The following is a 67,294-nucleotide window of genomic DNA, read 5'->3' on the forward strand; positions in this document are numbered from 1 at the left end:
TTATTATTATTACAGAAATAGCCTTAAATATTATTGTACTTTATAAAACCATACAGTCATGACGTAATTATAGTAAATTTAATACAAAAAATGAAAAAAAAAATTGCCATTTTTTCCCCTTCAATATAATGGTCATTGTGCTGCTCTTTCTGGTGTGCACGTCGACCACCTGGGGGCAGTATAATACAGACAAACAGATAACCTACTCAGAAAGTTGCAGTAGTATTAGTCATTCTTCGCAGAGGAAAAAGAAGATATATCGGTAAGTGTTGTCATAGTGTCTACACGTGTTGCTCTACTATTTATTTTCAAATATCTGTTGCTTAAAGCAACACGAAGACTAAGAAACTTTCAGTTTACGTTGATTATGGCGGCACCATATGGACAAAAGCGGTATTATTATGTCTAAAGGAAGACCACATTTCCTATAAGGACAAGCGCATTGCGTCGTGTTTTTTTTTTTATAGCTCATGCCAGCAAGTGAAATCTGGGACAATGTTGATCTTTGACACTCCTTTCATCCGAGTATAACTTCCCTTTTTCTTTTTTGTATTCTCAGACGTTTGCCGTAAAGCATTCAGCACATTTGTAGTTTTTTTGTATGGCAACGTTCCCACCATCTTCCTCAAAGTTGCTTGGTGCCAGTAAAAATGATACAGACCCCCTCAGGCCATGAGAAAGGTACCATTCAACTAGTTTTAAGTCGATGTTTCATCAGAAGAATTATGAAAATATTTGATTATGTTTGAAAAGTTCCTTAGTGCTACTTTAAAGGATTCTAACACTGCAACACCAATGCTATTTGTTAGCCCGTTTACGGTGGTTTGCATTGTTTGTTAGCATTGGGCTAAACACACTAAAGCAATGCTTCAAAGCTATGTAGTTATTTTAAATACACATCTAATTCAGAATTGTTGTGGGTGTGATGATATTTCAACCTTGTAAGTTTATCTTGACTTGTGAGGCTTATTTGAACGACGAACGTTCCGAGGAGTTCCGCAAGCCGTCGTGACGTCTTTTGTTGTTTTATTCATCAAAACTTTGTAAACAATCCACGTGTGTACACTGCGGGGCATTCCAATCACGCCTCACCTCAGTGATGTTTTTTGTTGTTGTTGACTTCCCGCGGTGTGATTAAAGAAAAGCATGTATTGTCTGCTGTCATCCATCACCCCCCCCCCCCCCCCCTTCCCCTCGCCCTCATCTCTCCTCACCAACAGGCGGACATTTGAATTCTTTCTCTGTGCGCAGTGGGCAGAAACAAGCACCGTAACGTATGTGGAGTGGATCGAATCCTCTTAAACGGGATTCTTGTTTTGTTTTTTCTTTCTTTCCTTCCTCCCACCTCTTATTGTTATTATTATTGAGGTGGGGGAGGAGATGCGCCATTCGGACGGATGCCGCCACAGCGCGTAAAAAGCTGCGGATGCTCCCCCAGCGCGCGTCCAAGGGGCACTCGTGAAAGTTTCCCAAGCACGCCTCGCCCGAGTCGCCTCCTCTCCTTCTCGCAGCGCCCGCAAGCAGGCTGGACGACCACCAGGCTCGCCGGACTCAGCCGCTCCGCAGGGCGCACATGATCGCCACCGGCGTGTGCGGCGTGGCGCTGGTCCTGGTTCTGGTGGTGCTCATCCCGGCCATGGTCAACTCCGCCGGGACCCCCGCCCGCTACGAGATGCTCGGCGCCTGCCAAATGGTGTGCGACCCCCACGGGACCGCCGCCGCCTCCACGGCGCCGGCAAAAGCGGCCGGCGAGCCGGTCAAAGACAACCGGCTGGTGCAGTCGCTGCCCACCTTCATCCAGGGTCCGCAGGGCGAGCCGGGACGCGCGGGGAGGACGGGTCCCAGGGGCCCCGCGGGCGAGCCAGGCCCGCCCGGACCCGCCGGCCCGCCCGGGGGACGAGGGGCGCCCGGTGCTCCGGGTGCGCCGGGAGTGAGCGGACCCACCGGGGCCATCAGCGCGGCCACGTACAACACGGTGCCAAAGATCGCCTTCTATGCGGGACTCAAGAAGCAGCACGAGGGCTACGAGGTGCTCAAGTTCGACGACGTGGTCACCAACCTGGGCAACCACTACGACCCCGCCACCGGCAAGTTCACCTGCTCCATCCCGGGGATTTACTACTTCACGTACCACGTGCTGATGCGAGGCGGCGACGGGACCAGCATGTGGGCCGACCTCTGCAAGAACAACCAGGTGAGCCCGACATCACAACAACCTTGAAAATGACACGTGCGTGCTTTTTGGGGATTCGTTTGGACACTTTTTTTTTTTTTACGCGCGGCTTTTACGCACGCGCGTCACGCACATCCGTTGAACCTCATTTGCATAATGAAAGCCATTAAATACGCCACAAAGCCATAAACTGTATGAATCATGAACTACTCTTAAGCACATGTCGTTTCATGTTATGGACTTGTTCATGTGAACGTCATTTCTTTTAATATTTTCTTCCAAATGTTCAGGTGCACTCAAGTCAAACTTGACACCTTTAATATTTCATATGAACTCAAATGACATTTTTATTAGGTAACCTACCTGCCCAATCTCATGAGAGCCAAAATAAGAATAAGGTCTAAAAACTAAATGGATAGCGGGATGGGTGATAATTATATCAACAATGGACAAAGTAAACATGACCAAATTTTGTAAAAAGTCCAACAATAATATATATTTATATATATATATATCTCTCATACTTTACAATAATAAAATGACAGTTAATGCAGTGAACAATTATATATATATGTATATATATATATAACATACATATACATAATACATATATATGTTATTCAAAAAATAATAATTCATTTTTGAACAATATTAAGTATTTTGGTATTGTATTTATGTCTAAATGAGTATGTTGTAGATTCAATGAGTAAATAGATAATATTAATATTAACTAATATTCTGCTTTTCCCAAATTACCAAAATATTAAATTGGTGCAATGGGCTTCTAAACATTAACATATACATTTTTTTTATTTTACATTTTTTTTATTTATATATTTAACAAAAAAAAAATAGGTTGACCTTTTCCCCTCTGTGTACACATGGGATATATATAAAGCATTGAAAAGTGCTCTACAAATGGGATTTATTATTATTTACATTTAATATCACATTTAAAAGAAGCATCATTTTCGATCTGGAATGTCAGTGTACCTAATAAAGTGTCCCGCACTCAGGTGCGCGCCAGCGCCATCGCGCAGGACGCCGACCAGAACTACGACTACGCCAGCAACAGCGTGGTTCTGCACCTGGCACCCGGCGACGAGATCTACATCAAGCTGGACGGCGGCAAGGCGCACGGCGGCAACAACAACAAGTACAGCACCTTCTCGGGATTCATGCTGTACGCCGACTGAAAACAAACCAAGCCGCTCTCTCTCTCTCTCTCTCTCTTTCGTTCTCTCGCTCTCTCTTTCGTTCTCTCGCTCTCTCTTTCGTTCTCTCGCTCGCTTCCTCCCTCGCACGCTCCATCACTTGTTGGATTAGTAGAGACAGAGCTTCACATCGTCCTTGTTCACCAAACGAGCCTGCCGGGGAGATTGTAATGTAATTGTTGACATGTAGTCTGATTGGTTGTCAAGATGGATGAACTGTGAAGCGCTGCCATGTTATAATGTAGCCGCCGCCGTGTAATATAACACGCTATACACACGTGTGTCTTGAAGCGTAATTATACCCAACAGTCACGCACCCGAGAATGCATTATTATTTTTTTTAGCACCCTTGGATCTGTTATAAGGCAAGTCTTGTTTATTTGTTGGGAATTTCGGGTAAGTCAAACGGCGTGGTTTGGTGGGGGGTTTCAACTTTAATTGAGCCAAAGTACAACATTAGAAAACTCGGTGTAAAAAAAAAAATCACAGAAACTGAAGCCATTAGTCTGTTAAATGGAAAAGTGCTGCTTTGCCGCCATCTAGTGGCATCTAGAGGTAATTGTAATCGTTTGGGGGACAATGTTTGGGAATCTTGGTAAACTGACAAATTAAAGGGAAAGTCAACCGTAACATTTCTTGACAATAATATGTTATATGTGACCTCGCTAATCCGAACATGACATTCTGATCAATATTACATTTGTGGAATATGAGTTATGCGTTATGTCGACTGATGATGACATCACAGTTGCTCGGGTCTCACGTAACGACCAATCACAGCTACGCTTCAGAAAACAGGTGAGCTGTGATTGCTTGTTGCCTGAGCAACTGTGATGTCATCTGCAGTTGACAGCAACTGGCAAAATGGCCGCCCGCTGAGATGGATAAAAAATGGCTGGATTTTGCTGCTTAACACAATATTAACCAAAATAGCAAATTTAGACAAGTGGGGCTGCATAGAACATATTATTGTCAAGAAATTTTGGGGGGGGTTGACTTCCCCTTTAAGAGTGATTATTTTTTCTCTTTTTCTCTCTCTCTGATCTGCTTGGAAACTGTTGACAATCATAAATGTTAAAATCTGTTTACTATGTCTGATTATCCTTTTCCAATCAATCAACCAATGCCCAATTATCAGATGTGTCTAAATGGCATATATATATATATATATATATATATATAAAGGGATCATCGTGAGCATTTTCCGTCCCTTTCGATGACTCAGCAAAAAATTGGAGGCACGTAGAAGATATTATTGCCAAAAACATTTCTGACTTGACTTCCACTGGACAAGAAACCTTAAATTTTGTGCGTACAGTATAGTTGGATGGCACCTACCTGAGGGAAGTCAAGTCGAGTGACCCGTAAGAGGTGGTGAACAGGATGTGGAGGGTTAGAGAGTATTTTGCTTGTCCCTCTTGGTTCTTGCATGTCCTCAAGAGTGGGAAGTGTGGGTACCGATGATTTTTCCGGCAACATAGTCATAGCAAAAATGTCTTATGTATTTGTCTATTAACATGAGAAGGCAAGCAGAGAGGGGAGGGGTGAGCAGTTACACACAGAGGAGGAGGACGGCAGCAAGAGGAAAGAGGCACTGCACAAACACGGATGCCTTTTTGCTGTTAATGTGCATTGTCTTAAAAATAAATAAATAGGGCAAGCGGGTACTCGTTAGCCCCAAGAACAACATACGTAGTCCACGGGTTTGTTCTAAAAATAGCTCACCACTGGGACTTAAGAAGAAGAAATAAAAAAGAAGAGTAATTTTCCATACCAAATATTTGCTTTAAAATAAATGACATTGTGCTCAATGAAAAAAAGTTTTTATTTACCCAAATATTTCACAAAAAGTCATTTCAGAGCTGTAATTTAAATACCGTGCTATTGTTGCTCACCGTTATCATAGCGTTAGAATAAATGCCTAGTGCAATAACCCACGCAAATTCTGGAAATCTGCAAGTAATTGGGGGGGAAAAAAAAGTTTTGCCTAAAAATGCCACATGACGCCAAAGCACTACTTTTGTTTCAGTCAGGACTTAGGCCGGTCTAAAGAAGCCCCTCCCTTCACTTCAACGTCACACGCTCCTTGGCACAAAGATGCACTATAATGATGCCAAAGCACTACTTTTCTATGTGACAAAAGAGAAATCTTCTTCCCCTCACTTCACAATCACACATTTTTGGGGACCAAGATGACGCCCAAGCACACATTTTCCATTGGACGTGGCTTTGACGCCATCTTAGTGCAGGAATGTGTGTGTGTGAATAATTACAAGACCCCTCTAAAGAGACCTTTGTTTACATTCTTGCGACCAATAAGAGAAGAGCGTGATGTCACATGTAGGCTGTTAAACATTTTTGGATCACCAAAACGAACCAAACGAAAGAAAAACTGCATTCATCTGTGACTTTATTTGGAAAAATATTTTTTGAAGCAATCTGGAGTGACGCACGATTCGCAAAAGCTGCCATCTTGAAATCTAAAATGCGATTCTTCTCGTCCAACGCGACAGTTGGTCGGGCGGCACGTCGGCCAAACGGTTCGTCAGCACACATGACAGCAACGTGTCCTTGACCCCCCCCCCCCCCTCCCCGTGACACGCCATTCATCCACCCGCTGTCACCACCACTCCCTCCCAAATATGAATATCATATATAATTTACAGTTTTAATCCTCCCGCAAGATTCATCAAAAGTTTGGCCCCGACCGCGGCGGCCATTGATCACGGCGCGAAGTCACCCTGTGAGGCCACCTGTTCCCAGACCGGAGAGGAGAGCGCGCCCTTCATCTGGGCCCTCCAGTCGGACGCGCCGCCGAGGGGCCGGCTCTTTTTGCCGCCGCCGTGGCGACGTGAAAGCGGGCGTTGCATACTGATGAGCGGCAGCCACACTGAACACGCGCGTGTGCTTTTGTGACACGGACCGGAAGTTTGTTTGTTTGCAGTTTGGAGTGTTGATGGTGAATGAATGCTGACAGCCGATGACAGTAAATGTATGTAATCCTAATATGAAATAAATTCCCGTACTGAGACTCTGTGGACTACAAAGTTATTCCTATGTTGTGTTAGAGTGAATTTTGATTTGATGAATGAGTGCCTAAAAAACTTGGTTGAAGGTGACTTGAGAAAAGGCCTGTGCGGGATATCGATACTAAAAGAGTACCGCGATACCGCGTCGTAAAGACTGGTCCAATTTTAGTGGCTGTGCAGTTTGACTAATAGCAAACGTTCCTTTAACTTATTTACTGCCATAAATTCATAAAAAAATAATATATATAATAATATATATATATATATATATATATATATATATATATATATATTATTAAAAATTAGGGGCAAGAGGCGATTACAATTTTTAATTGTAATTAATCGCATGACTTCACTAGTTGACTCACAATTAATCACAAATTTTACATCTGTTCTAAATGTACAATGAACATTTTTTAGGTTTTCATACTCTTGTTACAAAAGTGGGAAAAAATGTTAAACTAATAAAAATAGTTAAAATATTTTTTGGGCGTTTATAGTAGTCAATGGCAGTGAATGAATAAAAAAAAATATATATATATATAAAAAATTTGGGGCATCAGGCGATTAAAGTTTTTAATCATAATTAATCACATGACTTCACTAGTTAACTTGCGATTAATCACAAATTTCATATCTGTTTTAAATGAACAATAAAAAAATTCTAGGTTTTCATACTCTTGTTAACAAAATTGGAAAAAAAAGTGTTAACTAATAAAAATAGTTAAAATAAAGTTTTGACGTTTATAGCCGTCAATGGGAATGAGTTAAATATGAAGCAAACATGCTTGCTTCAACGTATTTTTTTGGGTCACACCACGTTTACTAACTGACGTGAAAGAAAGAAATTTCGTTAACTTACGGGCTAATAAAAAGGCATTGGTAATTCTAAATTATGAAGCAGTCCAAGTATGATACAGTATACTGTACTTATTTTCTAGTATGATAACTATTAATGAAGATGAGGGTAACAACCACAATGTATTACACTAGAGGGTGGGGGCGGGGGGGTCTACGGTATTCATGAAGGGACATACTAAGCCAACACAAGTCATTCCATCCAATTGTTTTGAATTTGTTAATCAAATTTACTTAAAATGCGCAAAACGGAAATGCCACTTATGCCCGTTTCCATCTTGTTCTTCTTTTGTGAATATTGAGAGGGGACTCCGCCGCTCTAGGTGGCGCTATACACCATAGAGATGTGATCCACCAGTAATTTAAAAAAAGAAGACCCGGAAGCGACTGTGCTGTGCAATGACGTCATATGAGTTTTCTTTTGTAATTCTTGATCAACCGTAGCGTTTCTTTGCAGTTTTTCATCTAAAATAGCATTAATATTCGCTTTTTTAATTAATTCCAAAAATATTTCTGTTTCGTCGTCCCCCCAAACATATCTTATCATCCGCCATTGCTGTGTTGGCAATTTTTTGTGCGTTTCCATGGCCTAAATGAGTATTTTCCTTTTTTCGACATGCTTCAAAATCCACCCCCTCCAAGAGCAAAAACTTTTTGGGGTTCTTTTTTTTCTTTTTTTTAAGGGAAGGCGCTACAGGAGAAAGAGTGGCTCACCTGTACTGCAGTACACGGCAGTTCTGTTCTTTTTTTGTGGTCTTTTTTCGACCCACTTAAATGTTGTACGCCCCTCTCCTCCGGTGTGCTTTTTGCTTGCGTCACCACAACCTATTTCGGCCATATTCTTTTGGTTTTAATTTTATTTCGGCCGAATGCCGAAAATGGCTATTTTCGGCCAAAATTCGGTGCATCACTAATGGAAATCCCACGACAGTTTGCATTAACTAGTACTATAATGTAATCAAATACAGGAAAATACTTATTGTTAAAATTATACACTGGCACTGGATCGAGACCCTTATGTCTACATTTGGATAATTTCATATTTTTTCACAAATCAATTATTTTTCCAAATTATTGACTAGTATAACATTTTGGAAATGTTTTGCTCTCTTTGATGTTACTTGTGAGTTTTGGAGATACGGAGGTCCCAGCGATATAGAATGAACGAGATTTAATTAAAAAAAGAAATTAATTAAAAAACTACTACTTGCTAAATAGCCAAATTGCTATGCCTTTTTTTTCCCATCAAAAATGGCATATCATTTTTTTTATTTAATAGCCTCCATTGCCCAATATTATTTTGAATGAATTTAAAGTTCCATTTTTTTAATGATTCCGATGCTTTTACTGATGTTTTTGAGTCTTGCCATGGTATCGCTTCAGTATCGAGGTACAGCACACAGGTAGTATCGAAGTCAGAATGTTGGTATTGTGACAACACTACATAAGATTTTTTTTTTTTTTTTACTTTTCTCGAGGATATCTGTGGGGAAGAGGAACTTTGTATTTTTAGTAGGGCCCCGACCGATATGGAATTTTTTTAAGGCCTATACTGATTTAGATATTTGGCCGAATAAAATTCCAATAATCGTCCGATTAATTTGAAAACATATACTGAAAATAATAACTTGATTTTTGGTTCAGGCAGAACATTTGACTGTTTTATAATACTTTCCCATTAGTATTTGTTTTACAACAGGGAGAAAAAAATCGGCAAAAATCGGACCTATTATTTTTGAGTTGTAATATGTATTAAAAAAAAAACGATGCCCCCCCCCTCAAAAAAAAAGAAAATAATTGGCCATGCCTTAGTTTTTATGACCACATGCTTTGTTTTAGGAGGGCATGAGCATGAAGAAATGACCTTATTCCACCCATTCAACAAATAAAAATGCACATGGAATCCAAATGTGTCCAGCGTATAAATCACTGTGGGCTACTTACACTACTTCATTTCATCATCATGATCATCATCATCCTAAGCGACAAAATTGCACCCTGTGATTGATCGAAGGCTCAAATTAATTCATTACGGTCACATCGCATCTCACCGTTGGCTCGTCAACCCACGATGAAAAAAAAAATTATAATCATTATGGCTTCATTAGACAAATGAGAAACTGCCTGGCCTTTTTCTTCCCGTGCTTCATTTGAAGGTGAGCCAGCGTTTGGGGTTGTCCACCAAGATCTTGTCCACTTGCGTCTGCGAGATGCCCCGCGTCAACATCTTGGGCACGATGTTGCGGAGGATGTGCGAGTAGCCGTGGCCGCCGTACTTGCACAGCCGCTCCTTGGTGTGGATGTCGTGAGCGATCACGATCTTGTCCTCGTAGCCTTCTTTCACCAGGAAGGCCAAGCTGAACGTGCAGGAAGAGGAAGAGGAGAGGGAAAAAAACAACGGAGCACTTTAAACTCAGTCCTCCTGAGTGTCTCGGATCAGATATCATCCAAGATCAATAGGATTTGTCTGTTATTTTCATGTAAACATCTCAGAGGAATGAAGGCTCAGTCAAATGAGTTCCTTTGATGTAAATTTGCAAGGGAAAAAAAGAGGTAACAGTCTGTTGAGAAAAAGCCAAATACCTTTTTGAAAATGTACAGTCTGTTTTTAACTTTTTATGTTTTAAAAATATTTTTTCAAAATCTAAAATAATTTGGAGAAAACAAGACATCCCTTTTCAAGAGTATATTTTAAAGAAATATATTTAATTGTAAAAAGTTCTATTGTTTGCAAAAAAAGTTGTATATTTCTAACAAAAAAAAGTATTTATTTTGTAAGTTTTCAAAAAAGTTACATGAGAATTCAGTTTTTTGGAAAACAATCAAGAAAAAAAATGTTTTAGAAAGTTTTTTTTTGAGATTTTTTTTTTTGATAATTCAGCTTTATATTTTAGATTTTTTTCTAAAACAATCAAGAAAAAAGCTCTATGTTTTAGAAAGGTTCGTTTTTTTAAAGACAAAAAGTTGTGCTTAAAAAGTTGTTTTTTGTTTAGTTTTGTTGTTTTTTTGAGGAAAAAAGTTGGAAATGTATGATAAAAAAAAGTTACTTCAGAATTCAGCTTTATATTTTAGATTATTTGTCTAAAACAATCAAGAAAAAAGTTGTTTAATTTAAAAGTTTTTTTTCTTAAGGAAAAAAAAAGTTGTAAATTTATGACAGAAATGTGACTGGTATGTTTCAGGAAAAAAGTTGCAAGTCATATATTTTTAGTGTTAAAAGAAGATATTTTAAAGCAAAAGATTTTTATATTTTCCTAAATTATTAATATTTTTAATAACTTATTTAATTAAGCAATATTGAATTATTTGTCTACTAATAGCTATGCAACGACCTGTTAATAATAAAACAAAAACAAAAAATGTAACAAGCAATTTTTGGCCTCCTTTATCATACTTACATTTTCACACGTACACCTGATATCTATTGCACGATGCACATTCTTGATTTTCTTTTAGTGTATTTATTTATATTTATCACTTACCTTTTATGTTGCACCATCAGACGGGAATTTTTTTTTGTGAATGTAAATCGCTTTTGATTCTGATGACATTTCACTGTGCCAATCAAACATGAGAATTATTATTTTTCGTTATTCTTGATGCAACTCTTGTCTTGGATGTGAAGTGAATGTGCAGGCTGGTGTACTGACGTGTTGACTCTCTGGCTGTCACTGGGCATGTCCACGTCCCGGTTGAAGACGTAGTTCAGCGTCTCCACTCCAAACAGATCGTATTCCAGGTAACTCCCCATCTCGGCGAAGTCCAGCAGTTCTGCGTGGTTGAAGATGGTCCTGCAGCGGGCAGATAATTATTTAACTCATAATTTTTTTTTTAAAAATTAATAAATGAATACATAAATAAATAAATCAGGAGCCTTTGCAACAAGAGTTAATCATAGAAGGATTTACCACCCTATAGAGTCAAAGGACAAGTCGTAAAACTTAATTACAGCTGGAATTTAGCACCCGCTGCTTGCTAACACGATTCACAATTCAAATTGCTTAACCTAACGAGATATCGCCAAGAAAAAAACAATCATATCCTTTTTGAAAAAGTTATATTTTTCTGAGAGTAAAAGATGAATATACTTTTTTTTTTAATCATGTAATTTTTTTTTAGAATAAAAGTTGTTTTTTGAAAAAGAAAAAAGAAAAAAGAGTTAATTCTGGGGATAATGTATATATGTTTAAAAAACACACACACAAGAATAAAAATATATTTGTTAAAAAATTATACTTTGTACATTTTCAACATATTTTTTTTCTTTTCTTTTTAAGTGTTGTACAATGAGCCACTGCAATTTGCAGGTGAACGAGACCAAGCTCTGCTGTCAATAGCCAAAATCCATAAATATATATATCAACCCCCCCCCCCCCCCCCCGCGCCCCAACACCCACAAAAGGTGTTGGCAATTGGTTATAGGTGCCACAAGATGGTGACAATGCGTTTAAAACAGAGAGGATCATAAAGCATCAACACCATGTACATAATCATGAAGCCATGTTACATAAATGACTAAATATTTAGTTGAGTTATTCAACAAATAATCCACTTTCATCTGAGGGGCTCTTCAATAATATTAACTAGCATACTAGCCTAATAACACACCAGCAAAAATGAAAAAATGTGTCCTTGTGCAAAACGCTGAACCGTGAATAAGTGGCGGTTCACATTATTTTCAAGGAAATAAGTAATCTTACAATTCTGATTTATATATATTCATATATATTTTCAAGAAGAAGTTACATTTTTTTCAAGAAGTAACATTTTTGCGATTATTTTTTTTTGGATGATAGATATCATCCTAACTAAAGGGGGGGGGGGGTTATAAATTTGAGAAAAAAGCAACATGAGATTTATATTTGAGAAAACAAATATTTTCACACACAAAAAAAGGGGGGGGGGATCATTTTTAGAAATATACATTTTCAGGAAAAACTTTTGAGTCAAAGAATGAAAGTTTTTTGAAAGGACTGTTTTTTTTTAGTTTTTTGAGTTGAGCAAACCACCACACCATCACTGGTTCCGAGTTCGTGTTCTCACTATTTTTCGGATTTGTATGGAACAGTTCACAACCAGTTTATCTTGGCTGTAATTCCACTGTCGACCACTAGATGGTGGCATACTACTTAATTTGACACTGAAAATATGACAGAGGACGAAAGAAAACAGGAAGTATTTCAGGTCAGTCTAATTTTTGCTTTAGATGATTGCCAATTTTAATCCTGCTTTTTATGTCTACGGAAAGTGACCGATGTAGATTAATTTCATAATGAACATCTTTGGGAATGATTATTGATATATTGTGCGATGATATGTCAGTTTGGGCAAAAAATGGGATTTGTTTACATAATATAGTTTTTGAGAAAAAGGATTTAAAAAAAAAAAAAAAAAGAGTTGTACTATATACGTTCCATAAAAAAAGGGCGTAATTGTAACCTGATGAAAAATAACCACATGCTGCTTCACCAACAAAAGATCCTCACCTGTCCAGGTGGGACATGACCGTCTTGCTGATGTCGCCGCCCGCCTCTTGGAGGATGCGGACGACCTCAGCCGGAGCGGCGGCGTTGCGGCCGGGATGGATGATGACGGGGCAGCCCAGCTGGGCCTGCGCGTGTGCGGCCGCACGCAGCACCTTCCTCTCGCTGTCCGTGATGGGCCAGCCGGTGCCGATCTCGCCAATCACGCCGCAGCGGATGTCCGTGCCGTCGGCGCCGTACAGGACCTCGCCTACGATGACGTCCGTGAGCTGGGAAAGAAAACACCAACTAAGGTCGGGCACAATAGTTTTCCAAGTGACACGTGTGCAGGATAAAAAATGAATAAATCACTGATAAATAGGACTTTATTTCAAATTGACAAATGCACAATCATAAATGAGTTATTATTATTGGATCACAGTTTTGTGTTTAATATTTTGGGGATTTTATTCCCCTATTTTTTTCCCTCATAGTTAAAAAAAAATAATATATATATATATATATATATTTTTTTTTTAATACTTCAAATACTTTAGTTTTCTTTCTCTAGTATTTGGGCATTTGTTGGAATTAAAATATCATATCATAATTTAGCATTTTATGTATTTTTCCTCTAATATTAGAAAGATCCCCACCTCTGATATTTATTTATTTATTCAGTATAGTTTTGTATTTTTACATCAAATATTTCAGTCTTCTTTAACTTAGCATTTGTGTATTGTGTATTCATACTAAATTACATTATTTATTTGGCATTGTTTGAGTATTTTATTGTACTTCTTTTCTTGATGTTACTAATTCATTGTTTTAACTGTCTTTATATGTCCGATTTTTTAAAAAATGTTTAAGGACAGCACTTTGTATGTAGCTATGGTTGTTTTTAAAGTGCTCTATATATAAAGTTAAGTTGAACATGCGCACCTTCTCCACACTCATCTTCCTGGTGTCGTCAGAGTGTGTGCAGTCCACGTAGTAGCCGCCCCCCGCCACGATGTTGACCCCGGTCTCCTTGGCCAGCTTTCTGAGGGTGGGCAGGTCCCGGTCGATGCCCGTGGTGGTGTTCTCCACCACGCTCCCGCCGCCCGCCTTCCTATAGGCCAGCAGCTCGTCACGCACGGCCTCCGTCTCCTGGCACAGGAGCAGGTTCTCGTGGCAACTGTACGGGTTCTGCCTGAGCCAGTGACCGTGGCGCATCTGGAGGGGGTTCTCGGCCGGTAGGCGGTTCTCCGGCGGCGGGGCAACGTAGCAGCACTCAAAGGTCATGGTTAGGTGCTCATGGGTCATGGTGCGGCCCAGCTGGTCCGGGTCCAGCTGACCCAGGACGGTCTGGACCTTACCGCTCATCTCGGTCATGACGGCTCGTCAACCTGAAAGGAGTGCATGCAAAACAATATTGTGCTAATGTTTGACAGTGTGCCAGACAGTGTGAGAGATGCATGACAGGGAAACAGACAAGCTCAACAGAGCGCAAACCTTTGGACTCCAGAATACTAAACGACTCAAACTCGCCTCTGAACTTCACTTTGTTACCATTCATTTTGTCAACTTTTTTCCAACTCTAGCCACGACTTAGCTGACAACAGGAAGTTAGAGTCGCGCTATTATTTTGAAAAGGAAGCGCTTCGGGACATTAACGACCTATTTGGGGCTCACTTGACTCTTCCGTGGAGGCTGAACACGCTACAAATCGATTAGTTTCGGCCAAAACGGCTTACAGAGCGCTGGCGTTGTAACAAGTCGATAAGTACAAGTTCAAGTTTTAACGAATTAAAGCCTGAAATTTGTTTAATGCGTGGGGAAAAAAGTGCTGACCTTAAATCCGCAACTCGGGTCTTCCCCCTACTTCGATTGCAAACCAGCGGGATTACACGATAGCAGGTTGGTGAGCAGGAGGAGGAGTCATCGCGAGATTTTACGAGATTTACAAGCGGTCTGTTTAAATGTCATGAACCTGCAGTATATTATTAGCCGTCCATTTCCTGAACTGGTCGCTTAGTTTTAATATTATATTATATTATATTATATTATATTATATTATATTATATTATATTATATTATATTATATTATATTATATTATATTATATTATATTATATTATATTGGCTCAGTGGTTGAGCGGTCGGTTGTGGGTTAGAGTGTCCTTGAGCAAGATTTGCTCCCGGTGGACATGGCAGCAGTCGACCACTAGTGTATGATTGGTGAATGTGAGGCTTAATTGTAAAGCGCTTTGGGCACCATATGGTGTAGTTAAAGCGCTATGTAAATGCAATCTATTTACCATTTACCATATTATATTATTTTGTATTATATTGTATTGTATTAAATTATATGTATGCCAAAAAGCCAAAAATACAAAACATTTTCCATTTTACTTGTTTTATTTTAATATTTATTGTTTATTTGATTTATTCCATAATATTTTATTTATTGATTTATATTGTATTTAATTATGCAAACAGAACATTATATTGAATTAATAAACAGTTTATTACATGCATGATTTTGCATGATCATCTACTTTTTAAACTTTAATTACAATATTTTATTTATTGTACTGTACTCACAATATTACATTGAATTATGTTACGAGAGGAAAAACTTTCCTTATTTTATTTATTTTAAATATTTTTCTGTACTGCACTTAAAATATATAACTTTATTTACCCAAAAATATCATTTCTATCTCGCATGATATGATCCTAATTCTTTTTTGTGCAATTTTTAAGTCACTATTGTGACTATCACGATAGCGACGATGATTGCGACGATGATGATCATGATGATGATTAGGACTAACTTCACATAATATCTTCAACCTGCGGCCTCACAGTCCAAGCCTTCTAGAAAATGGTTGGATGGCCCAACATTTTCTTGGCCTCTTTGTTGCGACAAAACACTGTGAAAAATGAGTCACGTTATCCCCTCTTCTGGTCATCTGGTTGGCGATCCGCCAAGTGCAATGGTGACTGATCACAGGGTCGACTCTTTGACCAATGCTCCTGTTGGAGACCATCTGGCTCCAACATGGGCTGAACCTACTCATACTGTGCTCACTACAATAACAGAGTTATGGAGTGGATAGGTTTTTACATTAATACCACGAACACACACGCACACACAGGTTTGTTTTACTATCTTTGTGGGGCCATCTCATTGACATAATGCATTTCCTAGCCCCTTCCCCTAACCCCAACCATCAAAAATGATTGCCTACCCCTTATTCCTTACCCTAACCTCAACCATAACCCAATTCAAACCTAAACTCTAAAACCAAGTCTTGACCCCCAAAAAGAGGTCTAAACTTGTGGGGCCCAGCAAAATGGCCCCACATGGACGGGTGGGCCCCACAACTCTGTGAAATCCCTAAATGTTGGCCCCACTATGTCACAAAAACAGGACTGCACACACACACACACACACACACACACACACACTGGACCAATGACAAATACAGTAGTCAAAGTTCACATGTTAAATGAGCAGCATGTTACTCATACACTGTGACTATGGAGCCTCTGCAGGATTCCTCATTAGTGACAAAAAGCAGAGTGACACTCATTTGTCTGTTTCAGACACACATCACCACCGGGACAGTCTCTTCGAGAGGGATGAATAACCCCCCACTAACAATATCCGCACTAAACTACCTCCAAGAAACCACTGTCTGCAGGATTATCATATGTACGCTTCATTTTCATGCAATGCAGTTTACTGTATGTACATCATTGCATACTGATTGGATTGCACATTAGCAGTATACAATTCAGTTTATTTTTATAACCCTTTATCATAAATGTACTAAACTTACTTACTTCTCAGTAAGTAATACCAGAATCCATTAAAAAAAAAAAATATATATTTTTAGAACAACACATCCAACAAATAATCTATGTATACATTTGATAAAAAAGTAATAATTACGGCCAAATCTTAATATTTTTTTCTTTGGTTCACAGTTATCTACCTTTATTTTATTTTATACTCACATTTGTTCTCTATTTTCTTTTAGGTTGCAGTGTTTCATCGTGAATTCAAGGTCTATCTTGTTATTTGTACTCTGGCGCCACCTGTAGACTGATAGAGGCATGTATTTGTGTTTAAAAATTAGTTTTTTTCTAACTTTGCGTACAATATTTTCTTTTCTGCACATAAAAATATGTTATTTCCCTTAAGATCACATTTTATTTACTTATTTTCATTTCTTTATATCGTTTTGTTTATTTTATTTTACTTAGTTTTGTTTTTATTTGATTTATTTTAGTCATTTTACTCTATGTAAAGTATTTAATTTTCTTATCGGTAAAAAATGTATTTTACTTGAAATATTATTCTATTGATCAAAAATATTAATTTTGTAAAGCTGATTGCCTGTACTTCCTTCACGTTTGTTTTTGCCAATGTATTTTACTTTGAATGTTTTATTGTTTACATAAAATATATTTTTACTTAATACTGCATTTTTTCTATAATATTTATTAACTTAAAATATTTTTTACTTTTAATATATTTTTCATTATTTATATTTTCTTTTCTGTACAATATTTTATTTTACCTCAAATATTTTATACACTTAAAATATTTTATTATATTTTATTTAAATTATATATATATATATATATATATATATATATATATATATATATATATATATATATATATATATATATATATATATATATATATTCTTTATATATATATTCTATTTTTTTTTCTAAACCTCTCTTTTTTTCCTTCCTTTTCTTTTAAGATAGATTTTATTTTATCGTCAAATTTTTTTCGTTAGAGTAACACAACCCTAACCTTGCCAGCAAGCTGAATTCTCGCGGTATTTGTGAGTTCACAAACCCCGGAGAATAATATGATAATGTGAAGAACTCCCTTGAGTGAATTCAAGGTCTATCTTGTTATTTGTACTCTGGCGCCACCTGTAGACTGATAGAGACCATTTAAAAATTAGTTTTTTTCTAACTTTGCGTACAATATTTTCTTTTCTGCACATAAAAATATGTTATTTCCCTTAAGATCACATTTTATTTACTTATTTTCATTTCTTTATATCGTTTTGTTTATTTTATTTTACTTAGTTTTGTTTTTATTTGATTTATTTTAGTCTATTTCGAATTTATTTTACTCTATGTAAAGTATTTAATTTTCTTATCGGTAAAAAAATTATTTTACTTGAAATATTATTCTATTGATCAAAAATAAAAAATTTATAAAGCTGATTGCCTGTATTGCCTTCACGTTTGTTTTTGCCAATGTATTTTACTTTGAATGTTTTATTGTTTACATAAAATATATTTTTACTTAATGTTGCATTTTTTCTATAATGTTTATTAACTTAAAATATTTTTTACTTTTAATAGATTTTTCATTATTTGGATTTTATTTTCTGTACAATATTTTATTTTACCTCAAATATTTTATACACTTAAAATATTTTATTAGATTTTATTTAAATTATATATATATATATATATATATATATATATATATATATATATATATATATATATATATATATATATATATATATATATATATATATATATATATATTCATTTTTTTTTATAAACCTCTCTTTTTTTCTTCCTTTTCTTATTTTAAACTTTAAGATAGATTTTATTTTATCGTCATATTTTGGTCGTTAAAGTAACACAACCCTAACCTTGCCAGCAAGCTGAATTATCGCGGTATTTGTGAGTTCACAAACTCCGGAGAATAATATGATAATGTGAAGAACTCCCTTGAGTGAATCACAATGATCAATCTGGCTTGTGAGGTGACCAATGCAAGGCCCTTGCAGCAAACAATGTTGCATTCAGTGGCGTTTGACACTAGAGGGTGCTAGTGTGCCGCTCTCCCGCCCTAGCTGGTTTACAGGCTCCACATAGAAGGGGACATAAATTTAATAAAGAAATGAAATATTCTAATAAAAACACTTCAAAATATATGTATAGCAGTGTTTAGATGAGCAGGAAATATTTTTTTCCTGCTCATCCATACAGTTATAAAATGTATTTGTTTTTGTTTTTTTTGCCGTTTTTTTTCAACCATTTATTGAACATATAAAAATAATACAAATATCAGTCAATCCAATTTACATAAAAAATAAAAATAAAAAAAACATTTAAATATCTCCAAGAGGCATTTTTTTTAAATAATTCTGCATGAATATTAATTATCAAATGACATTTCTTATTTGTTACACATTTAAGAGACTTTCAATTTCAATCAGAAACAATTTGAATAAAGGTTTACATTTAAAAGAAATACACTTATGGATATATAATTTTCCCAATAAAACATACATGTTAACCAAAGTTGACCATTTTTTGTTCTTAGACTCAAAAAGGGTAACAATGTTGTAGCGACTCCAAGCTTCCTTGTCGCTTCCGAGAGAGTCCGGCATACATCACCTGTCATGTGACCCCAACACCCACGCATCACAGCAACCACACACACACACACACCACGTGACATATGCTATGGCGCCTACACACCAGCCCTTTAATTATTATTTAATAATAAATAGCAATGTCATCAACAAATAATAGATAAGGAGCAGCAATAATAATAATTTAAAAAATCTAAAAGCCAGACACTCAGTGTTCACGAATAATGATAGTCTATTGGATCTTTTTTCACTTTCAAGATGTCCCCGAGTAAAGTATCAAATAAATGCAAGTCCATTGTCATTGTAACCAAAAATGGTATAGCAAAAAAAAAAAAAAAAGCATATATTTGTGGGGACTGGCGTCAAGTTGTATCTTACCATTTAAAAAATGTGCGTAAATTCGCAAGTTACGTCATGTTAAAAATGAGATCGCTCTTAATTTGAAAAACAAAACAAAATTATGGTTCGTTTCCAGGAAAGTTACGTCATTTCACAATGCGCATCCGTATTGAATTTAACAAAATAAAAGCATTCAACGTTGTGCAAAGGAGTCACTGTAACAAAATTGAGAAGTAATAAATTAAATAATGCATACATATGTGGGGACTGGGGTCAAGTTATGCTTTACAATTTTTTAAAGGTGCAGAATTTTACAAGTTACTCCATGTTAAAAATTATGTAGCTCTTAATATGAAAAGAAAAATAACCATTGTCTTACAAACGCAATTATGCCATGTAGTGACAGAAAAACGACCAATACAAATCAATGTCACACCTTTTTTTTCTTACAGTACCTATTTTTAATTTAAATTCTTTTGATGAATTGTTCTGAAATTACTGAATCAACGACTAAAAAATGCAACCAAATTTCTATTAGGTTAAAATTTCTTCCCACTTTTATGTTAACATGAGTGTAACAAATTAGAAAAATATAGTACCCTTTATTATGAATTTGGATACAAAATGAGATATAAAATGTGCGATTAACTTGCTATTAATTGTGAGTTAATTATTGAAGTAATACGATTAACTACAATTAAAAAAAAATATTGGCTGACACCTCTAAAAAAAATCAAATGTGCATTTTTACGTCTACAAAACATGAAACTAGCCTTTTTTAGTGTTGTCACAAATGCCTCTAACATTAAGAGAAATAATCTTTAATTAAGGAACTAAAATGTAAATCTGACATATGGACTTTGAGAAACGGTTATTTAGCCCACTTTAGAATATCCGCATTAGACACACTTTCTTCTTTCATTTCCGCAACCTCTTGACGGAACTTCTTTGCGTTATGACTTTTAAGAGGACTTGGAGGAAGAGTACATACACTTGGAAGAGAGTCACAAGTTTCCATGTCCGTCAGGAGACCACACTTCTCTCTTGTTTCTCTTTTGGCCATATTGTTAGCATCGCCGCTACTTGAGCTAGTTAGCTTCTCAGACGCGATGTGAAAACACCTCCGTTCTGCGAATTGCCTTTCTTGATAAAGCGTTCCCACGAACAATGCACAATTAACAAGTATATTGTGTCACCTTTCAAACAATGTTGTGTGAGTCCATTTCGATCGTTGCAACAATCCGGTACTTCTGAAGAGTTAGCAAGCTCAAGAGAAGGCATCCACCCAGGTCGCCATCTTGGCCGACTCCCCAGCAAAATGGATTTGTTTACCACGGATAGCCTTTCGGTGATGTGAAATACTCGTTTAATGATAAATTTCACGCTCTTTTATTCGTTATCATGTTGAATATAATGGTTGTCTATGTAACTTTTATCTGGAGCTTTCCACTAATGTTTAATGTACAGACTGCAAAGAAAGAAATGAAGCTTTAAGTGAATCCAGCAGTTTCCCTTCTGTGTATTTAATTGTATTTATTTATTTCAGTAAATTGATGCAAGATCATTATGATATCAGCAGATACACTTTTTGTGACATTTTTGTTTGGTGGTGCCCTTGCCTGCCCGTCCACTAGCTAGTTCATGAAAAATAATAATATGGCATACATTTGCTTTATTTGTAGCATTTGAATAAGGCGGTACAAAAGTGATGTGGCAAGCGTGTCGTACGTTCCTTCAGCCTTGACTGTTTTCCACACAGACGTCGGTGAAGAGCTTCTGTCCACCGTCCTAGAAGTAGTTGGCGACCCTGCGAACAGACTGGATCTTGGGGTTGTCCGCCTGCCACTCGGTGTGGCTGCCGTAGCTTCTTCGCTCCACCACGTACATGCGACCGCGGTAGTTGGGCTCCTCGTACAGCACCCAGCTGCAGAGACAAATGTAATGTATCGTCGTGTAGAAAAAACATCCCTGCAAAAGTGTGAATGTGCGTGTGCCGTGTTGTACGTACGCTCCGTCTCCGTATACTTTGAGGGACTTGACGCAGCTCTTAGTCAGGCCTCTGGCTTGCAGCAAGGGACAGTCCTCGCTCAGCTCCACGCGCTGTCCGCTGAAGTTGTCTCCCTCAAACACCTCCAGCCTGTAGTGCTCGCCGTGCTGGGGAGGAGAAGCACAAGGAAGGAGGTACAAATAAATAATGGCGGTTTTTTTAGGTTGTACTTCAGTACAGTATTTAGTTTTCTGATGACTTTTTTTAAAGTACTTTCTATTATTTAATTTGTCAAAATAGGTCATTACTTTTTCAATGTAAAGTGTAAAGTGGTAAAGTCAACCGCGTAGATATTGCAGAATTGAAGTGCAAAAAAATCTTTGCTCAAAACTAAGTATGGGTCGAAATGGGACTGATCCAAATTTTTGGGGTTATTCATTTACCTCAAAACGTTGGTTCAATATATTGAAAAAATAAAATTGCATTGAATAATACATAACAAATGAATAACCCACAAACAACCCCAAAAATTGCATTTAATAATAACAAACGAATAACCCACAACACAACCCCCAAAATTTTGTTTGTTATTCATTTGACCCAACTTTTTAGATTAAAAGAATAATCCAGAAAGTCTTTGCCCCCCTCCAAATTGGGTCAAATTGGCCCAAGCAGTGGGTCGGTCCAATTTTTTACCAAAATTGTGTTATTTTTGACCCAGCAATAAAAACGTATGGGTCAAAAATAACCCAATTTTGGTAAAAAATTGGATCGACCCGCTGCTTGGGCCAATTTGACCTTTTGTTGTTGTTGTTTTGTACAAATTTTGTTGTTGTTGTTGTTGTTTATTTAAAAAAAAATTATGACTGCGTGTTCAAAATAAAGTAGCTGGTCGGTCCAATTTAATTAATAAAAATTGGGTTATTTTTATTTTTTTATTACTTAATTTAAAAAAAACTATTTTGGTACAAAAATAAACAAATAAACTATCTAATTAATTAACTAACAAACTAACTAACTAACTAACTAATTTATTTATTTTTATTTTTATTTTTATTTTTATTTTTATTTTTATTTTTATTTTTATTTTTATTTTTATTTTTATTTTTATTTTTATTTTTATTTTTATTTTTATTTTTATTTTTATTTTTATTTTTATTTTTGTACCAAAATGGGGTTATTTTTGACCCAACACTTTCAAGAGTGCATCTGCTTGATGTAGTGGTGGTGCATTGTTCCACTCACTCCAAAGCATAAAGCATGTCAATGACTTCCCAATGCGGAACTTATCTTATCTTCCTTCCCCCACCAAATATTTGCCCACCTACCATTCTGATTGGCCGGCAAGAGCCCATGTGGTCGTTGTGAGCACTCCAGCGCTGGAATTCCGGGTACTCGCCGCGCTCCAGGACGTACTGCTGTCCCTTGAAGTCCGGGTGGTCAAAACACACAAAGGCGCCGCTTTCCACTCGCACGGAGTTGACACGGTTGGCCAGGCCGCGCTCCTGGAAGTTGTCGCAGCTGCTGACTATCTCCAGCTTGCGGCCCGTGAAGCCCTTGCCCTCGAACAGCACGATCTGCCATCGAAAGTGGTCCACAGTGTTGGTTTGGAGGAGTTCCCAGTTACAATAGTGTTGATTGTTTTTTTTGTTTTTTTTAGATGTATAGTGAAGACCTGCCGATTCCTGATTCACCTACTTGCCATTTTTCACATAACAAACTATTCACTGGGGAAACTCGCCTATTTGCATTGTGTAATGTGCTAAAACGCCACTCAAACACCCTTTCTTCTGACTTTTTAGGCAAACCTTCACAATCTTAAGACAAAAACATAATAATGCTTACGATTGACCCTGCCACCGTGGTATTAACTCATTCACTCCCAGCCATTTTCACTGAAGCAACCCCCCTGTTGTATTGCTATAAAAACATGAAACCTACCAAAAGAAAGAAGAAGTCTTTCATCAGGAAAAAAGTATATTTCTATCTGTTTCCGTTTTGCTACAATTAGCATTAGAATATAGCTAAATTTCAACATGTTCCACACATCTATTTAGAATTCTGTGTAACTGAGGGTTTTTTCAACATAGCCGTGGTTAATCTCTTTTGCTCTGCTGTCACCTGCTGGCCGTTTGTGTAATAACTACAATTTCTTCAACCGTTCTTTGCAGTTGAGAGGCTGCATCAAAGCCTTCTGTATGCTCTAGCATAAATAAAATAAATAACATAAAACACGTATAAATACATCTTTGGGACACGTAAAACATTTGGAATAGAACGTATTTATAGGTTTTTGAGAGCAAATGAGTTAAATGTCCAAACATCGATTTTATTGTCTTGCTGTATGCTCTAGCATAAAAAACAAAAACAAAACATAAAACACGTATAAATACGTCTTTGGGACACGCAAAACATTTAAAATAGAACGTATTTACAGTATACGTTTTTGGGAGCAAATGAGTTAAGCTAACACTAAGTTTATTAGCCACATAACAGGGATTTGTATTACAGTAAAACACCACCAATTTATTAATCATCGCTATTCACTGAAAATGTTGCCTATTTGCGTATGTTTGTGTTTCTGTAATGCTCTCAGATGTTCCTACCCTTTCTAAGGTGTAGTGTAGGAATTACCACTAGCCATCTTCAAAAAAAAAATTCCACCAGGGACCAGTTCATGATATTAACCAATTTTTTGTCGACATATAATCCAGATTGGAAAATAATTGTTTGCTCTACTAAAAAAAATCCAGAAAAAAGTATTTTATTTTTTAATCTATCTACACAGCCTGGTACCAACGGGGTCCCGAGCTGCGAACCGGTGGTTGGGGGATGATTGATTTAAAAAAATAGGAATATCTAGGTATCGTGAAGTTATCATGAAACAGCTAATCGGAGAGTAGTAATTGGTATTTTTACAGGTTTCGAAGCAGTGTCAAACACGATAGCATTCTCGTACTTCTGGTGAATTTTTTCGCAAGGCATTTATTTTTGAAGGTTTAAAATCACATTGAAGTGGGGATCAGAGCCTGTGGTAGTTTCTATTTTCTTCTTCCATCTGTCTTGTATACGCACCATCATTTGTGACCGAATAATAAAATAAAAAAAAGCAATACTCTAAGCTTGCATCATGAAAACACCGTCAGACGCTGACGATTGAAGTTACTCCCAAAACTGTCTACTCTCAGACACATTTGTTTTGGAAAGACCCCTATAAAAGGCCCAAATGAGCCTAAAACGACTTTCTTGTGTCTTCGGGTATATAATTGTCCTAATCCTTAACAGTCATTAAATCTATAACATGGAACGTAGCTCATCTCCAGCAAAGTGGACATTAAACGCATCACTACTACATCTATACAACGATGTAAAAAAAAAAAAGATGGCTTTGCTTGTAACCTTTGACCTGGCATGCGTAATGCAGCGTTTGCAGCCGTTTTTGTAGCTAGTATACTATTACTATTTAAGCTTTTTGGGGGAGTGGCCTCCTCCAGTTTGGGTACTCACCTTTCCTGAGCTCTGAGACATTTTCCACAGTTGTCGCTGTTCCAAACCCTCACCGCGAGGCTGGCTCCGAGGATATATACAAAAGCACAACAATGGCGGGTTTAGACGTTTTGCCACATGGGCACGTTCTCTTACATTGGGCCACTGCTGAGATGGGACTTTGGCTCACAATACAGTCAGAGGGCTGTTTTTATTTTCACATGCAGAGGATTGCATCGACGCATTCCTGCCAGCCGGGGCGCCTTTGTTTAAGGTTCTAACATTGTGGAGCTGATTTATTATTGTCGTTTTACAGTCGTCCAAATTTTGCTGCGGGCGCATTTTTTTGCGTCATCCATCGGTCTCATTGTGTGACGAAGCCCTAAGAGGCTTGTCCTCACCTGACTTTGGATTGATGTGGTTGAACTCTTTAAGGATGCTAAATACAGAAGACAGGAAAACTGTTTTGCTGCCTGCGGCTTCTAGAAATACAGCACATGAAAGCGGCAAAAAGCAAACATTATCATCTGCTACATATTCTGATTCTGAGGTTATACTTCGTTTCAGGCTTGTTTGTTTAATTCCAGCTTCATTAAACTTATTTTAGTTTCATTTAAAAACGATCAGTTGCTGGAGGTGGTTAATTTTACAGAAGAGGGAATGAAGTTGGAGACTGTAAAAAAAGGTTGGAGGAAATTTCTAACCAATGATAAGATCATTAAAAAGCAGACAGAGGGTGAAGGAAATACGCTTTTAAAACAATTGATATGCAATGGTTTTAAGGTTTGATACAAGTAACAGCTCTAAATAAAATATGTACGTAACCAACCTTCCATTTGATAGATGAGTAAATGGACCTAAAAAAAAATAGTCATTGAAAAAATAAGATTAGAGTTAGGGTGTTTGCCCATTGAGAATGTATGGGAATGGACGTCCGTCATATTCACGACTTCGGAATTGGAAGTCGGAATCCAAATTTCAAGATTCCAGTTTTAAGAGATTCACATTTCTGGAGCCTCCAAAAGGAGGGGGTCTCTTTTTTAGCACCATTCCCAGGCATGAAATCAGGGGCCCTCACTGGGTCAAACTTGACCTACCTGCCATCTTGGGCTCCGAGCGTTAGATTTGGAATGTTGGTATCATTGTCGCCGCATTTTCTTTGCTGATTCAAGACAAATTTCAAAGTTGTCAACTAGCGTAGTATTGGCTTCTAGGGCAGTCAAGTGACCGTTTGTATTCAGGCCAAGATCACCACGAAGCAGGGTGATAAACATCTCAAGAAGTTTCAGAGATAGGTCCGGATGACTATGGGCACTAGTGGAAGGTAACATCTGATCAACTGTCCGTGTAGGTTATCAGTCAGCTACGTTGAAGACGGATCATCTTTAATCTAAAAGACTGTTCTACATACCAACCGGTTGTTTATCTGCCCGGTGGCAAAACTAATTTTAGTGGCCACTAGAGATGTATGGACATGGTTGAAAACAGACAAAACCTCCTCCTCTGTTTAGGTGGGCCTTTCGAGAGTGGTATTTGTTAACACTTCTTTAAAACCACCCAGCAGCACTCCAAACCCAGAATTCGGACAAGGATGTCCTCAAAGGAGCGTCCCGTCTTTTTGAGAGAAAAATAAACTGCGGACTCAAACTGGGCCCAAAGAAACTGCTCGCTTTTGTGTGTGTCTGTGCACGGGTTGCTTGGTCTCTCTAATGTTGAGATCATTGCACCCCTCACTGCTGAAATTGCTTCTCGGGATTTTGTTCTTGCCGTGAAAAAGCTTTTGTGGCTAAAAGTAAAGTACGAAGTGGCGACATTGCATTCCCAGTGCACTTCTTCAAAATCAAATCATCTGTAAGTAGTTTGTTTTTAAGGGTAATATGGTAAGACGAGTTTGAAATCATGTTAAAGTTTTTTGAAATCATCGTTTGGAACATAAATGAAAATTTTTAGGGGAGTCTCTATTATGCACACATTTTTGCTTTTCACTGTGGGATGGATTATTGCCATGACATTTCTATGATCCATGATTGTAACTGTCACAAAGCTTACATTTTTTTTTTCTCGTAAGCTCCTCCAACAATTGTCTGAGGTTGAAACCTGGCGAGCCTTTGACCAACATCCGTGTGTCCTTTGTATCTCGACAGAAATGTACAAAATATATCACTGTGAGTGTTCGACAGACACATATTTGCACAAGTAACCACTCTTACATAAGGCCATCCGCCAGCATTGACCCCTGACCACGGTGGACCGGACCAACTCGGAGGGACGAGCAAATCTGTGCGTCTTTAAAAAGCAGCCGGACAACGAGGTCATCACTTTTACTGACCGAGACCTACAAGAATACAAGGTATGTATATTTAAAGGCACACAGCAAATCTGTCCGTGTTAAATTTCCAGTGTTGGATGAAATCTGGTGTAAACAGTGTTTTTCTGGCACTGTTAGGATAAAAGATTACTCTGTCAGAGTAAATTTTATCAACTGTGTTGGAGCGGAAGCTAAGTGTAACCTGAATAGCACTACCTTGAGTGTTAAATTGACCACACCCTCATTTCCGGTAACTTTGTCAAAGTATCCTTGAGCAACATACTGAATCCTCAAGTTGCTCCTCATGCCGTCATCAGTAGTCAAATGCACTTTGAGGGCCTTGTAAGGAGGAACAACGTTAGGTAAATTTTTTAACACTGACACTAGTGTAGAGTATTTTCAACACTACCCAGTGTTTACCAGTGTAGATGTTTAACACTATACAGTGTTGGAGTGACACTTTGAAAAGTGTCAGATTTACACTCATTTTCTAGTGTTAGATTTAACACTACTCAGTGTTAATCTAACATGGGTGATTTTGCTGTTGACTATAGTGCAGATTTTTCATGCTAAATACTTTGACTTGACTTGTTTATGGAGGATTAAGAATATACGACTGCGAGTACTGTTATATTGTCTGCCTATATCTGTTGCTACACTGTGTTCAAAGGGTTATAGCACTGCAACGTAGATGCTAACAGTAAGCTAGCAGATTTAAAAGCTAAGCGATGTTTTAATCACACAAGTTGTGATTTTCTTTATGTTTAGTTTTCTAGTAATCTTCAACATCTTTGAGACTTCATTTAAAGGGGTGGGGGGGGGGGGGTTGCCGCTAACAAATTGCTAGCAAGATTTAAATGTAGCCTCGGTTCACAAATCAAAAAGACAGGCAGACTTGTGGGGCTTGTTTGTTTTTGCTCCACAATTAGCCAAACAAAACATCTTCCACGTAATGATAGTTCTGCCCTGGAGAGATTCCAAAGGTATCCCCCTGCTAGCATAAATGTGTAACATACAATATCTGCTTGTCATGTCACAGGCTGCACTGCGGTGAACGTCACAATGAAGTTGTTGCTGTTAGCTTTAAGCGCCATGCTGCTGTTCGTCGCAGGTGAGAGTGTCCCTCATTCTCCACAGAACAAATGTCAATGATATTCTAAAAAGGCCACATCCCCGATGGTGAGAACGCATGTTTATCTGTGCACATTTCATAACTAGCAGGTCATTGGCGAAGTAGCAATTTTAATGATTTGACAGGGTGGTGAGGTCGTTGACATTCTGCTGTTTCAATTGAATTATAACTGCTTTAATTTCCTGTAGCAAAGCTTGATGAGTGTAATGTGACGGAACGTTTGAAGATTCTTCCTTCCTTTTCCCACGAAATTAGCCATCTGTTTTGAAGGAGAAAATGTGTTAAAAAGTATTCCTTTGTAAAGTTGTGTTTGCTTTAAGGGAGCCAGGTTGTCTGGCATACTGCGTTTCCGCCCGGTTGGCCATCTGTCGGGGTGCCAGGTTGTCTGAACTTACTATATTTCCACATCAATCGGCCATCTGTCCATGTGTATTTGAATACTGTCTGTCTTGCCTGCGAGAGGGGCGGGGCTTAAGGGCAGTAAAGGAGGAAGAGGAAGGGGAGGGGTTTTCTGGGGGCTGCTATGCGGAAACTATAAGAACGACTACAAGTGGGAGGGGCGACACACACACACAAGGAGGAACGACAGTGATTTGACTGTAACTTGTCTGTGTCCAGAAATTTCTGTAAAATAAATCCTTCGAAGGACCTGTTTCACCGATCTCCAGTCTGATTTTACGAACACGCGGAAAACATAAGGATCGTTTTTTTTAACAAGCTCTTAACTGACTTCAAAATTCTTCTTCAGCTGGTGTCTCAATGCAATTGACCATATTTTCTCAACAGAAGATTGGGCAGAGGCGAGCTCGCCTGTACTGACGGAACATTTGCGGCCAGATACATGATTGACTCTTGGGGCGATGGTGCGACTGGCGATTCTATTCGTCAAGGATGTGGAAAATGTACACATAATTGGAAATCTGATAACAGGCATTTACTGTTTGTAGTGTCCTCATTTGTCGCAATGCAATAAGTGAGCTCAATTGCAGGATGGAGGTGATTCCTGATTATTCTCTGGGTGGTTTGAAGACAGGATAATCAGGTCACTTCCCTTCCCCAACACCCCTTCCCGCCACACCCGCTTTCCCAGATCTCACACTGTATTATAAGCAGAGCGCAGAATTTGTCTGCTTGTGCCTGGAATCCGCCAAAATCGCATTACACCACCGGCGCCACAACTTAGACCTAGTTTAACCTGCTCTAAGGACTAGTCTACTTTCTGTCCAACGTACTCGGTCCGCAACAATCTGCCAAATTCACACAGTAAACTATTGCTCCAGCACAAACATATATTACGCCAAGTTCACATCTACCAAAAGTGGGCCCGATATGTCCACTTATGTCATTTTCAACTTGTCTTCTTCCGCTGACTTTCAACTTTTTGTAATTATGATTCCGCACTGCTGATTTGAGCCGATTTTTGTCGCGTTTTTTGCCAGGCGAAGCTCTCGACTGCCACCGCTGCGTGCCAAAAGCAGCCGGCGAGGACTGCGAGCTGACGGTGGAGACGTGCAAATCTGAGAAAGATGGCTGCGCTGCCGCCAAGTTCCTCCTGGAGCCATGTGAGATTTTCTAGATCATTAGGGACCCTGAAAAGAGAATGTTTTACATTTGAATTTGAAAATCTTCTCCCTCGTCTCATTCATCCAGACGGCCGCTACCAGAAGTGCATGGCCATGTCTGACTGCGAGATGCTCAAAATGAACAATTTCATCCTGATGAAGTGCTGCAACAGCGACATGTGCAACACTGCTGATGATTAAACTAGCAAATGGTTCTTTGTATGGTCACAAACATTTTAAAATAAATAAAAACACTTTTAAATGTAAGCCTGGCTGTGATTTGTAATGAGTTGATAACAGATATTTCGACCAGTTAATCCACGTAAATGAATGCCTTACCTCAAATAGATATGTCTACTATTTTTTTTCTAGACTTTAGCATTGATATGATGACAAATGTTGCAATTTCATTCAAATCCAGTTGCAATTGAATTAGAAAAAAACATTCTTAATCTTCTACAAATAAAAAAAAAATTAAAAAAATCTGTTTTCACGAGATCTAAGTCTTATTAAGAAATCAACTTTAATTTCATGACACTCCTAACTCATTCACTGCCATTGACGGCTATAGACGTCAACAATTCATTTGAACAATTTCTATTAGTTTTACACTTTTTTCCCACAAGAGTATGAAAACCTAAAAAAAAATATTGAACATTTAGAACAGATATAAAATTTGTGATTAATCGTGAGTTAATTATTGATGTCATGTCAATATTTAACAAAGTCGTTCCAAAGGGAGTGACCGGCAACTGAAAATGCACCATCCCCTCTGAGCCACTCCTTTAACTCATTCACTGCCATTGACGGCTATAGATGTCAAAAATTCATTTTCAGTCTAACATTTTTCCAACTTTTGTTAACAAGAGTATGGAAACCTAGAATGTTTTTTTATATATTAGAACAGATATAAAATTTGTGATTAATCGTGAGGAAACTAGTGAAGTCATGCGATTAATTACGATTGAAAAATTGTAATCGCCTGACGCCCCTAATTTTTAATAATCTTTTCTTAAAAAAAAAAGATTAAAAACAGAAAAAAAAATATTACAATTATTTTATTTATTTAAAATAAAAATAAAAGATTTTTAAAAAATTAGGGGCGTCGGGCAATTAATTTTTAAAATCGTTATCAATCGCATGACTTCATTAGTTAACTCACGATTAATCACAAATTGTATATCTGTTCTAAATGGACAATAAAAAAAAATCTAGGTTTTCACACTCTTGTTAACAAAAGTGGAAAAAACATGTTAAACTAATAGAAATAGTTTAAATGAATTTTTTGACGTCTATAGCCGTCTATGGCAGTGAATGAGTTAATGTCACCTCAAAGAGACACATGGCATGATTTTTTATGTCAACAAAATTAGAAGTTTCATGAAAATCAAGTCATAATCACGCATATCTCAAATCATCTTTCCTATTGAAATGAATGGAAATGCCATTAATCCGTTCTAGCCACCCGGGGGAAAAAACACACTTTTGTTTATGTATATTAATAATGAAAGTAAAACTCTAAAATATCATACTTAAAAAAACAAAACAGACATTAACATACTTGAACTGAATATAAACAGTGTTTTGCATCACGATTTAATACTGCAATCTTGTGCATGTTGGCCACCGGGAGGCGACGTAACACAGTCATGCAGACACAAACAAAGAAGAATAGATTTCTGCTAGTACTACTGTAAATGACTGCATTTTTTTCTGCATTTTTTTTGTAGAGAATAAAGAATACTGTACATGCCTGTGAATTTTGTTATTTATCTGCATCTGTTGCTCTATTGCTGTTGTGTTCAAACATCAGTTAGCATGTCAATGGCATTTTCGATTATTTGTTAGCATTAAGTTGGCGGCCTATTCTTAACTCATTCACTGCCATTGACGGCTCTAGACGTCAAAAATTCATTTAACAACTATTTCTATTCGTTTCACATTTTTTTGTTAACAAGAGTATGAAAACCTAGAATTTTTTTATTGTACAAATAGAACAGATATTAAAAAAAAAAGATTAATCTTGAGTTTAAATAATTAAGTAATCAAACAAAAAAGAAAATATTATAAAAAAAATGAGGGGCGTCAGACGATTACATTTTTAAATTGTAATTAATCGCATGACAATAGTTAACTCACGATTAATCACAAATTTTATATCTGCTCATATACCCCCCAAAAATTCTAGGTTTTCATACTCTTGTTAACAAAAGTGGGAAAAAAATTTAACTAATAGAAATAGTTCAAATGAATTTATGACGTCTATAGCCGTCAATGGCAGTCAATGAATTAATTGTCGATTGAACATGATTTCAGGATGACGTTGAGTTGATTGATGTTGGTGTCAATTTAAACTTAAACTAGGCTCCAACTATCCAATTTCCAGTCAAGTTCTTCCTTTCCAACAACGTGGATTTCTGCCCGACGGAGACCTGGACTGTCGCTGGTGAGTCCACCGCTATGATTGAATTACTACCGCCCGGCTGTGCTTACTTGGACAATGCGGGGACGTCGGGCCGAGGTGGAGGAACGGCAACTATTTAAAAATGAATAAATAAATAAATACAAATTTAAATGTAAATGATGTCTATTTACCACATCGATCACAACTTTGAAGCCACCTTCTTTGAAGTCAGCCATTTACCGACCTCCAAAATACAATAAGGACTTTTTAAACGACTTTGCAAATCTTGCCAAAATCATGCTGAAATAGGATCATATCCTCTTTATGGGGGACTTTAATATTCACGTGTGCTGTCCTGAAATACCATAAAGTTGAGTTAAGTACTGTTTATCCGCGTTGTCACTTGCTCTTCTTGCCCCGTGCGCTAATTTGCTAGCTAACAGCCAATCACAGTGATCAAATAACCCCAACGCCCAATGCCGATTTAACATGTCGAATTTGCGTCAAATTACGATACAAGCAAAAACAGGACATTTTCACATCAAAGGGACTCCACTAGGTAAAATAGCTTCTTTATAATATCCACAAAGCCCCCCCCCCCCCTCCCAAAAAAATGCTCCATGATGATCTTGCGGTTAGTGCCAATTATTCTGCAAAAAAATAAATAAAATATATATATATATATATATATATATATATTATTATTATTATTTTTTTAAAAGAGCTCAGTATTGTTATTTCGGTAATGTCATCATCATTGCTCTTTTTTTTATGTGGGTGAGTATGTGTATATGCGTGTGTGCGTGCGTGCGTGCGTTTATTGTGTATTCGTTAGTTCACCAAAAACCTAGTGGGGGGCAGCAATGCACATGAAATGAAAGAAGAACAAATGTGATGCCTCTCCGCTGCCATTCGTTCCTTGAAGTACGAAATGCATCTTGGGATATTTCCTCTATGCATCCTTGGTTTAAGCTAACAAAAAAGAACGACATACGGGAAATCCGTGTGGTCTTGGCTTATGCATCCTTCCGATTGGAAGAGTACTTGGGGCTCAACAGATGACGTTTCACAAAATCACAAGGGCGTAAGTAAAGTTTTTAACCAATGTATGTTGTAAAAACAACACACACACACCCGCACATGCACATCCTCACGCACATACAAAAAAAAGAAAAAGAGAAAAAAAAGAGAGAGCAATGATGATGACATGTCGAATCGGTAAGATTACCGAATGAACAATACTGAGCTCTCTCTAGAAAAAGAAAAAATGAATACACTACAAAGACAGGACATTTAAAGTTCAGTTTTTTCTAACTTTATTGCAATTGAAGTGAATTAATTTAATTATAACTGTTTGATTTATAATATTACTATTTAGAAGTGGACATAACTGCTTTAATTTACTCAGTATGTCTCTGTATTAGAATTCAAGGTGATGTGGGGGGTTGAAGCGAATGTGTTAAATAGATTCCTTTGTCTTTACAAAACCAGTTGTACAAGAGGGGAGAAGGGACATCTCTTGTGGCTCTGACTGTCTGAGAAGGAGAGGATTGGCCGAAGAAGACAGAGGAGGGGTTTGAAGAGTCACGAAAGGATACTAGTTTTTGGGACAAGAGGAGGAGCATCACACATGAGGGAAAACAATGGCGGAGTTCAGCCGATCTCATGTGTCCATAAGCTTATGTAAAAATAAATCCTGATTTCACCGATCTCATTGTCTGAGTTTGATAATCAACATTAGGAACACGGGAAAACAAAGAACAATTTTCCAACAGATGGTGACCCCGAACGAACGTTTATTTTGACGGTTGCGGGCTGCGGCGTTCACGGACGGGCGGAACTTCTAGGCGCCTAAAAAATTACTTATGGTAAGTGGAGACGTTTATCCACGTAGGGAAGTTCTGTCTGTTTGGGACCGCTGCAACCTGTTTTCGTCTTCTAAATTGTCTAAAGTTGTACATGAGGTCTGAGTGAACAGGTTGTAGTAGAGTTTGAAGTCGTTCAATTAACGGAGGAACGTGAAGTCCTTGATTTGGGATTTTACTACGACATTGAACTATACACGTACGTGGTGACGAGCATTGTTTACGGAAGTGCTGTCATGTTGGTTTATGCGCAGCTGCAGAAGCATTTTTAGACATACAGGTTGAAGCAAGCGGTTTTATTTTATTTTGTTTTTGGGACGGGAGTCTCTCCGCTGCGAAGCAATTGTTAGATCATGATGGTTATTTTATGAATTTTGAGAGGGATACGGATAGACGCGGGTTTTCTGCCGCTAAGTAACCTAGAGATTATGATAACTGCGCGCCTGCTAATATATAGCAGTAATAAGAGTTCGGGATGACGCAGTGGGTTTATTTTTTACCGCTGGGGAGGATTCGCTAGCACGTAAAGGTTATTTTAAAATGCGCGCCTGCTAAAATTGAGCAGTAATGAGAATGAGGTCAGGTTGACGCAGTGGATTTGGGTTTTACCGCTGTTAATCGATCGAGAGATTACGTGATTCGTTATTTATGTATGTTAAATGTCTGTTATGTGTGCACGTTTTGGTGGTTGTCTGTGTTTATTCTTGTGAAAATGTTTATTTTGAGGTGAGGAACGAGTAACGTTGTCGAATAAATTTAACCTACTGAACTATCCTACTATAAGTGAGACGTCACTGAATTGATAAATATTAATACGACTTGAAAATAATAATAACTAAAGAGGTGAATAATTAAAATAAATAATGGAGGGCGGTTTTGACCGCGACACCGAATGGTTTGACCTAAAAGTGCTTCCGGTTCATAGTCGGAACTTATTCTTGGATGCACAAGTTAAGAATGCTTCCGAGGTTTAAGTTGGAGCCATGCCCGAAAAACATAGACGAAAAATGAAAATACTGTTCACTGATTGAATGACGGCTTGCTGTGATGAAAGGTTGGTTTTCACCGTTGACATCCGCGGTTTGCTTGATATCTTTGATGAAAGCGGTGGAATTGGCATGCGGAAAAAAACGGCAATCGCTGGACAAAATGGTATGAGAGACTTTTGTATTTTCTTTAAATGAATAAAGAGTGTGTGCGTATGTGCCTGCAAAAGTTTGAAAAGTTGAGAGAATTGTTGAGTAATTGTATGAGACCTAAATAAAAAGGTGGGGGCTACCCTGGTGGATTGGGTTTTAACTGGGAGTGAGATTGTGAATGAGAAATGTGTGTATGGATATTTTATTTGTTTTATTATAGTATTTAAAGGAAATTGCTGAGTTCTTGTAGAAAAAAATAAGATTACATTTTTTTTAGTGACTGAATAGAAAGTCTTTAAAGCTATACTACTTTTGATACAGAAAAGAAACTTAGTAACTTTCTCTTTTCTAGGCAAGTGAATAAAGAAAAATTAAAGAATAATGGTATTTTGTATAAAGCTATATTGAGTTAACATAATTATACCTACATCTGTACAGCTGTGGCTAGATTTAAAATAGTTGAATGAGAAGTAATAAATGTTTTTAAAGACAAAATAATAATAATAATTTCTAATATTTGTTTTTTCTCTGAGTGTGTCATTTCAGAAACTGGTGCTAAAGTTCCAAAGCAGATGGGGGCTTGATGGCCCTCACTGGTTACAACCTGCAAACGGGATACGCCTCAGCTGCTGCTACATTGTATTCGCAAGTATTTCTAGTAGCTATTTGGAAGGGCATTCCCAAAAACAAGCTATGGTATAGTTGAAACATTTTTGAGAAAGCAGGAAGTGAACTATCTTGCTATGATCTCATCTTCCTCTGTCTGTCGGTTGAGTGCATTGGATCAGGCAGGTGCATTCATTGGTCAGGTGCGCTCCTGGGATGGCCGAAATGTGTCATCGGGTCCACGATTGCAGACAGTAACCTCCAGCGTGTGGGTGGACGTGGCAGAGGTCAAAGAGCTTCACGCCGCAACAAAGGCATTCCCCTGTGCCTACCGACAATGATGGTGCTCAATTCCACAATGCCCAGTGACTGTGCACAAGCCTCGTTACAGAGACATCTCCCCTTCGGCTGTTTTGACTGCAGTGAACATCTCAATGCCTGCTTTGAACTTTGCCTGAAACATCCGCCGCCCTGCCATCTGCTGGCCAGGACTGAACATTGACTACTCAAAGCTTATGGTCTCATCTGGGATGCGACACCTCCGGTCATTGATATGGTAAACTGGTTGTATGCAAGGCATTTTAATGTGTCGGATGGGGAGATGTGATCTATAGCAAGGTATTTCAAGAAATTGAAAACAACATATGTGAATTTGAAATAGGATGATTGGTAAAATTTATTTCAATCTTAATTACTCTATTTTCCGTTACTTGATGATTATTGGGTTTAGCCTACTAAATTTTTGCCTATTTTCTTGGGAGCATCAATTTCTGAATTGGTACAATGGGAATTTAACAAATAACAGCGAGTTTGCAGGTTTTTGTATTACTGTTGTGTTTTATATGACCCACTACTATGTAGAAGAGGTGGGGTTGATTAGTATTTTAGGAATAATTGACGGTTTGCTCAAAGTAGGAGTGTTGTGTTATTTTCGGCTCTAATTATAATACGTTTATTTTACCCGTTGAGAAGGTAGATATTTGTAAGTTTCGTGTAATTCGTAACCTGAAATAGATTAATGTGGCAAACTCTATTTTTCCCTGACCCCAAAGTCCTCAAATACCAGTGTCTCAAATTGTATCTGCTTGTGCTCATTTTAATTGCAGTGACCTGAAGCTCTCTCTCGTTTGGCTCACAATCGCCTGATTTAAAGGCTTGTGTTATTTACGACGTCTTTTGCGGAAAGCTATGGTCTGGTATTCCTTATTTATGAGCTACGAAGTCCTCCCTTTGAAATACCATACGTGTTTGAAAAGATCAGAGTGGATCTTTGTCAAAAGGAGGGTGTGTACACATGATAGTTCATGTTTAAGAAATGAATTAATGTAGACAAATTAGTAGATTAAAACATTAAAAGGTGCCGGGGTATCGGCCTGTAACCCAACTGACTGTAAGTGATTCTGAATGTGATAAATCTACAGAGGAGGATCAAGCTGGGACAGAAAAAGTAAGTTTGAAGAGGAGACAATAATGAAGCATATCGCCAAATGAAGGTAATTATATTATATATTTTATCTCAGAAACAATTGAAAAATGTAATGTTTGGAGCCCAGTGTTTGCAAAAGAGAGAATATTCCTTTCAGAATGGCTAAAGGCACATTCATGCAAATCTAGAACAGTAAATATCGTGGTAAAATATTACATACTAGTATATGGGTTTCCTAGAAAAATTTTGATCAGACGATGGAACCCATTTGAAAAATAAATATTTACAAGCTCTTTCTGTTGTATTAATGAATGTGCGAATGTCATTAAACTCAGTCAAAGGCTGGGCTCTATTTCAATGTCACACAAATAGACCTTTTCCTGTTCCAACAGCACAGGACCTACGGATCTTAATCAAATAACATTTACTAATCCCAACTAACAAAAACTACCAGATGCTCTTTCAAAATAAAGAATATGTATGTTTATAAGTGACTAAATGAAAATGTTTTGCACCCAGAGGGTCTGGATGCCAGGAGGTGAGGGAGAGGTTATCTGGAGTTCAACTGTCCAAAGGAGTGGGAGACATCATTCCACAACTGGTTTACAAGGCCGCCGGATCCATCCCACGCTCATCAATCTCACCACCTCAGACCGGGAAAACATATCAGCTGACCCTGTCCAAGGCTTCATTCCACAACAATTGAGTCACATTTACGAACTTAATCTCCAGATGACTTCAAAGCGGGAACATATCTCCATCTGCCGATGCACCGCGACACTCTTTCTTGAACGACAACAACATTTCGTGTTAAGCCTCACATATGCTATGCTTATTCCACTGAAAAATCTTTTAATGTATCAAATTGTTCTTTAATACCATATGACTGCTAAACTACCTCCTCTCCTGCTAAAGGGCCTGTTTCTTATTCTAATGATAATGACTACTTCCTCCACACAACCATTGCTTATTGTTGCGCTTGCTGTTTAAGATGATAAAGATCCCCGCTGGAATTTTTCTGTGAAATATGAATTAATTCTATAATTGGACTCTTTCGAGTCCAAAAGGAGGATTAAAGTGTATTAATTTAATTATAACTGTTTGATTTATAATATTACTATTTAGAAGTGGACATAACTGCTTTAATTTACTCAGTATGTCTCTGTATTAGAATTCAAGGTGATGTGGGGGGTTGAAGCGAATGTGTTAAATAGATTCCTTTGTCTTTACAAAATCAGTTGGACAAGAGGCGAGAAGGAACATCTCTTGTGGCTCTGAAAATAACGTAAATCTTTATCTTGAAACAAGAGGGGGAAGTTTGGTGACGTGTATTGATGTATCATGTGACTGTCTGAGAAGGAGAGGATTGGCCGAAGAAGACAGAGGAGGGGTTTGAAGAGTCACGGAAGGATATGATAGTTCATGTTTAAGTAATTCATTAATGTAGACGAATTAGTAGATTAAAAAATTAAAAGGTGCCGGGGTATCGGCCTGTACCCCAACTGACTGTAAGTGATTCTGAATGTGATAAATCTACAGAGGAGGATCAAGCTGGGACAAAAAAAGTAAGTTTGAATTCAGTTTGAACAGTCACGAAAGGATACTAGTTTTTGGGACAAGAGGAGGAGCATCACACATGAGGGAAAACAATGGCGGAATTCAGCCGATCTTATGTGTCCATAAGTTTATGTAAAAATAAATCCTGATTTCACCGATCTCATTGTCTAAGTTTGATAATCAACATTATGAACACGGGAAAACAAAGAACAATTTTCCAACACAATCTACAGAACAAACAACGTGAAAAAGACGAACACAAGAGAAGTGACATTGGCGGTCGATTTAAATACAACACCGCTTGTTGAAGGTGGGAATAAAGATGCAAAATATGTTGCTGCAAAAGCATAAACAAGCTAAGGAGACTGCGCAAAATGACTACGACACGGCTATCCGCCATTGTTGTTGACAGACTGACGGTTCGCGCGCAGTCACGCGAGAATTGACGCTGTTAGAAAACGTTTCTTTGTTTTCCCGTGTTCACAATGTTGATTATAAAACTCAGACAATGAGATCGGTGAAATCAGGATTTATTTTCACATAAGCTTATGGACACATGGAGACGACCAAACGCCGCCATTGTTTCCCCGCATGTGTGTCGTTCCTCCCCTGAGCAAATCACTAGTATCCTCCCCTGATTCTTCAAACCCCTCTCCGTCTTCTTCGTCCAATCCTCAGCCATTCTTCTCCTTCCCAGACAGTCACATGATACATCAATACACTCACCAAACTTCCCCCTCCTACAATGATGTTGTTTTCAGAGCAAACCTTACTGCTCTCAGTAATGTGAAGAGAAAAAAAACCCTCTTGCTCAACTGGTTTTGTAAAGACAAAGGAATCTATTTAACACATTCGCTTTACACCCCCACATCACCTTAAATTCTCCCTCAGAGACATACTGAGTAAATTAAAGCAATTTTGTCCACTATTATAAATCAAACAGTTATAATTAAATTAATTCATTTCAATCCATCTTTTGGACTTGACAAAATCCAACATACAGAATAATTAATTAATTTTACAGAAAATTTCCAGCGGGGATCTTCATCATCGCAAACGGCACGCGCGACATTAAGCAATGGTTGTGTGGGGGAAGTAGTTATTAAAACATCCCTTTAGCAGGAGAGGAGGTAGTTTAGCAGTCATATGGCATTAAAGAACAATTTGATACATTAATAGATTTTTTAGTGGAATAAGCATAGCATGTGTGAGGCTTAACACGAAATGTTGTTGTTCAAGAAAGAGTGTCGCGATGCAGCAGCAGATGCGTTCCCACTTTGAAGCCATCTCTAGTTTGTTCTTTGTTGAATGAGAAAATGACGTTGTCAGCTTTTTGCAGAACCCCAGGGTAGATTGCCTGCAAATGTGACTCAATCATTGTGGAATGATGTCCCCAATAGGGGCAGCTGGACACTGGATCAGTAGACGTTGTTTTCCCAGTCGGGGGTGGTGAGATTGATGATCATCAGGTGGTGAGATTGCTGAGCGTGGGACGGATCCGGCGGGCCGTGTAGATAAGATGTGGAATGTCGTCTCCCCCTCCTTTGAACTCCGGATAACCTCTCCCTCACCTCCTGAGAGCGAAAATTTTCATTTAGTCTCTCATAAACTCACATAAATTTTATTTGGAGAAAAAACACCTGATAATTTTTGTTAGCTGTGATTAGTAACTGTTATTTGATTAAGATCCGTAGGTCCTGCGCTGTTGGAACAGGAAAAGATCTATTTGTGTGACAGTGAAGTAGAACCCAGCCTTTGATTGAGTTGACTGACACTTGCCCACTCACGCATACAACAAAAAAATATTTATTTTTCAAATGGGTTTCATATAATATTAGGTAATGTTTTACCACGATATTTACTGTTCTAAATTTGCATGAATGTGAATCTCAACCCAGGGAAATCACTCCGGCCGGAACGTGAACACCCTGGGGAGAGGCCCATATATATTCATATCATATATAATCTTTTGCAAACACTGGGCTCCAAACATTACATTTTTCAATTGTTTCTGAGATAAAAGATATAATATAATATAATTACCTTCATTTTGCGATATGCTTCATTATTGTCTCCACTTCAAACTTACTTTTCTGCCACAGCTTGATCCTCTTTTGTAGATTTCTTCACATTCAGACTGTGGATTATCACTTCAAAACCTTTTCATTTTTTAATCTACTAATTCGTCTACATTGGTTAATTTCTTAAACATGAACTTTCCTGTATACACACCCTCCTTTTGACAAAGATCCACTGATCTTTTTCAAACCGTAAAGATAAGATCACCAGACACACAACCTGTGGCCCATAAATAAGGGTCATCAGATCGGGGTCTGTCAAATAAACCTCAGGCACCACATGTGGCATTTCCTGCCAGCCACCATAAAACCCCACACAAAGTCGTAAAAGACAAAAGCCTTTGAGGCAGGAGATTGTGATGTAAAACAGAGCCCTCGCCACGTCCACACAATGTAAATACGCGCAAGCAGATGTAATTGGAGACACCGCAGTGTGAGGACTGTGGGTCAAAGAAGAGAGAAAGAAAAAAAAATAGACTAAAGACAACCTAATTAATCTATTCCAGGTTACAAATCACACAAAACTTCCAAATATCTGCCCCTTCAACGAGTAAAACAAACGTTTTATAATCAAAAGCAACAAAAAATGACAATACTCCTAGATTTAAGCCAACCGAGAATTATTCTCAAAATGCTAATCAACCCCACCTCCTCTACAGATTAGTGGGGCTTGTAAAAACACAGCAAAATACATTACAAAGAGTAACATCTGTGGGATTCATAAATCACAGTGCTGTGAGAAAAATCAAAAATTAACAAGCAAACTCGCTGTTGTCGGTTCCACTTCCAAGATTTCAATCCAGAAGCTGGGACTTAAAAAGAAAATGGGCATAATTTAGTAGACCAAATCCAACAAGCATCAAATAACGAAAAATTAAATAATAAAGTTTGAACTAAATTTTACCAAATAACCTATCATAAATTAATTCATTTCAACGCATACGTCATCAATCTGCGACAATGCGTCGTCATCGAGCTGCGACCATTACGTCATCACTGGAGGAGTTTTTTTTTATTCAACACACCTCAAATACAATACAAACAAATGAAGCACCGTATAATGTTACAATCAAGTCAATTACATAAAGCTTCAAGAAATATATATACATACACAGACAAAAAAAGAGCAAACAAACACAGAACAAGGGGCATTGTTACAAAATGTCAAAAAGAAAAGGATCCCACAAATATTTTAAATTAAATCAAAGTCATTCAAAAAAATAAATAAAAAGCATGGGCATTTTTCTGATCCATAAACCTTAAAGATTTTGCAGATTTTGTGTATGTAATGCCAAATAGAGTAACAATTTCAGCCATTTAAGTTTGAATATACCATTCATAGAATCAAAATCTGGCGTTTCCTCCTCCATCTTCCTCATTTTTGATCATGTTAGTTTTTGCCTATATAATGATGTTTATTTTTCCAAAGGAAATGGAAGTTTATGGGATCAATTATTTTAATCAATTTGTGTGGTACGGAAAGGGAATACGCTGGGTGTATTCATCTTGAAAGACTATCCATCTTGGTAAACAATATTCTCCCCAAAATTGAAAATATCTCTTTGCAACCATCGATTCAAAACAAGTTTGCAGTTGTTGATATTAACACAAATATTCATCTATTCAGAAATCTTTTTGTCTTTTGTTATAGTAATCCCCAGGTATTTTATTTCTGTCTTAACTTTTACGTTATATAATAATTGCAGAGGCTGTTCTTTCAGGGCAAATCGTTCACATTTATTTAAATGACCAATCATATGCAGAGCTATGAATGAAGTGAATGAGTTAATGGGATATTAAGCTTTAAATTCCCTGATAGTATTTGATACATTTTCTAACATTGCTCTATTTTGCTTATCATTGTTGTATCCATACACATTTGTTATTATGAGAAACACACCTTCTACTTTTGTCACGCCTTGTCAACCAGTGTTCCTCTGCATCAGTCCGGTGGGTTCGAATTTCTCCCGGAAAGTTATCGAAGCACGCGGCCACTCCTCCCGATCTCGTTGAACAGAATCTTGTCTCCCCATCGATTTGCCCAAAAAGTCACATCCGTGTCTGAAGGATGAGTCTCTTGCAAAAAACAAACAGTCCAGCACTTTCTTTCTTTTGAGTTACTTCGAACTCCTCAGCATTCAATTGAACGGTCTTTGTCAAATTAGTAATCATAGTCGCGTTCTGTCTTGTTCTGTTCTCGAATATCGTCAAGCTGTGTTTCCATTCCAGTCACACGCTTAGTCGGCTCCATTATTGCATTAAAAATGGCATTTGTGAAACTTGACCGTTTCATTTGGCTTAGCTTTCTTATCCGTCGGTGTCTTACTTGGATTTGAAGCAGCGGAGTTGCGTTTTGTCTCAGAAGCCACCTCCATTGCACAGTAGTTGTGTTCACCACACTTCAATGATTTCTGTGGTGTTTTCAAAGTCGGTAGCACCGGAGGCTTCTTTGTTGCCGATTTAGCACTTGCATTAATGTTCATCTTGAATTTCAGGTGAAGTATAACAAGTTTTGATACGAAAAGTTACGGCCCAAAACCGGAGCTACTCACGGCGTAACTTACTCGTCCGCCATCTTGGTGCTTCCTGGTGCGGTGCGCGTTTTGAAATCGTTCCACTCTGGAGCCCGCTTTCAAAAGTAATCGGTTTCAAGCTCCGAAACCGCGCCGTCATGTGGATGAACGGCTCAAACGGTAAGAAACTTGTGAGGATACATTAAAACTGGCTTTCGTGTGTGTCTAGAACGTAGAAAAGTACGTCTACATAGCTTACCTTGTTTACTGGGACGTTTTGGTTTGTGCTGTTCAATGATACCAATTTTTTATTAGTCACTTTTTTATAGCCACTCTTTTGATGTTTACACATTAACTCATTTGAAAGATGTGCCGCCCTTTGTCCTCAAGTATCTTGTCAAATATTTAATTTGACGTCCATCCTGATAATTATTGTTAATGAGCTCAACACTTCAAAAGTAGCTCCTTGTGTGTTCTTGCCACACCTTACCTGTCTGAGCTCAACCCCTACGAGGACTAATATTATATTAACATGACGGGTTTAATGTCTCCTGTAGATGGGTGATTAAATTGATCATTTGGATCCTTGAGCTGCACTGGCATTAACTCTTTTGGTGCCGCCTGAAGGTGAATGAATGGCTTGCTGGCTGAGTACAGTGGTACCTCGGAGTTTGAATATAATTCGTTCCTGTGAAGTGTTAAAAGTCAGAATTGTTCAACCTCCGAAACATTTTTTCCCATAGGAAATAATGTAAATGCAATTAATCCGTTCCCAAGCTCCAAAAACAGAAAATTCCTATTTTAATTTATATATATATATATATATATATATATATATATATATATATATATATATATATATATTTTTTTTTACATTTACACCCTGTACAGTATTTAAACAATAAAAAATGCCTTACCTTTTTTGTTGTGGTGTGATGGCATCAGTGGATGATAAATGCTATTTTAATGCTTGCTTTACATTGAGATGTCGCTGTGGGGAGATGTTTCGAACGTTCCAAAAGATCGATTATTTTTGTGAATTAATCGTTTCAAATGACTTTAATCATTTCAATGCACCTCAGATAAATTTTCCTTTGAAGTCATTAATTGCTCAAATGTAAAAAAAATAAAAAATTATGTCTGCCATAAAAGTACGTTTGAAAAATGTATTTATTTAAACACCAACAAGGTGTGCAGGTATCCATAGCAACCAATTAGTGCCTCACCAACACTCACACATACAACACACAACACAGCACACATGTAAATTGGCTACAACGCAGATTGTTTGTTTCAGATTGTCAGAGTTTATCCAATTTGCTACAGTTTAGTTTTGTCAAAAATGAATTGATTATCAAATGAATCGACAACTATTTTAATAATCAAGTACAAGGAGTCCTCGAGTTACGGACGAGTTCAGTTCGATGTAACCCGAATTTCGATTTAAGTCGGATTTCACCGTTTAAGTCGATATTAACACCAAAATACTTTGTACAGCAATTTAAAAAACACACACACATTTGCGTGAGGTGGAAGATGCCGGAACCAATATTTCGTGTGTTTAATTTAATTAAATAGAATTTTTTAATTTAAAGTTGTCCAAATTCTCTGATTTCATCATATTGACAAAAATTGTTTCACTGATTTATGTAGTCCTTCATGAAAGAAGGCTGATTATCTTCTGTGTTTAATGAAAATAAAACATTTGCAAACATCTGTTTTTACTTTGGAAAACAGTAACCAAACCGGTAACATAGTACAACATCAATCCCCCTTTTTTTGAATCACTATATGAATACGACGTACGAAATAAACACCAATCACCGATTAATAAACAGTAATCAGAGGGATTTTTTTTTTGTAATACACTTTAATGCAAAATTAAAATGAATATGATTAGTTGATTAATCGATTGAATAATCAATTGATTAATCAATTCTAAAAATATTTGATAGTGACAGCACTATTAGAGTTACTGTAAACATGTACAATTACCTTTCAAATGTCTTGAATACTGCTTGGGGGAAGAAAAAAATGGAGATAACACAAATTTCTTAGAAAGAGGGAGAGCGAGAGCGAGCGCTTATACGCCCCCGCTCGACAGAGAGAGAGAGAGGGAGAGAGAGAGAGAGAGAGAGAAAGAGAGCTCGCTCGCGAGAACGAACTGACTAGTCGAGTCCTCCACCCGCGGGCACTCTCGCTCGCGAGAGCGAGCGCGTGCACGCCCGCGCGAGTGTAACCGTTGCTACAAGTCGGGGAGGTGGGAACGAACGAACTGAGGAGTCGAGTCCTCCACCCGCGGGCAGTTTGAAAAAGCTTCACGGACGGGAGGAGGAAATGGCGACCGGTATTCACTGGAACTTACTTTGGAGCGAAAGTTTGAGCTGATAGTCCGGCGACATGCTACGCGCTGTAGCTTCTTGCTAGCTAGCCTGCTAGCCTACAACCATAATGTGAGTTAAACTTGTGACTGGGATAAAAGTTCATTTTGCAGTTGATGTCACTAACTATCTATCTATCTCCTCTATTTGCTTGTTTCCTTTATTATCAGAGTGAATTAATAAAGATTCAAAACATAACAATAAAGTGTAAATGCTTTTAAATCCCGAATAAGAACTATGCTATCCTTTCCCAAACATACGATGTAAAGCATATTTGTGTATGAAATGCGCTATAAATTAGTGATTCAATTTTCTTTTTTACAACCTGCGGCTGCGGCGGTAACCATCTAAATAAATTGTATTTATTTATTATATTTATGTGTCGCACCCTGGTGGAAACGGAAGGGATGTGTCACAGGCTTGGATACTGCACTTATACTGCACCTTTTATTTGACCTGGAACAATTTCATCCAGTTGATTAATATATTGTATCCTACAGGACAAGTATATGTGTGTGAATTCTGAACGGTGATGAGGTCATGCCGGTCCAGAGAATAAAGCTCATATATGAATTCTTTATACCATGTTGTGTATTACTGTATCTTTTTAAAATCCCGTAGACCCAGATCCAAGTTCAAATCTAGCTTTGGACAGGGTTCAACATTGACCTTAACACCTTGGGAACTGTGAACGCTGAGATGGGTGAGGCAGTTGAAAGACTTGAATGAAGATTTGGCAAAAGAACACAACCTTCTAATGCCAACTAAATCTCACTAATGCTAATCTGGATGAATACCAAATATTTGTCAGATGCTGGAGGACAAGGCGCGGATACATATTTCAAGTGACATCTGAAAAATGTAAAACTAATGTGTGAACAGGATAATAAAATAAAAGCTGCTATTAAATTTAATTAAATAATTAAAACATGAATGATAACATTGATTTTATTAAATGGCACAAAGTCGCAAATTTGCCACTTTATAAAGTAGCAAATTTGTGAGAATTTTTATTTGCGAATGAAGTGAAGATTTTTTTTTTCTCTGAATATTGCCCCCGCCCTCTAAAAAAAAATTATATTACTACGTGGCCCTAATACGCCGTCGTAATTTTGCACATTGCTGTGCAGTTGTTTTTTTCTTTTTTTAAACAAAAAATAATACATCAGTTTCTGGTTTATTTTTGTGTTACTTTTAGCAGGCCTGTAGTGGGGAACACAATTATTGTTGAGTTAGGTTGGTTGTAGGTTGCTGTTGTTGTTTTTGGGTGGCTTGCCCCCACCCCGTGTATTTGTATATTTATTTATTTATTAGTTTGTTTATTTGTTTATTTTAAAATATATTTTTTTGGGGGGGGGGGGGTTAAATTCCACTCCCCACAGTTGTATACAGATTTGACTCCATTTCGGGTCCACTGTAATCAATATAGAATACAGACCAATGCCAACATGTGTATTTTTTTATTCCTGTAATTATGAATGTTTACTCTCATATTTGAATGATTCTCATCACAATAACAGTGCGACATAAATTCAGTCACTGAACCTCACGAAAATTCCCAAATCTTAAGAAGAAAATTAATCAGATAAAAAATTACTTATCTTACATACTTTAAAATAAATAAATAAATAAATCAATCAATCATTTATTGCTCCACAAAGTTAATGTACATTTTAGGGGTCGGCGTTACAGACCAATTGTGTTTTTCATCAGTACCACTGTGATGCTAGCTTTAAGATACTCACAATCTAGTGTACATGAGTTTGTATTCTTATTTTTTTGGGTGGGTCATTTACATTTATTTTTTTCTCGTAAAACGTTAAGGTACACAGTTTTCATTTTATGATATATTTCTGATACAGTTTTCAGTACAATAGTGTAATTTTCAACTGGCGCTCAAAGGCTAAAGCTAGCTAGCAGCTCATACGTGCCTTAACGTCTGGTGCAACTCCCTTAGGATAACATTAAGCATGACATGAGGTTTTGCACACAAAAAAGAAAAAGTCTTGATATGACAATGGCAACTGCTTACAAGCATAAAACAAATAATTACAAAGTACATGTTGCCCTTATAAAAGACAACTATTTAAAAAGAAAAATTATGAAAAAAACCCCTTGTGGGCTCACTTCATGAGAAGCTGAAATATTTTCTTCTTTAATATTGTCTACTTTCTTCTTTTTAGTCATTAGTTATTCTTTGCCATTATTTTAGTTAGTTTTTTTTAATGGCCATCTTATTTTTGTTTTATAGTTTGATTCAAAATATAACAACCAAGTCATGTTTGAGGTATCATAAAAGCAAAATTATACGTGTCAAAGAAAGTCCAAGGTTCTGCTTGACATATTTAAAAACAAAGAACATGGCGAGATCTGATATATATATATATATATATATATATACTGAAATAGGCATACAAATAAAGGAAACCTGTCTGATATTATGTAAAGATATTGAACCGTCAGTTTAATACCCAGTTAAAAATGTCACCAAATAAATGCTCAAGTAAGATTTTTTTTTTTAATAATGTCAGACAATTTTTAATTCAGTTTCAAGTTTATATTACAAAACAGGAAGCTGAAAGAGTTATACAGACAATTTTGGTATGGTTATGTAAGACAGGAGATGCTTCCTGATGGAGCTTTCGCCATTGCAAGAATAAGCGATTGCCCTCAACACGGCCAAATGTTGCACAAGTCGGTGGAGCAGCACCATGTATTATGCCAAGAGCATTCATATTCACTCATGCATTCCTGTGACGCGAAACCTGACAGAGAAAAGCAAAGAGTATAAAGATTATTACCACACTTAGTATAATGAAAATAATTTAGCATTTTTGGCCACATATTGGACCAACTAAAACAACCGTTTGCGTTCCAAGCTTCTAATGTAATGTATTACGTGGAATCACTTACCATACTTGAATACGATCATTCCACAGACACCTTGACCTACTTCACACTCCTGCACAGTGATCTCATCCGGTCCCCAATCTCGTCCATGGATGCGATGATAGCACTTCAAACCGTCACCTGAGGAAAGAAAGAGCAAATCAGCAACAACAACAACAACAACAAAAATGTCATATTCAATCAGTGGAGGCATGCTCACCGACTGCGAAGAGCAGGGCAACGCTTAAAGCCAACAATAGAACCTTCATTGTGTTTTTCTGTGAGAGAAAAATGGGGCACTTAACAGGCCACACTTCTCCCAAAAGTTTCAATATAATTAAATGGTTTAACCTGCAATCGGGTAACGTTAGCTCAAAGCTACCTTGGTGACTTGTAGTTTGCGATTTCTCACAGTCAGTGATACCAGCTTGTTGTCATTCCTTCTTTTATACCTGCTCATATTTACTCATCGTCTTTACACAGTCAGACTTTTATCCAAAAATGTTCTCACAATCTGCCCAAATGAAGATTATTAATGAGGTGAACACTTGAAAAGGACAACACCCTAGAAGATGGGAAGCAACTGTGTATGGGACTTTTTAAAGAAGACATGTTTTTAGGGTTGCTACCTTGGATTTGTGAAAAACTGAATATTCCTATTTTAATTTATATATATATATATATATATATATTTTTTTACATTTACACCCTGTACAGTATTTAAACAATAAAAAATGCCTTACCTTTTTTGTTGTGGTGTGATGGCATCAGTGGATGATAAATGCTATTTTAATGCTTGCTTCACATTGAGATGTCGCTGTGGGGAGATGTTTCGAACGTTCCAAAAGATCGATTATTTTTGTGAATTAATCGTTTTAAATGACTTTAATCATTTCAATGCACCTCAGATAAATTTTCCTTTGAAGTCATTAATTGCTCAAATGTAAAAAAAATAAAAAATTATGTCTGCCATAAAAGTACGTTTGAAAAATGTATTTATTTAAACACCAACAAGGTGTGCAGGTATCCATAGCAACCAATTAGTGCCTCACCAACACTCACACATACAACACACAACACAGCACACATGTAAATTGGCTACAACGCAGATTGTTTGTTTCAGATTGTCAGAGTTTATCCAATTTGCTAGAGTTTAGTTTTGTCAAAAATGAATTGATTATCAAATGAATCGACAACTATTTTAATAATCAAGTACAAGGAGTCCTCGAGTTACGGACGAGTTCAGTTCGATGTAACCCGAATTTCGATTTAAGTCGGATTTCACCGTTTAAGTCGATATTAACACCAAAATACTTTGTACAGCAATTTAAAAAACACACACACATTTGCGTGAGGTGGAAGATGCCGGAACCAATATTTCGTGTGTTTAATTTAATTAAATAGAATTTTTTTAATTTAAAGTTGTCCAAATTCTCTGATTTCATCATATTGACAAAAATTGTTTCACTGATTTATGTAGTCCTTCATGAAAGAAGGCTGATTATCTTCTGTGTTTAATGAAAATAAAACATTTGCAAACATCTGTTTTTACTTTGGAAAACAGTAACCAAACCGGTAACATAGTACAACATCAATCCCCCTTTTTTTGAATCACTATATGAATACGACGTACGAAATAAACACCAATCACCGATTAATAAACAGTAATCAGAGGGATTTTTTTTTTGTAATACACTTTAATGCAAAATTAAAATGAATATGATTAGTTGATTAATCGATTGAATAATCAATCCATCGGATGCCATTTTCTGTACCGCTTGTCCTCACAAGGGTCGCGGGGGTTGCTGGAGCCTATCCCAGCTGGCTTCGGGCAATAGGCGGGGTACACCCTGAACTGGTTGCCAGCCAATCGCAGGGCTGAATAATCAATTGATTAATCAATTCTAAAAATATTTGATAGTGACAGCACTATTGAGTTACTGTAAACATGTACAATTACCTTTCAAATGTCTTGAATACTGCTTGGGGGAAGAAAAAAATGGAGATAACACAAATTTCTTAGAAAGAGGGAGAGCGAGAGTGAGCGCTTATACGCCCCCGCTCGACAGAGAGAGAGAGAGGGAGAGAGAGAGAGAGAGAGAGAGAGAGAGAGAGAGAGAAAGAGAAGGAGAAGGAGAAAGAGAGTTCGCTCGCTCGCGAGGGCGAGCGCGAGCGAGAACGAACTGACTAGTCGAGTCCTCCACCCGCGGGCACTCTCGCTCGCGAGAGCGAGCGAGCGCGTGCATGCCCGTGCGAGTGTAACCGTTGCTACAAGTCGGGGAGGTGGGAACGAACGAACTGACTAGTCGAGTCCTCCACCCGCGGGCAGTTTGAAAAAGCTTCACGGACGGGAGGAGGAAATGGCGACCGGTATTCACTGGAACTTACTTTGGAGCGAAAGTTTGAGCTGATAGTCCGGCGACATGCTACGCGCTGTAGCTTCTTGCTAGCTAGCCCGCTAGCCTACAACCATAATGTGAGTTAAACTTGTGACTGGGATAAAAGTTCATTTTGCAGTTGATGTCACTAACTATCTATCTATCTCCTCTATTTGCTTGTTTCCTTTATTATCAGAGTGAATGAATAAAGATTCAAAACATAACAATAAAGTGTAAATGCTTTTAAATCCCGAATAAGAACTATGCTATCCTTTCCCAAACATACGATGTAAAGCATATTTGTGTATGAAATGCGCTATAAATTAGTGATTCAATTTTCTTTTTTACAACCTGCGGCTGCGGCGGTAAACATCTAAATAAATTGTATTTATTTATTATATTTATGTGTCGCCCCCTGGTGGAAACGGAAGGGATGTATCACAGGCTTGGATACTGCACTTATACTGCACCTTTTATTTGACCTGGAACAATTTCATCCAGTTGATTAATATATTGTATCCTACAGGACAAGTATATGTGTGTGAATTCTGAACTGTGATGAGGTCATGCCGGTCCAGAGAATAAAGCTCATATATGAATTCTTTATACCATGTTGTGTATTACTGTATCTTTTTAAAATCCCGTAGACCCAGATCCAAGTTCAAATCTAGCTTTGGACAGGGTTCAACATTGACCTTAACACCTTGGGAACTGTGAACGCTGAGATGGGTGAGGCAGTTGAAAGACTTGAATGGAGATTTGGCAAAAGAACACAACCTTCTAATGCCAACTAAATCTCACTAATGCTAATCTGGATGAATACCAAATATTTGTCAGATGCTGGAGGACAAGGCGCGGATACATAATTCAAGTCACATCTGAAAAATGTAAAATTAATGTGTGAACAGGATAATAAAATAAAAGCTGCTATTAAATTTAATTAAATAATTAAAACATGAATGATAACATTGCTTTTATTAAATGGCACAAAGTCGCAAATTTGCCACTTTATAAAGTAGCAAATTTGTGAGAATTTTTATTTGCGAATGAAGTGAAGATTTTTTTTTCTCTGAATATTGCCCCCGCCCTCTAAATAAAAATGATATTACTACGTGGCCCTAATACGCCGTCGTAATTTTGCACATTGCTGTGCAGTTGTTTTTTTCTTTTTTTAAACAAAAAATAATACATCAGTTTCTGGTTTATTTTTGTGTTACTTTTAGCAGGCCTGTAGTGGGGAACACAATTATTGTTGAGTTAGGTTGGTTGTAGGTTGCTGTTGTTGTTTTTGGGTGGCTAGCCCCCACCCCGTGTATTTATTTGTATATTTATTTATTTATTAGTTTGTTTATTTGTTTATTTTAAAATATATTTTTGGGTGGGGGGGGGGAGGGTTAAATTCCACTCCCCACAGTTGTATACAGATTTGACTCCATTTCGGGTCCACTGTAATCAATATAGAATACAGACCAATGCCAACATGTGTATTTTTTTATTCCTGTAATTATAAATGTTTACTCTCATATTTGAATGATTCTCATCACAATAACAGTGCGACATAAATTCAGTCACTGAACCTCACGAAAATTCCCAAATCTTAAGAAGAATATTAATCAGATAAAAAAGTACTTATCTTACATACTTTAAAATAAATAAATAAATAATCAATCATTTATTGCTCCACAAAGTTAATGTACATTTTAGGGGTCGGCGTTACAGACCAATTGTTTTTTTCATCAGTACCACTGTGATGCTAGCTTTAAGATACTCACAATCGAGTATACATGAGTTTGTATTCTTATTTTTTTGGGTGGGTCATTTACATTAATTTTTTTCTCGTAAAACGTTAAGGTACACAGTTTTCATTTTATGATATATTTCTGATACAGTTTTCAGTACAATAGTGTAATTTTCAACTGGCGCTCAAAGGCTAAAGCTAGCTAGCAGCTCATACGTGCCTTAACGTCTGGTGCAACTCCCTTAGGATAACATTAAGCATGACATGAGATTTTGCACACAAAAAAAGAAAAAGTCTTGATATGACAATGGCAACTGCTTACAAGCATAAAACAAATAATTACAAAGTACATGTTGCCCTTATAAAAGACAACTATTTAAAAAGAAAAATGATGAAAAAAAAACCTTGTTTGCTCACTTTATGAGAAGCTGAAATATTTTCTTCTTTAATATTGTCTACTTTCTTCTTTTTAGTCATTAGTTATTCTTTGCCATCATTTTAGTTTTTTTTAATGGCCATCTTATTTTTGTTTTATAGTTTGATTCAAAATATAACAACCAAGTCACGTTTGAGGTATCATAAAAGCAAAATTATACGTGTCAAAGAAAGTCCAAGGTTCTGCTTGACATATTTAAAAACAAAGAACATGGCGAGATCTGAGATATATATATATATATATATATATATATATATATATATATATATATATATATCCATCCATCCATCCATTTTCTGTACCGCTTGTCCTCACAAGGGTCGCGGGGGTTGCTGGAGCCTATCCCAGCTGGCTTCGGGCAGTAGGCGGTATATATATATATATATTAGTTATATATATATATATATATATATATATATATATATATATTAGTTATATATATATATATATATATATATATATCCATCCATCCATCCATTTTCTGTACCGCTTGTCCTCACAAGGGTCGCGGGGGTTGCTGGAGCCTATCCCAGCTGGCTTCGGGCAGTAGGCGGTATATATATATATATATTAGTTATATATATATATTAGTTATATATATATATATATATATATATATATATATATATATATATATATATATACTGAAATAGGCATACAAATAAAGGAAACCTGTCTGATATTATGTAAAGATATTGAACCGTCAGTTTAATACCCAGTTAAAAATGTCACCAAATAAATGCTCAAGTAAGATTTTTTTTTAATGATGTCAGACAATTTTTAATTCAGTTTCAAGTTCATATTACAAAACAGGAAGCTGAAAGAGTTATACAGACAATTTTGGTATGGTTATGTAAGACAGGAGATGCTTCCTGATGGAGCTTTCGCCATTGCAAGAATAAGCGATTGCCCTCAATGCAGCAAACCGTTGCACAAATCGGTGGAGCAGCAATATGAGACAAAGTCAGGATTGCCGATATACAAATCGCATTGTAATTCAGTCATGCATTTCTGCACCAAGAAATCTGACAGAGAAAAGCAAAGAGTATAAAGATTATTACCACACTTAGTATAATGAAAATAATTTAGCATTTTTGGCCACAGATTGGACCAACTAAAACAACCGTTTGCGTTCCAAGCTTCCCATGTAATGTATTACGTGGAATCATTTACCATTCTCGTATGAGGCAAATCCACAGAATGTTTGATTTCTTTCACACTCCTCAGCGAGCTCACACGGTTCCCCATCTGGTCCAGGCACGCAGTAAAAGCACATCAAACCGTCACCTTAGGAAAGAAAGAGCAAATCAGCAACAACAACAAAAATGTCATATTCAATCAGTGGAGGCATGCTCACCGACTGCGAAGAGCAGGGTAACGCTTAAAGCCAATAATAGAACCTTCATTGTGTTTTTCTGTGAGAGAAAAATGGGGCACTTAACAGGCCACACTTCTCACAAAAGTTTCAATATAATTAAATGGTTTAACCTGCAATCGGGTAACGTTAGCTCAAAGCTACCTTGGTGACTTGTAGTTTGCGATTTCTCCCAGTCAGTGATACCAGCTTGTTGTCATTCCTTCTTTTATACTTGCTCATATTTACTCATCGTGTTTACACAGTCAGACTTTTATCCAAATATGTTCTCACAATCTGCCCAAATGAAGATTATTAATGAGGTGAACACTTGAAAAGGACAACACCCTAGAAGATGGGAAGCAACTGTGTATGGGACTTTTTAAAGAAGACATGTTTTTAGGGTTGCTACCTTGGATTTGTGAAAAAAGGGACACCTGACCAACTTGGGCCCTTAACAGTCAAGCCTGAAATTATTAATACGCCCGGCAAATTTTGAAAATGTTGACGTTTTAGCGTGACATTCCAAAACACACAGCAAAAGTGGTTAAGAAAATATTGATGTTAAATTCAGTGTGGAGGGAACTAAAGATCAGGGTGATGACGAGAAGACCTCATTGCTAAAGCTGATTAGCAAATATAGGATGTGTTTTATTTGTTGTAATAGCCAATAAAAAAAAATTGTTTTTAGGAGAAAATTATGAATAATTTTGAACCTGCCACTTTTTGTTCAAATGTATATAAAAGCTGATAAATGTTTTTTCCCACAGACACAGAGAGACTGTAAAAAATGTATGTCCCTTTTCACAAAACAAACTGAACTAAGAGTAATGTTATTTATTCAGCTAATCACACTATAAACTACAAACAAGGCATACACAAAACAAAACAAAACACACACAATAAGATACAAACACAACGTGGCAACGTGTATTGTGAGAGGAGGTCTGAAATTACCGTAATGACAGACACCATTGACATTTTTCAGATAGCACAAACGGTGCCAGGGATACCGTAATCCAAAGTTTCTTTTTTTTTTTTTTTTCACTCACACAAACATGGTCTCCCAGGCGGGGAAAGGAACCCACGCCAACCTGCATCGAAGGCAAGTGATGGTTCCACTCCGCCACCTGGAGCCCACGGTAATCCAAAGTGCACCTACGGAAAAGTGCTGCCGGTGGCACGCTCGGTAAAGCGTTCCACAGTAGCGCAGGGGACATTTATTAAATTAGCTTTTGGCATTCTTCTTAAAAAACGTGACAAATTGTGTCCTGCGAGAGATTTGTATCTGCCCAGGACAGCTGGTAAAAAAAAAGAAAAAAAAAAGAACAATTCTGGGAAAAACTGGACGGGTGGCAACTCTACATGTTATGGAAATGGTGAAATATGCTAATGCTAAGGCTGTGATGCACAGACTAGCATAATAACAGCGTTAGCTTCTGAAATTCACGGTGCTCCGTGAAGAAGTGTGGCGGGGTGTTTGTGTTTGGCTAGTGGCTACAAGTCAACTTGTCACAAAAATGCTCTCCTCATCTTGGGCGCTCGCTTTCTTGTTGTCTGAAGACGACCTAATCAAGATCCAGCCCGCTGGTTGTCAAGCTAACAATGGCCCAACACTATGTGGGACGGGATGATGGCTAGCATACTACTTGAATGAGAAGCCTCCATTCTTAAAACAAGCTAATTGTCGTTGAATATTCTGCGATATCAAGATGGCCCCGATGACGTAGCCATGGACATTACTTCATTTTGTATTTGGGATGAGTGGTTGCGCGAGTTGACCTGGCTGAGGTATTGCAGGGAGACAAAATGGATGACCTGCATAAACTTTGGTAAAATTTTAAGTTGGGTAAACAAAACTGTGAAAATGGTCTTTCCCACATTTCACAACAAAGAGACCCCCAACTTAACCAAACAGGTAAAAACAACTCAGCACATTGTTTTGGAGCCTGCTTTGCTGTTGCTAACTAACATTGTTGCCATAAATGTCAGTCATTTATATTTTAAAGTCCATCTAAAATGGCCGTTACATGACCTTTTTAGTAGAGATTTTCAATAAAAAAAATATAGTCACCAAGACCAAGTACCAATTCCACTAGTACTTTTGACACATCAAAATTCCACACAGAAAAAAATGACGGATGATTTTAAAGAATACCAGCATATCTTCTAAATAAAAAATAATAAAAATGGCATAAAATTACTATTCTCATTGCTTTTTGCTGTTCATAAAACGACCACAAAAGGGCAGCTGATACTGGTATTGTCCCGATTACGATACCTGATATCGGTACTCGACAATCCCAAATCACATTTTTTGTATTTAAGCTATAGATTGCTTATTATGTTTATGTTGTGCCAATATTTTCACAATAAAATCTTAAAATGAAACAATATTATTTATGTATTTAATGTCAGTGTATTTATTAGTTACAGAGTTCAAAGTCGATTTAGAGTGTGTGCCAATAATATTTCTCCTTGAACCTCTAAAATGTGAAGTGTGGGGCTACTTTCCTAGTAAAAAAATTAATCTGTTGTAAAACTAGTCCTGGAACTTTTCTGACGTAGCTTGTTCCTCCTCAAATCAATACCCTGCCTTTTTGGTACGGAGCTCCATCACTTATAAAAAAATCTCCCGGTACGCTTGACAATTCATGTTTCCATCCCCAAAAGCTGTTCTAGCGAGCGCCGCGCTCATCCACGGACTTACATATAGTGTGTAAACATGTAGTATGCATGTACAATATTAACATTATTAACATTGTTTTACTGTTTCGATTTATATTTTAACCGTTTTGATTTTAGTTAGAGCTGTGTAATAATAAGACAACAGTTAATTCAAATGTTATTCAATCTATAGTCCATTGTTCTCTTCTCTGGGAAAGAGATGTCTAGGTTGTTTCTGAGTTATCTAAATGAGTAATGTTTGGAAGTTCACGCAGAGTTCTGTTCATAAATGATCTGGTCCGGGAGGTGCCGGGACCAATTATTTACCCACATCTGTAGTGGACTAGGGTACGAGCTGAAGATTTATTATCTGTTTTGTATTTCACTCTTCCCACAAGGAAAGGATGAAGGAGGGGGAGGCTATTTTTTGTAAACACTGCTTTTGTATAAGTTAGGATGAGTTCAAAGCAAGGGCACATTTCGGGCCTCCTTCTGATTCAGCAAGGGTCCAGAATGGCTTTAGAAATTTCTAAATAAAATACTTGCAAGTAAGCCTCTTCACTAGATCTCAACTTTGAGTTTTATTTTAACACGCAATAAAACTTTTTAGCTGTTTTCAACAAATGGTGACCCCGAACGAACGTTTATTTTGACGGTTGCGGGCTGCGGCGTTCACGGACGGGCAGAACTTCTAAGCGCCTAAATAATTACTTACGGTAAGTGGAGACGTTTATCCACGTAGGGAAGTTCTGTCTGTTTGGGAACGCTGCAACCGGTTTTCGTCTTCTAAATTGTCTAAATTTTTACATGAGGTCTGAGTGAACAGGTTGTAGTAGAGTTTGAAGTCGTTCAATTAACGGAGGGACGTGAAGTCCTTGATTTGGGATTTTACTACAACTTTGAACTATACACGTGCGTGGTGACGAGCATTGTTTACGGAAGTGCTGTCATGTTGGTTTATGCGCAGCTGCAGAAGCATTTTTAGACATACAGGTTGAAGCAAGCGGTTTTATTATTAAGCAATCGTTAGATCATGATGGTTATTTTATGAATTTTGAGAGGGATACGGATAGACGCGGGGGTTTTCTGCCGCTAAGTAACCTAGAGATCATGATAACTGCGCGCCTGCTAATATATAGCAGTAATAAGAGTTCAGGATGACGCAGTGGGTTTATTTTTTACCGCTGGGGAGCATTCGCTAGCATGTAATGGTTATTTTAAAATGCGCGCCTGCTAAAATTGAGCAGTAATGAGAATGAGGTCAGGTTGACGCAGTGGATTTGGGTTTTACCGCTGTTAATCGATCGAGAGATTACGTGATTTGTTATTTATGTATGTTAAATGCCTGTTATGTGTGTACGTTTTGGTGGTTGTCTGTGTTTATTCTTGTGAAAATGTTTATTTTGAGGTGAAGAACGAGTAACGTTGTCGAATAAATGTAACCTATTGAACTATCATACTATAAGTGAGACGTCACTGAATTGATAAATATTAATACGACTTGAATATAATAATAACTAAAGAGGTGAATAATTAAAATAAATAATGGAGGGCGGTTGTGACCGCGACACCGAATGGTTTGACCTAAAAGTGCTTCCGGTTCATAGTCTGAACTTATTCTTGGATGCACAAGTTCAGAATGCTTCCGAGGTTTAAGTCGGAGCCATGCCCGAAAAACATCGACGAAAAATGAAAATACTGTTCACTGATTGAATGACGGCTTGCTGTGATGAAAGGTTGGTTTTCACTGTTGACATCCGCGGTTTGCTTGGTATCTTTGATGAAAGCGGTGGAATTGGCATGCGGAAAAAATGGCAATCGTTGGACAAAATGGTACGAGAGACTTTTGTATTTTCTTTAAATGAATAAAGAGTGTGAGCGTATGTGCCTGCAAAATTTTAAAAAGTTGAGAGAATTGTTGAGTAATTGTATGAGACCTAGATAAAAAGGTGAAGGCTACCCTGGTGGATTGGGTTTTAACTGGGAGTGAGATTGTGAATGAGAAATGTGTGTATGGATATTTTATTTGTTTTTCTTCAATATCTTTAACTGTATGTTTGGTGTTGTTTTTGAGTGGCTAAGACTGGTGTGATAATGGCGTTTGTTTTTCGAATGGGAATGTAGTAATACAGGTTTTGCGATGTGATAATGCTAAGATTTTTTATTTTTCCGCTCCCTCCCCTGTGTCTCTAATGGGGGGGGGGGGGGGGCTTTGTGTGTGTGAGATAGGAGTTAGAGTATAATGTGTCCTCGTGATGGAAGTTTTTCTCTTTTCTGGGTAAGAGAAGAATGATAAAAAACAACAAAAACAACAGTATTTAAAGGAAATTGCTGAGTTCTTGTAGAAAAAAATTAGATTACATTTTTTTTAGTGACTGAATAGAAAGTCTTTAAAGCTATACTACTTTTGATACAGAAAAGAAACTTAGTAACTTTCTCTTTTCTAGGCAAGTGAATAAAGAAAAATTAAAGAATAATGGTATTTTGTATAAAGCTTTATTGAGTTAACATAATTATACCTACATCTGTACAGCTGTGGCTACATTTAAGATAGTTGAATGAGAAGTAATAAATGTTTTTAAAGACAAAATAATAATAATAATTTCTAATATTTGTTTTTTCTCTGTGTGTGTCATTTCAGAAACTGGTGCTAAAGTTCCAAAACAGATGGGGGCTTGATGGCCCTCACTGGTTACAACCTGCAAACGGGATACGCCTCAGCTGCTGCTACATTGTATTCGCAAGTATTTCTAGTAGCTATTTGGAAGGGCATTCCCAAAAACAAGCTATGGTATAGTTGAAACATTTTTGAGAAAGCAGGAAGTGAACTATCTTGCTATGATCTCATCTTCCTCTGTCTGTCGGTTGAGTGCATTGGATCAGGCAGGTGCATTCATTGGTCAGGTGCGCTCCTGGGACGGCCGAAATGTGTCATCGGGTCCACGATTGCAGACAGTAACCTCCAGCGTCTGGGTGGACGTGGCAGAGGTCAAAGAGCTTCACGCCGCAGCAAAGTCATTCCCCTGTGCCTACCGACAATGATGGTGCTCAATTCCACAATGCCCAGTGACTGTGCACAAGCCTCGTTACAGAGACATCTCCCCTACGGCTGTTTTGACTCCAGTGAACATCTCAATGCCTGCTTTGAACTTTGCCTGAAACATCCGCCGCCCTGCCATCTGCTGGCCAGGACTGAACATTGACTACTCAAAGCTTATGGTCTCATCTGGGATGCGACATCTCCGGTCATTGATATGGTAAACTGGTTGTATGCAAGGCATTTTAATGTGTCGGATGGGGAGATGTGATCTATAGCAAGGTATTTCAAGAAATTGAAAACAACATATGTGAATTTGAAATAGGATGATTGGTAAAATTTATTTCAATCTTAATTACTCTATTTTCCGTTACTTGATGATTATTGGGTTTAGCCTACTAAATTTTTGCCCATTTTCTTGGGAGCATCAGTTTCTGAATTGGTACAATGGGAATTTAACAAATAACAGCGAGTTTGCTGGTTTTTGTATTACTGTTGTGTTTTATATGACCCACTACTATGTAGAAGAGGTGGGGTTGATTAGTATTTTAGGAATAATTGACGGTTTGCTCAAAGTAGGAGTGTTGTGTTATTTTCAGCTCTAATTATAATACGTTTATTTTACCCGTTGAGAAGGTAGATATTTGTAAGTTTCGTGTAATTCGTAACCTGAAATAGATTAATGTGGCTAACTCTATTTTTCCCTAACCCCAAAGTCCTCACATACCAGTGTCTCAAATTGTATCAGCTTGTGCTCATTTTAATTGCAGTGACCTGAAGCTCTCTCTCGTTTGCCTCACAATCGCCTGATTTAAAGGCTTGTGTTATTTACGACGTCTTTTGCGGAAAGCTATGGTCTGGTATTCCTTATTTATGAGCTACGAAGTCCTCCCTTTGAAATACCATACGTGTTTGAAAAGATCAGAGTGGATCTTTGTCAAAAGGAGGGTGTGTACACATGATAGTTCATGTTTAAGAAATGAATTAATGTAGACGAATTAGTAGATTAAAAAATTAAAAGGTGCCGGGGTATCGGCATGTACCCCGACTGACTGTAAGTGATTCTGAATGTGATAAATCTACAGAGGAGGATCAAGCTGGGACAGAAAAAGTAAGTTTGAAGAGGAGACAATAATGAAGCATATCGCCAAATGAAGGTAATTATATTATATATTTGATCTCAGAAACAATTGAAAAATATAATGTTTGGAGCCCAGTGTTTGCAAAAGATAGAATATTCCTTTCAGGATGGCTAAAGGCACATTCATGCAAATCTAGAACAGTAAATATCGTGGTAAAACATTACATACTAGTATATGGGTTTCCTAGAAAAAATTTGATCAGACGATGGAACCCATTTGAAAAATAAATATTTACAAGCTCTTTCTGTTGTATTAATGAATGTGCAAATGTCATTAAACTCAGTCAAAGGCTGGGCTCTATTTCAATGTCACACAAACAGACCTTTTCCTGTTCCAACAGCACAGGACCTACGGATCTTAATCAAATAACATTTACTAATCCCAACTAACAAAAACTACCAGATGCTCTTTCAAAATAAAAAATATGTATGTTTATAAGTGACTAAATGAAAATGTTTTGCACCCAGAGGGTCTGGATCCCCAGGAGGTGAGGGAGAGGTTATCTGGAGTTCAGCTGTCCAAAGGAGGGGGAGACATCATTCCACATTTGGTCTACAAGGCCGCCGGATCCATCCCAGGCTCATCACTCTCACCACCTCAGACCGGGAAAACATATCAGCTGACCCTGTCCAAGGCTTCATTCCACAACAATTGAGTCACATTTGCGAACTTAATCTCCAGATGACTTCAAAGCATGAACATATCTCCGTCTGCCGATGCACCGCGACACTCTTTCTTGAACAACAACAACATTTTGTGTTAAGCCTCACATATGTTATGTTTATTCCACTGAAAAATCTTTTAATGTATCAAATTGTTCTTTAATACCATATGACTGCTAAACTATCTCCTCTCCTGCTAAAGGGCCTGTTTCTTATTCTAATGATAATGACTACTTCCCCCACACAACCATTGCTTAATGTTGCGCTTGCCGTTCGCGATGATAAAGATCCCCGCTGGAATTTTTCTGTGAAATATGAATTAATTCTATAATTGGACTCTTTCGAGTCCAAAAGGAGGATTAAAGTGAAATAATTTAATTATAACTGTTTGATTTATAATATTACTATTTAGAAGTGGACATAACTGCTTTAATTTACTCAGTATGTCTCTGCATTAGAATTCAAGGTGATGTGGGGGCTTGAAGCGAATGTGTTAAATAGATTCCTTTGTCTTTACAAAACCAGTTGGACAAGAGGGGAGAAGGGACATCTCTTGTGGCTCTGAAAACAACGTAAATCTTTATCTTGAAACAAGAGGGGGAAGTTTGGTGATGTGTATTGATGTATCATGTGACTGTCTGAGAAGGAGAGGATTGGCCGAAGGAGACAGAGGAGGGGTTTGAAGAGTCACGAAAGGATACTAGTTTTTGGGACAAGAGGAGGAGCATCACACATGAGGGAAAACAATGGCGGAATTCAGCCGATCTCATGTGTCCATAAGCTTATGTAAAAATAAATCCTGATTCCACCGATCTCATTGTCTAAGTTTGATAATCAACATTATGAACACGGGAAAACAAAGAACAATTTTCCAACACAATCTACAGAACAAACAACGTGAAAAAGACGAACACAAGAGAAGTGACATTGGCGGTCGATTTAAATACAACACCGCTTGTTGAAGGTGGGAATAAAGATGCAAAATATGTTGCTGCAAAAGCATAAACAAGCTAAGGAGACTGCGCAAAATGACTACGACACGGCTATCCGCCATTGTTGTTGACAGACTGACGGTTCGCGCGCAGTCAAGCGAGAATTGACGCTGTTAGAAAACGTTTCTTTGTTTTCCCGTGTTCACAATGTTGATTATAAAACTCAGACAATGAGATCGGTGAAATCAAGATTTATTTTCACATAAGCTTATGGACACATGGAGACGACCAAACACCGCCATTGATTCCCCGCATGTGTGTCGTTCCTCCCCTGAGCAAATCACTAGTATCCTCCCCTGATTCTTCAAACCCCTCCCCGTCTTCTTCGTCCAATCCTCAGCCATTCTTCTCTTTCCCAGACAGTCACATGATACATCAATACACTCACCAAACTTCCCCCTCCTACAATGATGTTGTTTTCAGAGCAGACCTAGATGTCCCCTCCCACTCCCACAATGATGTTATGCAGAGATCAGATAAGAATTTGAGTTATTTTTCAAAGCAGACCTGCTGGCCCCAGTTTAAACAAAGAAATCTAATTAACACATTCGCTCTGCTCTCAGTAATGTGAAGAGAAAACCCCCCCTCTTGCTCAACTGGTTTTGTAACGACAAAGGAATCTATTTAACACATTCGCTTTACACCCCCACATCACCTTAAATTCTCACTCAGAGACATACTGAGTAAATTAAAGCAATTTTGTCCACTTCTAAATAGTAATATTATAAATCAAACAGTTCTAATTAAATTAATTCATTTCAATCCATCTTTTGGACTTGACAAAGTCCAACATACAGAATAATTAATTAATTTTACAGAAAAATTCCAGCGGGGATCTTCATCATCGCAAACGGCACGCGTAACATTAAGCAATGGTTGTGTGGGGGAAGTTATCATTAAAACATCCCTTTAGCAGGAGAGGAGGTAGTTTAGCAGTTATATGGCATTAAAGAACAATTTGATACATTAAAAGATTTTTTAGTGGAATAAGCATAGCATGTGTGAGGCTTAACACGAAATGTTGTTGTTCAAGAAAGAGTGTCGCAATGCAGCAGCAGATGTGTTCCCACTTTGAAGCCATCTCTGGTTTGTTCTTTGTTGAATGAGAAAATGACGTTGTCAGCTTTTTGCAGAACCCCAGGGTAGATTGCCTGCAAATGTGACTCAATCGTTGTGGAATGATGTCCCCAATAGGGGCAGCTGGACACTGGATCAGTAGACGTTGTTTTCCCAGTCGGGGGTGGTGAGATTGATGATCATCAGGTGGTGAGATTGCTGAGCCTGGGACGGATCCGGCGGGCCGTGTAGATAAGATGTGGGATGTCGTCTCCCCCTCCTTTGAACTCCGGATAACCTCTCCCTCACCTCCTGAGAGCGAAACATTTTCATTTAGTCTCTCATAAACTCACATAAATTTTATTTGGAGAAAAAACACCTGATAATTTTTGTTAGTTGGGATTAGTAACTGTTATTTGATTAAGATCCGTAGGTCCTGCGCTGTTGGAACATCTATTTGTGTGAGAGTGAAGAGCCCAGCCTTTGATTGAGTTGAATGACACTCGCACACTCACCAATACAACAGAAAAATATTTATTTTTCAAATGGATTTCATATAATAGTAGGTAATGTTTTACCACTTTATTTACTGTTCTAAATTTGCATGAATGTGAATCTCAACCCAGGGAAATCACTCCGGCCGGAACGTGAACACCCTGGGGAGAGGCCCATATATATTCATATCATATATAATCTTTTGCAAACACTGGGCTCCAAACATTACATTTTTCAATTGTTTCTGAGATAAAAGATATAATATAATATAATTACCTTCATTTGGCGATATGCTTCATTATTGTCTCCGCTTCAAACTTACTTTTCTGCCACAGCTTGATCCTCTTGTGTAGATTTCTTCACATTCAGACTGTGGATTATCACTTCAAAACCTTTTCATTTTTTAATCTACTAATTCGTCTACATTGGTTAATTTCTTAAACATGAACTTTCCTGTATACACACCCTCCTTTTGACAAAGATCCACTGATCTTTTTCAAACCGCAAAGATAAGATCACCAGACACACAACCTGTGGCCCATAAATAAGGATCATCAGATCGGGGTCTGTCAAATAAACCTCAGGCACCACATGTGGCATTTCCTGCCAGCCACCATAAAACCCCACACAAAGTCGTAAAAGACAAAAGCCTTAGAGGCAGGAGATTGTGATGTAAAACAGAGCCCAAGCCATGTCCACACAATGTAAATACGCGCAAGCAGTTGTAATTGGAGACACCGCAGTGTGAGGACTGTGGGTCAAAGTAGAGAGAAAGAAAAAAAAACAGAGTTAAGACAACCTAATTAATCTATTCCAGGTTACAAATCACACAAAACTTCCAAATATCTGCCCCCTCAACGAGTAAAACAAACATTTTATAATCAAAAGCAACAAAAAATGACAATACTCCTAGATTTAAGCAAACCGAAAATTATTCTCAAAATGCTAATCAACCCCACCTCCTCTACAGATTAGTGGGGCTTGTACAAACACAGCAAAATACATTACAAAGAGTAACATCTGTGGGATTCATAAATCACAGTGCTGTGAGAAAAATCAAAAATTAACAAGCAAACTCGCTGTTGTCGGTTCCACTTCCAAGATTTCAATCCAGAAGCTGGGAAATAACGAAAAATAAAATAATAAAGTTTGAACTAAATTTTACCAAATAACCTATCATAAATTAATTAATTTCAACGCATACGTCATCAATCTGCGACAATGCGTCGTCATCGAGCTGCGACCATTACGTCAACACTGGAGGAGTTTTTTTTTATTCAACACACCTCAAATACAATACAAACAAATGAAGCACCGTATAATGTTACAATCAAGTCAATTACATAAAGCTTCAAGAAATATATATACATACACAGACAAAAAAAGAGCAAACAAACACAGAACAAGGGGCATTGTTACAAAATGTCAAAAAGAAAAGGATCCCACAAATATTTTAAATTAAATCAAAGTCATTCAAAAAAATAAATAAAAAGCATGGGCATTTTTCTGATCCATAAACCTTAAAGATTTTGCAGATTTTGTGTATGTAATGCCAAATAGAGTAACAATTTCAGCCATTTAAGTTTGAATATACCAATCATAGAATCAAAATCTGGCGTTTCCTCCTCCATCTTCCTCATTTTTGATCATGTTAGTTTTTGGCTATATAATGACGTTTATTTTTCCAAATGAAATGGAAGTTTATGGGATCAATTATTTTAATCAATTTGTGTGGTACGGAAAGGGAATACGCTGGGTATATTCATCTTGAAAGACTATCCATCTTGGTGAACAATATTCTCCCCAAAATTGAAAACATCGATTCAAAACAAGTTTGCAGTTGTTGATATTAACACAAATATTCATCTATTCAGAAATCTTTTTGTCTTTTGTTATAGTAATCCCCAAGTATTTTATTTCCGTCTTAACTTTTACGTTATATAATAATTGCAGAGGCTGTTCTTTCAGGGCAAATCGTTCACATTTATTTAAATGACCAATCATATGCAGAGCTATGAATGAAGTGAATGAGTTAATGGGTTATTAAGCTTTAAATTCCCTGATAGTATTTGATACATTTTCTAACATTGCTCTATTTTGCTTATCATTGTTGTATCCATACACATTTGTTATTATGAGAAACACACCTTCTACTTTTGTCACGGCTGTCAACCAGTGTCCCTCTGCATCAGTCCGGTGGGTTCGAATTTCTCCCGGAAAGTTATCGAAGCACGCGGCCACTCCTCCCGATCTCGTTGAACAGAATCTTGTCTCCCCATCGATTTGCCCAAAAAGTCACATCCGTGTCTGAAGGATGAGTCTCTTGCAAAAAACAAACAGTCCAGCACTTTCTTTCTTTTGAGTTACTTCGAACTCCTCAGCATTCAATTGAACGGTCTTTGTCAAATTAGCAATCATAGTCGCGTTCTGTCTGGTTCTGTTCTCGAATATCGTCAAGCTGTGTTTCCATTCCAGTCACACGCTTAGTCGGCTCCATTATTGCATTAAAAA

General features: G+C 37.5%; 6 protein-coding genes and 2 long non-coding RNA genes across 10 annotated transcripts in view; 4 read left to right on the top strand and 4 right to left on the bottom strand.

The window, feature by feature from the left end:
• Positions 1 to 1,242: 1,242 nt before the first annotated feature.
• LOC147180589 (complement C1q-like protein 3) lies at positions 1,243 to 4,475 on the top strand. The gene is made up of 2 exons (XM_086077792.1): positions 1,243 to 2,194; positions 3,190 to 4,475. Exons 1-2 carry the CDS (start codon positions 1,574 to 1,576, stop codon positions 3,367 to 3,369), a joined length of 801 nt encoding a protein of 266 aa, XP_085933918.1. The 5' UTR covers positions 1,243 to 1,573; the 3' UTR covers positions 3,370 to 4,475.
• A 719-nt stretch (positions 4,476 to 5,194) lies between these two features.
• pter (phosphotriesterase related) lies at positions 5,195 to 14,635 on the bottom strand. The gene is made up of 5 exons (XM_086077786.1): positions 14,570 to 14,635; positions 13,679 to 14,124; positions 12,761 to 13,026; positions 10,925 to 11,065; positions 5,195 to 9,631 (listed from the first exon to the last, which is right to left on the bottom strand). The coding sequence occupies exons 2-5, from the start codon at positions 14,108 to 14,110 to the stop codon at positions 9,421 to 9,423; spliced, it is 1,050 nt and encodes a 349-aa protein (XP_085933912.1). The 5' UTR covers positions 14,111 to 14,124; positions 14,570 to 14,635; the 3' UTR covers positions 5,195 to 9,420.
• Positions 14,636 to 21,000: 6,365 nt separating this feature from the next.
• Positions 21,001 to 25,146, bottom strand: LOC147180591 (gamma-crystallin N-A-like). The gene is made up of 4 exons (XM_086078381.1): positions 24,988 to 25,146; positions 22,809 to 23,057; positions 21,502 to 21,647; positions 21,001 to 21,417 (listed from the first exon to the last, which is right to left on the bottom strand). The coding sequence occupies exons 1-4, from the start codon at positions 25,006 to 25,008 to the stop codon at positions 21,282 to 21,284; spliced, it is 552 nt and encodes a 183-aa protein (XP_085934507.1). The 5' UTR covers positions 25,009 to 25,146; the 3' UTR covers positions 21,001 to 21,281.
• A 2,042-nt stretch (positions 25,147 to 27,188) lies between these two features.
• On the top strand, positions 27,189 to 30,235 carry ly97.3 (lymphocyte antigen 97, tandem duplicate 3). Its single transcript, XM_086081620.1, has 4 exons — positions 27,189 to 27,316; positions 28,314 to 28,385; positions 29,846 to 29,968; positions 30,057 to 30,235. Exons 2-4 carry the CDS (start codon positions 28,337 to 28,339, stop codon positions 30,167 to 30,169), a joined length of 285 nt encoding a protein of 94 aa, XP_085937746.1. The 5' UTR covers positions 27,189 to 27,316; positions 28,314 to 28,336; the 3' UTR covers positions 30,170 to 30,235.
• Positions 30,236 to 45,762: 15,527 nt separating this feature from the next.
• LOC147180593 (uncharacterized) lies at positions 45,763 to 49,573 on the top strand. The gene is made up of 2 exons (XR_015097226.1): positions 45,763 to 46,009; positions 48,877 to 49,573. It is a non-coding gene; the product is annotated as an uncharacterized LOC147180593 (long non-coding RNA).
• On the bottom strand, positions 48,401 to 49,414 carry LOC147180594 (uncharacterized). Of its 2 annotated transcripts, none has more exons than XM_086096375.1 (4): positions 49,209 to 49,414; positions 49,047 to 49,104; positions 48,851 to 48,967; positions 48,401 to 48,702 (listed from the first exon to the last, which is right to left on the bottom strand). In XM_086096375.1, the coding sequence occupies exons 1-4, from the start codon at positions 49,284 to 49,286 to the stop codon at positions 48,608 to 48,610; spliced, it is 348 nt and encodes a 115-aa protein (XP_085952501.1). In that variant the 5' UTR covers positions 49,287 to 49,414; the 3' UTR covers positions 48,401 to 48,607. The 2 variants fall into 2 exon arrangements, 1 of the variants encoding a protein (XP_085952501.1); XR_015097222.1 differs by having other exon boundaries at positions 48,405 to 48,702; positions 49,178 to 49,241.
• Positions 49,574 to 50,803: 1,230 nt separating the features above from the next.
• Positions 50,804 to 67,294, top strand: part of LOC147180595 (uncharacterized) — a 27,240-nt gene continuing 10,749 nt past the window's right edge. The window contains exons 1-2 of one of the 2 annotated variants that reach the window (XR_015097223.1): positions 50,804 to 51,302; positions 60,041 to 60,656. This is a non-coding gene — a long non-coding RNA (uncharacterized LOC147180595). Of the gene's footprint in view, positions 51,303 to 60,040; positions 60,657 to 65,796 lie in introns of those variants that run through there. The other variant, XR_015097225.1, reaches the window with a different exon arrangement.
• On the bottom strand, positions 54,143 to 54,975 carry LOC147180596 (uncharacterized). Its single transcript, XM_086086798.1, has 4 exons — positions 54,898 to 54,975; positions 54,736 to 54,793; positions 54,552 to 54,665; positions 54,143 to 54,403 (listed from the first exon to the last, which is right to left on the bottom strand). The coding sequence occupies exons 1-4, from the start codon at positions 54,973 to 54,975 to the stop codon at positions 54,291 to 54,293; spliced, it is 363 nt and encodes a 120-aa protein (XP_085942924.1). The 3' UTR covers positions 54,143 to 54,290.

This window comes from Leptonotus elevatus, chromosome 1 (genome assembly GCF_054856555.1).
Source record: "Leptonotus elevatus isolate MCC_2025b chromosome 1, RoL_Lele_1.0, whole genome shotgun sequence".
Lineage (NCBI taxonomy): Eukaryota > Metazoa > Chordata > Actinopteri > Syngnathiformes > Syngnathidae > Leptonotus > Leptonotus elevatus.

Excerpts from the sequence above, each read along its gene's own strand:
- LOC147180589 (XM_086077792.1), top strand. The coding sequence starts at position 1,574 with ATGATCGCCACCGGCGTGTGCGGCGTGGCGCTGGTCCTGGTTCTGGTG. Across the intron at positions 2,195-3,189 it reads ACCTCTGCAAGAACAACCAG|GTGCGCGCCAGCGCCATCGC; the intron begins GTGAGCCCGACA and ends TCCCGCACTCAG.
- pter (XM_086077786.1), bottom strand. The coding sequence starts at position 14,110 with ATGACCGAGATGAGCGGTAAGGTCCAGACCGTCCTGGGTCAGCTGGAC. Across the intron at positions 13,027-13,678 it reads GGAAGATGAGTGTGGAGAAG|CTCACGGACGTCATCGTAGG; the intron begins GTGCGCATGTTC and ends TTTCTTTCCCAG. Across the intron at positions 9,632-10,924 it reads GACAGCCAGAGAGTCAACAC|CTTGGCCTTCCTGGTGAAAG; the intron begins GTCAGTACACCA and ends CTGCACGTTCAG.
- LOC147180591 (XM_086078381.1), bottom strand. The coding sequence starts at position 25,008 with ATGTCTCAGAGCTCAGGAAAG. Across the intron at positions 23,058-24,987 it reads TGTCTCAGAGCTCAGGAAAG|ATCGTGCTGTTCGAGGGCAA; the intron begins GTGAGTACCCAA and ends TTTCGATGGCAG. Across the intron at positions 21,418-21,501 it reads AAAGTATACGGAGACGGAGC|CTGGGTGCTGTACGAGGAGC; the intron begins GTACGTACAACA and ends TTGTCTCTGCAG.
- ly97.3 (XM_086081620.1), top strand. The coding sequence starts at position 28,337 with ATGAAGTTGTTGCTGTTAGCTTTAAGCGCCATGCTGCTGTTCGTCGCA. Across the intron at positions 28,386-29,845 it reads CATGCTGCTGTTCGTCGCAG|GCGAAGCTCTCGACTGCCAC; the intron begins GTGAGAGTGTCC and ends GTTTTTTGCCAG. Across the intron at positions 29,969-30,056 it reads CAAGTTCCTCCTGGAGCCAT|ACGGCCGCTACCAGAAGTGC; the intron begins GTGAGATTTTCT and ends TCATTCATCCAG.
- LOC147180594 (XM_086096375.1), bottom strand. The coding sequence starts at position 49,286 with ATGAGCAGGTATAAAAGAAGGAATGACAACAAGCTGGTATCACTGACT. Across the intron at positions 49,105-49,208 it reads GCAAACTACAAGTCACCAAG|AAAAACACAATGAAGGTTCT; the intron begins GTAGCTTTGAGC and ends TTTCTCTCACAG. Across the intron at positions 48,703-48,850 it reads AATGATCGTATTCAAGTATG|GTTTCGCGTCACAGGAATGC; the intron begins GTAAGTGATTCC and ends TTTCTCTGTCAG.
- LOC147180596 (XM_086086798.1), bottom strand. The coding sequence starts at position 54,975 with ATGAGCAAGTATAAAAGAAGGAATGACAACAAGCTGGTATCACTGACT. Across the intron at positions 54,666-54,735 it reads TACCCTGCTCTTCGCAGTCG|GTGACGGTTTGATGTGCTTT; the intron begins GTGAGCATGCCT and ends TTCTTTCCTAAG. Across the intron at positions 54,404-54,551 it reads ATTTGCCTCATACGAGAATG|ATTTCTTGGTGCAGAAATGC; the intron begins GTAAATGATTCC and ends TTTCTCTGTCAG.